The sequence below is a fragment of the Pecten maximus genome, chromosome 19 (assembly GCF_902652985.1).
Source record: "Pecten maximus chromosome 19, xPecMax1.1, whole genome shotgun sequence".
NCBI classification, from domain to species: domain Eukaryota; kingdom Metazoa; phylum Mollusca; class Bivalvia; order Pectinida; family Pectinidae; genus Pecten; species Pecten maximus.
The window spans coordinates 5516230-5588318 of NC_047033.1; the positions used below are offsets into that span (position 1 = coordinate 5516230).

Below are 72089 nucleotides of genomic sequence, written 5' to 3' on the forward strand. Positions count from 1 at the left end.
TGTCTGTCTGTTTGTCTGTACATGGATGAATAGCAGGATAATAGAAACAGAATGTGTGTTTAATATGCATTTTCTTATATATGTATGTATACAATAATATATACAACATGTGTAGTATGTGTGCACTTGTATGGGTATATTTGAGTTGTAGTAGGTGCGGTATGTGGATATGTTTTCATGTAAGTGCTGTGTGTACATGCCAATGGATGGATATCAAAATAGTACATGTATGTGTAGTAAAGCATGTGTGCTCATTGTCATATGCAATAGTTAGTATATGACTATATGTAGTACGTATGAACATGTATATGTGTATAGTGTTGTGTACATGTATGTATATGTACTAGAACATTCATGTGTGTGGGAAGGTGTTTGCGTGGGGTGTGTCATTCTCATTCATCAGAGTTACTTCCCTTCGTTTCATATGTCACTCGGTCAGTACGGTGGTGTAACTTAGCAGACTCTGGGGGGCGAGAATGGGGGTGTGTTGGTGTGTATGTGTGTGTGTAAGCTTGTGCGTAGTAAATTATAATAGAAATACACATCAGTGCTGAAAGGTGTGAATGACCATAAAATGTAGATGTCTTGTGTTTGTTGATAATATATGTTTAACTGAATAAAATATAAATTACAAAAAAAAAAAGTATTGCATTAAATGAAAAAAAATATGTAAATATAATGATGTGACAACTTTGAACATTAGAATGTAAAACGACGTAAAAATTAAGCACCACAATAATGAACAAATAAATTAATGAATATCAAGCAGAACACACTAAAGAAATAAAAAAAAAAAGCTTTTGAAAAATTAAGTAAATGATTTGCAATCGCTGTAGTGGATTGTGTTTCACTATAAACACAATGCACTATAAACACAATGCACTATTACATCAGATCATTAAGGGGAAAACCTCTATGATTAAGATAAGGAAAAACAACGTTATATGCGTTCAATATCAAGGCATAAAATATTTCGGTTTTTGCAGAAATGTCATTATGACAACGTTAAAAATAGAGGTTTAAATGAATAATCTTACTTGTTTGAATAAAATGTGCAAATGTTCACTAATGGATGAAATTGTGTCTGTCTTAAAAAGGATCAATTCAGAGATGTAGAGGATTTGATAATAAATATAATTTGTGCTAACTCGACCACGATGTGTATTGGTGAGATGATGATGCTTTAAATAATCTGTTCCCAACAATCTTTTATTAGTAAGACATGCCGGTTCTAATTTTCATATTTCAAAATAATATCGATAATATTAGAAATCATAAGTTAAAAGTTTGTCAACAGCTGAAAAAGTTATTTACATGTACGCTACTACATGTATGTGGACACATGAAACGAAACAAGTGAGTACCTATTCCCGCATTACCCAGGGTATTTTAAACTACACCAAGAATTCACGCCTTTAGATGAAAATAAAAGGCCTTTAAAAAATCAATAAATTGATCTATTAATAGAGTCACGAGACTGACTACCACACACATGTATACATACAATATGGCCGAACGTTGTTACCTGTACCAGATCTACCTGTCGGGTTAGACGGATTTACGGCCCGACCTTTATCCCTTATAGAATTACAGGTAGGTTGGTACACAAACATGTTCATGGATGTGTGGGATTTTACTGCCGTCATTTGTATTCCATCGTCAACATATTTGCTTGTTATCAATATGATTATTGTACAGTACTGTGTCGATAACATCAGGAACCCTACATCTTGTACAATAATGAATTGCGTAGAGAATCGAGTCTGTGCACGTTTTGTAAATATTCATGCATAATTGACTAAGGCTGACAACTCTACCAAAATTAACCAAATATTAATTTAGCTATGCATCAAGATAGGTGTGCTCTGTTTGTATAAAGATTAAAAAGATAACAGAATCAAGATTGAAAGTGAAAAATGTCATTTATTAAATCTTCTAAATGACGAATAAATTTAATCTTTACTTTTTTGTACAAACTTGTACAAAGTGATCTGTTACATAAAATGGGACTTATATTTAGAACCCCTTTATACAAAGATGGGGAACCAATTACGCCAACTCATTCGGCCTCATTTTGTCACGGATTTTTTTCTGAATACGAAAACATGGACATGCCGTGCAAGTGCAGAGAATTCCCATTTGCATTATAGTAAAATATATTTAATATCATAATCATGTATAATTTTATAATGTAGATAGCTTCTTTAAAAATATTAAAATTACGGCTTTCATTTACTTTACGGGACCCCGGGGTGCCAAAAAAAAAAAAAAAAATAAATACATACATACATACATACATACATACATACATACATACATACATACATACAAACGTAAATGAAGGCATTGTTGCGACGTCACGAAAAAATTACCTATTTTTATAGGATTTTTCTGGCGGAAATACCTATATTTAGCGAGGTTTTCCCCAATTTTTTCGAAGCGGAAGTATATTCCATCTCTCAATTAGCATGCGAGAAAAAATGATTGAATGGGATTGAGTTATCGAAGCGTAAACGGTATGTAATGATGGCAAGTTTCTTTTGTAAGGTAACAGAAACATTGATTAATATTTGCTTAAGAAACTTTCGGTTGAAAATAATACATGGAAAACTTGTTGAATAGACTCGGTCCCCTTAAGTTAATTTGGAAATCGCTCGGTCTCCTAAAGAACTAGATGAAGGCTATATTAACAGAATAAAAATGCCTCGGGGATTTGTAATATCATAATAAAATCATACCAATTGTTTATTATTTGACTTGTAACTATAAGTTTGACATAATACACAAATTATTAGTTACATCTGCATGCCATAAATATCACTGGTTTGGAAGTTTGTACATTTTAATAGGAAACGTCTGATAATGTGGTACATGATAACTTCAAGATAAGTTTGACAACTATACAATAACATTGTAGATACGTAGACTAAGTACTGTTATTGTTATAAACGAAATAATCAATTATAGTTTAAAACATGTTAAAGAGAAATGTAATATTTTAATTAAGGAAGATAATATATAACTAATATATCATTTCATGTTATAATCATTCGCGCGTTATATTCCATTCAAAGTAAAATCAGAAATGTAGCATTTGTGTGTTTCCGTTATCATTTTTCTTAAATATTTATATAATATATAAAAAGTTTTATAATTATGTGTTTATAATTAGAGGTAATACAATGGATGGTTGTTGGATTTTTTATTTACTCGTTTAGATTACAACAACGAGATCATCAAATCGCTGTCAGTCTCGTTTCCGCGAGACGGTTGTGTTGTTGATATTTATTCTATATGTGCCGGCGTATTTAAGACCTCAAAATCATAACGATTTTTTTATACTACTGTACTTATTATGTTTATTTTAGTATTTTTTATATATACTTCAAGTTTGTTGATATATTCTTCAGTATTATATATACGCTGGATATGTTCTTCAGTATTGTTTTAACACCCTTCAATATTGTTTATAAATACTTCAGTACATGTATTATATATATACATGTATATACTTTTGTATTGTGTCTTAGTTTAAACAATATTTATTTATATTCAAGACAAGTGTACATATACATTGCAAATTATACATTGGTGAGGGATTTAGAAACAAGCTTAAAGCTTATATTAATCCATTTCCCTCTAAGGTTCGGCATATTGGTGATTAGTATGGCGGTACAAATACTGTTTCATAATAATAAACAGAAAATAATTATTTTGACAAAAAGGTAAATTATGGTGAAAAGTGATGAACAGTGGTGGAATACAAATAAATCTATGTTAAAGCAATCTAATTGGAGAATAGAATACTTGGATATATACATGTAATTAAGTAAATTATTTATGTTAATTAATGATGTCGATGGGGATGTGGATAAATTGCGATGAAGCTAAGTAGTTCATAAATATTTAGTCGAACCTTTTGGAATGTAATATAAAATTATGTACAGCTTCAATTATTATTTCATTTTCTTCATTTGACAAGTCTGGGTTTCCTGATAATAGAATATCAGTATTCAGATCAAAATTTTAACTACATAATGTAAATACAAACTGATTACGCTGATTAATAAATTTTTCACACATGAAAAAAAAGTGTGAATTATCTTCAATATATCCACATGAACAGAAAGGGCTATCCGTTAGATTTCTGTTAAATAATTGTTCTTTCAAGTTACTGCAATTTAAACGAAGTCTAGTATGTAGTATTTGTAAGTTACGTGTGCCAAAATTTCTATAACATGGTGGGGTTTTAATGTCTTTCTTTAGGTATATTTTAAGATAATCAGAGAGGGGTTGTTTCTGATGTCTGCCGGTATAGAATTCCAAAGTTCGATTGTTGAAGGTAAAAAGGATGTTTTATAATAATTTGATTGAGAATGAACAGTTAATAATTGATTGCCTTGTCTGGTTCTGTAATTATGCAAATCTGAATGTTGAGAAGGAACAAGTGAGCAGAGATATTCTGGTGTTATTTTGTGAAACATTTTGTGAAACTGAATAATTTTATGTTTTTTCCTTCTATCCGATAATTTTTCCCAGCATAGATCGTTGTATAATAATTGTATATTTACAAGTTTAGTGGCCCCCGTTACTATTCTACCGGCCTCTATTTGAACATGTTCTAGTCTCTCAATTAAATATAGTGGTAAAGAATCCCAGACGACATCCGCATATTCTAAGATTGGTCGTATAAAAGATGTATATAGAGTTTGTAAAGAGTGTCTGTCGAGAGAGAATTTTAATTTCCTGAGTATTCCTAGACGCTTGGAAGTCTTACCTAGAATATAATTAATGTGCTCAGTCCAGCTAAAATCAGCAGTGTCTTATTCTTCAGTATTATGAAGATGCTTCAATATTTTTTCTAATGTATTCTTCGGTATTATTTATATATTCTTCAGGATCGTTTATATATTCTTCAATATTGTTTGTATATTCTTCAATATTGTTTATATATACTTCAGTATTGTTTAATATATACTTCAGTATTGTTTTATACATACTTCAGTATTTATATATATTTCAGTATTGTTTTATATATACTTCAGTATTGTTTTATACATACTTCAGTATTTATATATACTTCAGTACTGTTTAATATATACTTCAGTATTGTTTTATATATACTTCTGTACTGTTTTATATATACTTCAGTATTGTTTTATATATACTTCAGTACTGTTTAATATATACTTCAGTATTGTTTTATACATACTTCAGTATTGTTTTATATATACTTCAGTACTGTTTAATATATACTTCAGTATTGTTTTATACATACTTCAGTATTGTTTTATATATACTTCAGTACTGTTTAATATATACTTCAGTATTGTTTTATACATACTTCAGTATTGTTTTATATATACTTCAGTACTGTTTAATATATACTTCAGTATTGTTTTATACATACTTCAGTATGTATATATACTTCAGTATTGTTTATATATACTTCAGTATTGTTATATATATACTTCAGTATTGTTTTATATATATTTCAGTATTGTTTTATATATATTTCAGTATTGTTTTTTACATACTTCAGTATTGTTTATATATACTTCAGTATTGTTTTATATATACTTCAGTACTGTTTATACATACTTCAGTATTGTTTTATATATACTTCAGTATTGTTTTATATATACTTCAGTATTTTTTTATATATACTTCAGTATTGTTTTATATATATTTCAGTATTGTTTTATATATATTTCAGTATTATTTTATACATACTTCAGTATTGTTTTATACATACTTTAGTATTGTTTTATATATATTTCAGTATTGTTTTATATATACTTCAGTATTATTTTATACATACTTCAGTATTGTTTTATACATACTTCAGTATTGTTTTATATATACTTCAGTATTGTTTATATATACTTCAGTATTGTTTTATATATACTTCAGTACTGTTTATACATACTTCAGTATTGTTTTATACATACTTCAGTATTTTTTTATATATACTTCAGTATTGTTTTATATATATTTCAGTATTGTTTTATATATATTTCAGTATTATTTTATACATATTTCAGTATTGTTTTATACATACTTTAGTATTGTTTTATATATATTTCAGTATTGTTTTATATATACTTCAGTATTGTTTTATACATACTTCAGTATTGTTTTATACATACTTCAGTATTGTTTTATATATACTTCAGTATTGTTTTATATATAATTCAGTATTTTTTTATACATACTTCAGTATTGTTTTATACATACTTCAGTATTGTTTTATATATATTTCAGTATTGTTTTATATATACTTCTGTATTGTTTATATATACTTCAGTATTGTTTTATATATACTTCTGTACTGTTTTATATATACTTCAGTATTGTTTTATAAATACTTCAGTATTGTTTTATACATACTTCATTATTGTTTTATATATACTTCATTATTGTTTTATATATATTTCAGTATTGTTTTATACATACTTCAGTATTGTTTTATATATACTTCAGTATTGTTTTATATATACTTCAGTATTGTTTTATACATACTTCAGTATTGTTTTATACATACTTCAGTATTGTTTTATATATATTTCAGTATTGTTTTATATATACTTCTGTATTGTTTATATATACTTCAGTATTGTTTTATATATACTTCAGTATTGTTTTATATATACTTCAGTATTGTTTTATACATACTTCAGTACTGTTTTATATATATTTCAGTATTGTTTTATATATATTTCAGTATTGTTTTATACATACTTCATTATTGTTTTATATATACTTCATTATTGTTTTATATATATTTCAGTATTGTTTTATATATACTTCAGTATTGTTTTATATATATTTCAGTATTGTTTTATATATACTTCAGTACTGTTTTATATATATTTCAGTATTGTTTTATATATACTTCAGTACTGTTTTATATATACTTCAGTACTGTTTTATATATATTTCAGTACTGTTTTATATATACTTCAGTACTGTTTTATATATATTTCAGTATTGTTTTATATATACTTCAGTACTGTTTTATATATATTTCAGTATTGTTTTATATATACTTCAGTACTGTTTTATATATATTTCAGTATTGTTTTATATATATTTCAGTATTGTTTGATTCATACCTCTCTATTGTTTTATATATACTTCAGTATTGTTTTATATATACTTCAGTATTGTTTTATATATACTTCAGTATTGTTTTATATATACTTCAGTATTGTTTTATACATACTTCAGTATTGTTTTATATATACTTCAGTATTGTTTTATATATACTTCAGTATTGTTTTATATATATTTCAGTATTGTTTTATATATACTTCAGTATTGTTTTATATATACTTCAGTATTGTTTATATATACTTCAGTATTGTTTTATATATACTTCAGTATTGTTTGTATATACTTCAGTATTGTTTATATATACTTCAATATTGTTTTATATATACTTCAGTATTGTTTTATATACATTTCTGTACTGTTGATGCATACTTAAGTACTGTTTTATATATACTTCAGTATTGTTTTATATATACTTCAGTATTGTTTTATATATACTTCAGTATTGTTTTATATATACTTCAGTATTGTTTTATATATACTTCAGTATTGTTTTTTTTTTATATATTTCTGTACTGTTGATGCATACTTAAGTATTGTTTTACATAACTCAGTAGTGTTTATAAATATACTTCAGTATTGTTTATATCGATATAATTTAATTTTGTATGAAACACGCATTTTCATTGGCTGAAATAATTTTGTTATACCTCCATAACAAAAATTTGACGTTGCGAAATGTAACGTCATTTTTGATTGGCTGATGACATTGCGTAATAATTTATCACAGAAAAGAGTTCGCCAAAGAAAGTGAAATATCTTGGTGTGTATAAGACGAAATTAAATTATAAGAATTAACATAAATTATTTTTTCTGTTATACAGTCATAACATAAAAAACTGGAGTGTACTCTCTTCATAAACCGCTCCGCGGTTTATTTAGAGTACACTCCAGTTTTTTCTGTTATGACTGTATAACAGAAAAAATTATTTATGTTAATCCTTAAATACATACTTCAGAATTGTTTTAAATATACTTCAGTATTGTTTATAAATACTTCAGAATTGCTTATATATACTTTAGTATTATTTATATAAAATGCTTTAGATATATTTTGTATTAAATTCAGTTTACATACTTGTGTTTATATAAAAGATTATACAGTACCTAAGTACATATTTTGCAGTATTGTTTCCCAACATTGTACATATTGACCTTTGCTTGATCTATACGTATAGTTGTATACATTTGTCGGGATTTAATCTTTTAGTAACAAAACATAGTGTGATGAATCTGGATGATTTTTTATGATACAATATAATAAGCAAATATTCTACTCTTGGTTTAATTTATCAGTAATATAATATCATTTATAATATCGCTGAATATAGTATGAACTCCCATCCTATTGACAAACGCATTATGTGTTATCCTATAAGGTTTCTATATTTGACTTGAAACGATGATATAGACATTTAATAGAATAGATATGTATATATAATATACTGATAATACACTGTAATATGATTTCGTAAGGTTAAGTAACAATCATAAGTAAAGAATCGGTCTATTTAGCAATATTGTCAAGGAGAAGGTGTTTTTTATTTTTATTTATTTAGAAACCCCGTGACTCACATGTTAAGAGACCAAATGTCAACATGAAAATGATAAACATTCCTGAACATTCCTCAAATTATACAGCCGCAAGAAACACGACAAATAATCTGCTGTTTTTTTATTTACAAAAGTCAACTTGGAAAATATAAGATTGCCAGGGAAAATTGCTTTGTAATGGAGAAAAGGCGATTTTCAAAGTAAAATGTGAAAATAAACTCCGACAATCCTGTGCAAAGGTGTTTGAAATAGCAATGCAGTATTCTGCCACATCCCATTGTATTCAGCATATATCTATCACTCACTCCAAAAGGATTGATTATGCTTGACATTAACAATATTAACAAGTTCATCAAAATCTTAGACTTGTCAAGTATGTCATAAACCATTACTATAATAATAAAAGCAATTTCACTTACTCAAGGTATTCGTACCTAAATGTTGCCTTTATAATATTTGTATTGGTTGTAATAATCAGTTAAATACATTTTCCATTCAAATGTATTCAGAAAAGTTGAAAGAAATTATTTCTGCAATATTATAGCATATAATATACAAGTATGTGATGGGTGCCCCTACAATACTTCAGAATATTTGACAGTCCTGTAATAATAGTCATGGGGATCGTTTCACAAAGATTCGATATTTAAATATATAAAATATTTACGAGAAAGTTACGCAAAACGAAGTTCGTAAGTCCGTTTCACAAAGGTGTTCGTATTTGTTTCGCATCTTACGTCAAAATCGTACGTTCTCCCGGTAAAAATATACCACTCTCTAACTTGGAGGTAAAAAAGGACGACACTTTTGAGATGAAAATTGTACGCCGCTTCTATTCCCGAGTCCCGTACACTAACTATGAACTTAATTTTCTTCCGTGTTATAACCGTGTTATTTGGAGAAGATGAAATTCTCTGTAAAATTCCAATATCATATTGTATATCATGCCGTAAAACGAACATTAACAACGCGATTTTTTGCGAAGCTTTGTGAAACGATACCCTGGTGATGGGATAAATAACTTTTTATCTGCTTTTGATCAATAGATGGAACAGCTGGACAATGGTCGCGTGCTGATTGGGAGCAAAATAATACATGGACAATTAAATAAACACTTCAATTTTGTTTTACATTTTATTATATCAATATAATGCGCACATGTTTTCATAATAATTGATGAAGACAAAATATTTCCTCGTTGAAATTTGATTTTAACAATGTTTTGATTTTTTTATATTCGATACCCTGTAGTTCCGGTCTGTGTTGTAGAAATAATGTCGCGTGATGCATGGTATTTTTAGATGTACAGTACATCAACGACACAGCTTTCACAAATACCATATAGTGACAATGCCGCGTAAATGACAATATAACTATATAATTTATTATTTTCGTCTTATGCTGTTTTTAACTATCATTTCTGATAATTGTTTCACGTCGCGTTTAATGAGTTGAAAATGGTCATTGCTTAATACATGTATATTAAGAAATAGAGGATATCTAACAGTGTCTTCAGTAATACCAAATATATTTCACGAGTGGGGCTAATACTTTGATATTTTTCACTCTTGCTGCGCACTCGTGAAAAATATCAAAGTATTAGCCCCACTCGTGAAATATATTTGGTATTACTGAAGACACTGTTAGATATTCTGTTTATTACATTTCTTATCAACGAAAAAACTACCCCGTATGCTAACTAGGCCTACAGCGATAATTTATAAACAAAAAAAGTAGTTCCCCCTGTTCAGGTGCTGACATTTATGTCGGGCTTTCTAATTGGTCAATTATTTTGGTATTTTCTAATCATTAATTTGATTGGTCAAATCAGCAAAAGTGATATTTTTCACTAGTGAAAAATATGATATTTGCCACTAGTGAAAAATATCACTTTTATAGAATGAATAATTTTTGATATTTCACTGGTAAAAATGTAATAAATAACATTAACGAAACAAAAGCAATATGCACTTTTACGCTTACAGTGCGTTTGGGTCGATGTACTCATAACTCTGCCAGGAATCCTGCTTTACAAACTTCACAGTTGACATGTGATGACAATTGACGTTATGTTTAGTAGATTTATTACCATAAAGCTGCATTATCTTGTGCATATATTTAATAGTCGTGTAACATTAGACAGAAAAAAGTAAACAAACTGACATGATGTAAATTTCTAACACTAATTAATACTAAACAATTCTGCTTGTATTGATGTGGTGTCAATGTGCGCAAAGCACGCATGCATGAACTCTGATAATTATAGTGGGCTGTGTAAGTTGCAATATGAACTTTTAAACATGCGTAGCAATTCGTGCATGTCCTGTATATCACACATATACACATATTCTGCAATATTTACTTTGCTGGTAGAAAAAGCTCTTCTGATATATAACGTAATGTACCTACTCAGTATTCACTAGTTGACAGGACATTACTTGTGTATTATTATCGTTTGCTGTGTTAGAATGTTTGAAATGTTTATAACCATATATGTTGATGATTAAATGTGTACGTGTTAACAAGAGCACTGGTAGGTATGTACAATGTAAGTAAGTTTTATTGCTGACCATGAAATGTGTCTCTCTCTATATATATGTACAGTAAATAAGTGCACAAAACCTCGATATAACTTTTAATATGCAAACCCGCTCAATTTACTATCCCAATAGCTGTTTTCTATTGAACTCTAAGCGACATCTGTTGAACTGTCTTTAGGGTCAAATATTATTATGGATTTTATCATTAACGGAACATTTAATGTTGGAACGACGCAATTTTTGAAATTTTCAATAATAAGCGTGATGAAACTGACTGGATTGAACTATGTGCTATGTCCCTTACTCAAGACGACATATTTACGAATGAATACTTAGAAATAGCCAGAGAATGCATTCCTTCAAAATAAGTAACAATTAGACCTAATGACAAATCGTGGTTTCACTTGGAATTCAGACGTGAAATAAGGAAACGGGACAGACTACTTCACAAAAATACAGTCGCACGCCTCATAATTTGAACAACAAAATAGGATCAATGATTAAAAATGGAAGAAAGTATTTCTTTATGTGAACATAAATGGACCTTTAGATAACCATAGTAAGACGAATCCTAGAAACTTTTGAAAACTTGTTCGAAGATTAATAAATCCATCTGATACATCAGATTCAATTCCATCATTGAGGAGTTTGACTGGAAATATATAAATAGACGACGACGTTTAGACAATTATACGAAATGATTACTTTGTCTCTATATCAATTATTGACGATACTGATACTGTAGTACCTGTTATTAAATCAAGAACACTCTAGAATATTATATATACCTTTTAAATAGTAGGGTTTTTTCCAGACAGGCCAGAACAAAAATACTGAAATAGCTCACGCAGCTTCAAAGATAATTATGGCATTAATCAATTGATTATCAAGTCTGCTATGATGTTTGACTTTGATATACATTAATTACTAGTATATCATCTCAAAACCTTTTTTTATGACACTTATTTTTCAATCAGTATCTTTTTAAATACCTTACTGATAAAGACGTTTCCTCATTACAGATTTCGTGTTTGGGGTATCCGATGAAGACGTCATGGCGACAGCCATAATACAAACAGCTGAAGATCAGATCACGTGTACAATATGTTTCGAAATCTTCAAGGAACCAAAGGCACTTCCTTGCCTTCATACCTTCTGTAAAAGATGTATCAGTAAATTTATAACCGAGAGAAAAAACCAGCACGGAGACACGAAAGGGTATATGTGCCCTATCTGCCGACGTCCAGTTGCCGTTCCTACCCATATCAGAAAGAACCCGGAAACATGGGCCGATCAGCTAGAAAACAACCACGTGGTTAGCACAATGATTGATGCTTATCAAACACCAAGAGGAAAATCTACAGAAACATGTATGGAACATCCTGAAAAGGAACTAGAATTTTTCTGTGTTGATCATACTAAATTCATCTGTTCAATGTGTTCCCTGCAACATCGCCGATGCTCTGATGTCATCACACGTGAGGATGCTCGTTTTAATGTTAAAACAGCTGAGAAGATAAAGTCGAATACATCAGGAATAGAATACAAGCAAACTCGATTGAAACAATACAGGGACCTTCATTTCGAACAGTGCAATACCTTTGAGCACATAATAGACAGAAGAGGAAGAGACTTGGCGCTCCTAGATAACACAGAGCAAATGATTAGAGACGAAATTATTTCAACGAGAAAGCGGATAACTGAACTTCTAAACAAACACGAAGAGAAAGCACTCACGCGACTTGCAAAGATGAAATCGAAACGTTTTGAAAAGATTCAGAAAGACAAACGCAAGCTTGAGTCACATAACGAGTTATCAAGGGAAAATCTGGAATGCATTCAGAAAATGATGGACAGTAATCAGAAAATAGAAGATGCTTTTATTGAATCCATTCAATCGGATTACAAATCCCTGCAAAGAATAATCACGGGTGCGGAGAAGAAAAATATGCAAGAGATGTTAGTGTTCACAGTGAATCCAGCCATCGAAACATTTATTTCCAAGTTTGACAGTCTTGGCAAACTTTCTTTACAAGATAATGGAACAGAAACAAATAGCACTAAACCGTCAACGGATCAACCGGAACGGCATAAAAGGCACAAATCACAAACTACTAGAGAATCCTCCACTGAACCGGCACTGGCACGAGATAATGAATTAAACGAAATCAAGCTTCCATTCCGAGGAAAGCCGTCATGGATTACGGGAATAGCAATGCTACCAACAGGGAGATTGCTTCTTGTGGACCATAACAATGAAACAGTGTCAGTGTATGGCACCTCCTTCGATTTCCTGTGTAAAACCGACATCCATCCGGCACCTTATGACGTAGTATCAATATCGTCCAATCAAGATCACGTGATGGTTTCGATCCCAGATGCGCAGCAACTAATCAAGTGTGAAGTGTTACAAGACGGTTTCGTTGAAGTTGGTCAAAAAATGAAAACCAACTACACATGTAAAGCGCTAGCATCTGATGGACAACATGTGGCGGTGTGTTCTAGTTCCGAGATACAAATTTTTGAAACAGATGGTGAAGTCTGGATGGTGGTGTTAGATGAATCGTACTCACGAACTAAATTCACTTACGTCACGTTGACGTCACCAGAGAAGAAAGTGTTCGTTTCGGACCAAACTTACCCCGAACCGAATATCAGGTGTATAGATTTTAACGGGGCAACTCTCTGGAAGGTATCCGATGGACGAATCGGCTTCAGTACCGGAATTTGCGTAATTGGTTCGCAACTTATGGTGACGTCATGGGATGCGGGAAAAATTTTAACATTATCGTTTAATGGACTTGACTTGGAAACGTTCAATGAATCTACTGTGCTATTTCCATGGAAACTTTATGCATCTTCGGAGCGCAAGACCATCTGCGTTTCTCAGTACAAAAACACATTATCTGATGAAGACAAGAGAACAATCAAAGTACTGCATATACCATGATTAACACAAATGAAAAAAAGAAGTATATGTGAAAATAATCCATGATGATCAAATGATATCATAGTGTCACCATATAACGCAATAATGACGTCACAATAATTACCAATGGCGTTATAATTCACATTAGTAATCCAGAGTAGACATTGTAGGCCTTAGAATACACTGGCCCCCCATAGTAATGAGTAACCAGCTAATAAGTAAAAGCTGTAAAAACGTCATCGATTACTATCGGGCAAATATTATTTTTATCTGTGTAAATGATCATGCACCTGTTGCGTGACATTGAAATGCTATCCTTTATCGTAACGTCCAATGATGATATATTGATTGGCTGGTTCCCTTCCTTAGTTCTCTACTTTCCGCTAGCGCTGCGCTCCGTTCTCAAAGGACCGCTCGTCGGTATTCGTGTTATTGTTCCACTGCTGGATTGCAGCATACGATGACGCACGAATTACACATTTAACGTCTAAAAACTACAATGATAAAGAAATGAAGAGGATATAAGTTCAGCTACCTAAAATGTCTTAAGAAAGAGAGAGACAAAATTATTCACGGCAATGACGCTTTTAAGACTTACAGCTTCAGTGGAGGCAATCATGTGACGGATACCAAAACATGCGCAGTAATGATGCGTACACGCTAAGGGATTCCAACCCTAGATTGTTAACCGTTATAGGTCTTTTGTGTAGCGTAGTGGGGTTACAGGGAAGGGATATATTTTAAAATATGTGAAAATGCAGTGATATCACTTTAATATGTGGTCAAGAAATACCGCTTTAGTTATTACGTTTTCATTTGTCAGATATCACAGATATGCAAAATTGTTAGTCGACTTACAGAAACAGATGTGTGGCCCTATACCCTATGGACATTAAATACGCAAGGAAACATTGATTTTTAGCTTGATGTGTGACCTTGAGCATATATCTAGTCTAAGTTGAATTATGTCTAGCATATATATTTTTTTATTAAAGGTTTGATAGCTTAAATTTAGGCTTGTATGGACTTAAGACTATTCGAGGTATGCATGCCCTCATTAAACCATATGGATAAGTAACATGGGGACTATGCTAATTGATTCAATACCATTGCAATAAGTTAATATGGCTACCGCAGTTACATTCTTTGAAGCCTGTCTATCTATTTTCATTATTTGTGTGTGTGTGTGTGTGTGTGTGTGTGTGCGTGTGTGTGTGTGTGTGTGTGTGTGTGTGTGTGTGTGTGTGAAGCCTTGCAATATTATTTACAGTTTATATATAATAATAGGACGTCATTTTGGCGGTATTTATGGCTGTAGGAACAGTCACTGGACAGAGTGTGAACAACTAGCAATATTCAAACGCGTAATATCAAACGTGCAATGTGTTCACTATTATACAAATATATCATTGTTGTCTGTGCAATAGTCCAGAATATTTGACACTCGGTACTGGTAGTCGACCGATGTTGCATGAGGCCGAAGTGCAATAAAATAGCGGTCCATTGCCAGTACCTAATATTCTAGAATATTGCGCAGACATCCAGGATATACTGGTTTTATTACATAATCGCAAAAACACACTTAGAATCACAGACATTTCGACTTTCCAGTAGGCCTAGAAGTCACCACGACTCGTCTGGCAGTGTTGACATCTGAGTGACATGACACTTGAAGGGGTAGTACATTCCGAAACGTCACAGATGTTCTATAGTTCGCACGTGACAGTGCAATAGTCATTTTAGCCGTGCAGTAGTTTAAAACATACATTTTGCGTGTAGTTAGGGCAAATCAAATAAATTATGTTATAAAAACAGAAAGAAGTATATGGTCAACAAATAATTCATTTAAGGATTGAATCTTGATTTGGTCGATTTCATGGGGTCATGAATTGAGTTGCTCTTGAGACAAATTTAATGAACTGCGAAGCAGTTCATGCTGAATTTGTCTCAAGAGCAACTCAATTCATGACCCCATGAAATCGACCAAATCAAGATTCAATCCTTAAATCAATTATTTTCATATAATGCTTGTAGTGCGCAAAAACCCACGTGATTAAATATGTGACCTCTTACCTGTCCATGTCCGTTCGGAGATTCGAACCCCGGTCAGCTTATGACATGCAAGTGTGGTACCACATTGCCATCCGGCTACGTAACGAAATCAAAAGGACATGTATTTCCCTTTCGGATTTCGAACGGAAAGTACTTGATTTATTAAATATGATGTCTAGTTGTGTCCCTTTCTTTATACTAAAAAGTATTTGGGTTGAACATCCAAGATGGCCACCACTGCCTCTGATTGGCCGAGATCAGTTCAAGCAATAATTCTGGTCTATATGATGAACTTTAATGAAGGGATGCTAACGTGACATCGCTGATTTTCGCACAAAAAGAATGCAGTCTCTTCTGATGGAATAACTATTAAAGCATTGCCTGGTTTTGATGAGGTACATAGGTGTTTAATGACTTTAATTGAGCCCCAGTTGTACTGAAAATCAATTATCTTCATAGATCTTTAGGTTTCCTCATATGGTCTTGGGAGTATTTATCGAAATTGTAAAAGTGATTAAGCGCTGTACGGTTTATATACATGTAGGGAAATTATACTACTGTCTGTATTGTAGTTACAAGCATTATATGAAAATTTGATAGGTGAACAATTTGAGCCGGAGCCATCTAGGGCAGTTGAGTTCGAGACTATAATGTGCTTGAAATCCGATATATCTACCAGTTGTGCTCAATAAAATCAAATTTCTTATCTTTTTGGTTTTTGTTTAGAGCTCAGATCCGAGGATTCTGCTATTCTGTGTCATCAGTAATCAATGTTGCAAATGATAATACTTATGATGTCGTTGATGAAGATTAAGAAATGTAATTGAGCTAGGATTGATCCTTGATGAACACCTGCTGTAACATAAGCTGAATAGAATTGTCTACCGTTAATTACTACACACTGACAGCGACTATGCAAGTTATTTGAGAACCAAGAAAGATATTTCCAGTTATACCGAAATATTTTTTAATTTGGTTAGAAGACCTCAATGCCAAACCCGGTCAAACGCTTTATCTAGGTCACAAAATACCAATCTAGTTTTGCTACCTTTATCAAGATTCGCCAAATGTCGTGGAGATAAATAGAAGTTGATTAATAGCGAATAATTTTAGGGTAGCCGGGTGGCACAGTGGTAACATACTTGCCTTTCACCTGGGCGACCACGTGACCTTTCCCCGCGCGCTCTGTCATTAATTCATCATTTTATTCCAATCCCATGGGTCATCAATCATAAAAGAGGCGAACTTGATGTCATATCGCTTTGATTAAAATCGGACGTGGCTTAAACACGAATGGCGGGACTTAACACGATTGGTCGTGGTTCTATCGTAGATTAGAACATGATCCGTAGCCAATCAAAGCACGTGCAAACGAATTGAGTTAGAATTGTGTTAATACATATATTTCTTGTGAAATTATAAGGCCGCCGGCTACGAGACAATCGAAGTCGAATTTGCAATGTCCCTTGCTGTGACTGAATTACTCAGTTATACACATATATTGGCGATCAAGTAGTTCAATATATGAATTTCGTTAAAATTGTTCCATGCTATGTTTTTAAAATGTAACTAACATTTCTTGAGATTTTTGTTTCATACAGCGCTCATAAAGTCCAAAAATGCTAATTGCGGGAGACATAAGGAATGCATATAAACGGCTATCGTGGCAACTGTGTCAGCTAGCTACATCTGTACTAAAAAAAAGAGGGATGATTTATAGATCAACCTGCAGTGAAAGGTGTCATGGAAATGTGTCACGAATGGTGTCTAAGGAAGTGTACCATTGACATTAAATTTGACCTTTTCATATTTGTCATATTTGTCAGGCTACGAGACTATAATTGTACATTTCCATTGGTGACAGGTGTCGTCGGCGTCTTGAACCTTTCACTTTAATTCGCGTAGATCCGTCCATTTTGTATTCCCTGGTGCAGAGTTTGCTGTCTGACAGAATAAAACATGGAAACAAGACAACGCAGTATGGAAGCTAAATACTGACTTACATTTTACATTATGCTGATTGTGGTGGTGTTTATCTTGAGAAAATATCTTAAAATTGTCATAAAGCTAAACCTATTAGTTTGTTTGCCTCATTAATCAAGTATTTATATGAAAAAATATATTTCGCGAAATATATTGTACAGCCAAACCTCGTTTTCTTAAAGTTTGGTTTGGTTTGGTTTGTTTTTGTTTAACGTCCTATTAACAGCCAGGGTCATTTAAGGACGTGCCAGGTTTTGGAGGTGGAGGAAAGCCGAAGTACCCGGAGAAAGTCAGTTGATTCATGAAAAATATCGAGAAATCTCGAGTTTTCAATTTGACTGGTTGGATTTATTTATAATTTTTACTTTTGAAACATCATTTTTACTTCGATCTTTATGAGTTCGAGACGAATATATTTCTTGAAATTGACAGAATTTAGCACTTGTAATTATTTTATTTATTTTTATATATATCACATCAGTTGTACAACAGTAACAGTGTATACGTGTTTTATTTAATGATCATTCGGTGAAAATTTACATCATAGGGATACACACTTCACTCTTTTACACTCTGTCTATGTACACTAAAAAGTAATGACTAGGATAATACGACAATACCAACGATGACATATAGTCAAATCTTGTTGTCGAAAACTCTGAAAACTCGAAAAAATCGCTAAATTTGCATTCAAATTTTAGTTAACTCGAATATTCTTTTTTTTTTCAGGTTAAAAATAATTTTATTTATCATGGAAAAAAGTATACAGGAGACTCATTCAACACACATCTCTCTACTTTCGTTTTGTATATCTACTATATATAAATCGACAAATGTACATACGTGAACCTCTCAGCTACAGTTAGAATCCAGACAGTACATGTATATGTGGCTGATGAGGTTGCCTCACCTAACCGTATTGCTTTCATCTTCCTGTAGTGAGAGGTTATTACGCTAAAATGACAAATATCAAAACAACCATATATTGTTAGGATTGTATATCGTTATAATGTTACCAGTCAACCGCATTACACATAAACAATACCATCGTCTACCATATATAAACACTGCCGGGACACTGAGGCCCCGTTACTTTTCCGGTTTTACATCTTTTTGGATAAACTTTCATTACGACGTCATAATTTGTTGCATAAATCTGCCAGTATTTCATTTGGTATCAATTTCTTTTCTTTTTTCGATTTCGTCATAAGTTGTAATGAGTATTTTGTGAACATTTTTGCCCTTTGAGATATTGTGTGAGTATCAGGGATTTTACGTTGATACTTTTAAAATTTCGTTTCGTTCTTTCCATATTACCCATTTAAATGTGTACAGTATCAAATTGCAAACCGTTAGTATTTTTCCATTTTTGGCGCAAGAGCAATATCAAGATATATATTCCTTAATAGTTTTTCAAGTTCCGTTATAATTGTTCTAGTAATATTACAATAGTAGAATAAATGATACTGATCTTCGATTTCAGTTTTACAGAAATGACATTTCCCATATGTTCAGTTAATTTTTTTTAATTTGCTTTCCGTATAAACTATGTAATGTGTACTCTTCAATTGGAATTATTTAACTTTCCTGTCACATGCGTTCTATTAGATATTTCTCCATATCAAGCCCCAATTTAATATTTCGTTAAACTCAAATTCCCTTTTTGTTTGGCATTTTGGATGTATTTTTGATGTAAGAAATTATGAAGTAAAGTGAGCTTTAAACCCTTTTTGTCTAGAATATGTTTTTCGGTTTGTATACACAGATTTGAGTCAATTCAATCCACTTGCCTGTTCTTTCATATTTAATCGTATTTTTTCTTTTACTTCTGTCGGAATTGATCCTTTTACATGTAGTTTTAATAGTTCCACAATACATTTCCGTTTTATTTTTCATCCGATTGTATCTTTCAGTATCTCTTTTAAAAGTATTGTTTTCATTGTCCCATATATCATTTAATATTCTCATACCACCATTTAAAAATGATTCAATACTGGTTTTCCTTTAAGAATAAAATTCGAGTTACCGGAAAAATTCATTTGCAAAATTTCGTTTTTCGAATGTATAGCATCTCGATAAAAAAAAAACTGATAAAGCGTCTTTATTCAAACCTGTAGTGTCGGAACACGTACAAATAAAATACGAACTTTTAAGTGTTCTATCAATGCAATGTAATGTATTACGACATACTTAATCTGATTTGTTTTTCCGTTCCAAATAAAATTCGATATAAGTGAATCGATCTCTATCAAATATCTTTTTGGTATCCCTCTACTCAGTTACCAATTCCATTTTAATTGACGATACTTTCCCGCGATATATTTTCATCAAGTTTAGTTTTTTCCTGATTAGTAATGGTTGCTTGTACATTTTTTAATAGTTTTTCAGCTTCCTCGTGATCCCATCCCTTCGATTTTAACAAATTTGAGTAGAATTCTGCGTGAACATTTAATATAGATTGGATGTCTCCTTTATATTGCCCATCTGGACTCCTTATTTTTGTCCATTGCTTGTTTTCATTGTTTTTGATGAAGGAAGTATCTGGATGATTGTTTACCTTCATCGTAATTATTTTATTCTAGATCGTATGCGTGCTGTTTCATTTTGAGATGTATATATTGTTTTTATCTCATTTTTAATCGCATTGATCTTATATGTATTGACATCTCTTTCCTTTAGGCTATCTAGTTCTTTATCGGGGCGTTTTAAATTTTTGTTTTGTGTATTTATTTTTTAACCGGTTTCCATAGCGATATTTCTAATTTACATTTTGTTTGTTCCCAACACATTGCAACATTTCCATAATTGTTTATTTGGGTTTTCCATTGAAGCCAAAACGACTCTAATATGTTTTTGAATATGACATTTTCAACAATTTTATAATTTAGTTTCCAATACCCAGGTCCTCTTTCAACGTCATTTGTTTTTAATTTTATACTGCATGCATTGTGAACTAAACAATCAACTATATTACATTTGTCGATTCTAAAATTCAAACTAAAAAAATGTACTACTAGTTAACACAGTCTCTTCTTGATTTTGCCTTACACCGGAAAAAAGTGGTTCGTTTTTTTCCGGAAATCTAATTCTCCAGAAATCTTTTAGATCACAATTTTCCATCATATGTTTTAATTGGGTACTTCCTATGTCCTCATTTTGGTGTATTGGGTATCTATCTAATTCTTTATCTAATGCGCAATTAAAATCTCCTGTAACAATTAAATTGTGTTCTTTTTTCTTTTCCATTTCAGTGTTCAGTTTATTGATGGATGTAACCCTTTCTCTAGGTCCATTTGGACAGTATATCTTAATTATTGAGTATATTTTCTCATCTTTCGTAATTTCCATCTCAATAAACCTACCAACATTATCTTTATACTTCAAATAAACGTGTGATTCGCTAGTACCGCTATTCCAGTAAGAGTTACCTCCCCCTACGTACGTCCTTCCACTGCTAAGACCTACAAGCATATATTTCGTGTTCGGTACTATGCGTTTCTTGTATACAACATATGTTCACAATTTTGTAAAGTTAATCCAATTAAACACATTACCTCTCTTCTCATAATTCCTTAAACCATTCACGTTAAGGGTTATAACATCTAAATACATATATAATATTAAAACGTTGTATTACGGACTTTCCGTGGTTGTATTATGCACACATCTATGTTGCTTATACAAATTCACTACTGTACGTACATGTATACTCTGTATCATACTATGTGTCTACATATTTTTATCGTTTCGCACGAGTTTTGAGTCTTTCTCAGTAGAAGGGGGAGTTGAGGTATCACTTCTTTGTCGTTTACGGAAATTGGGCGTGGTCATTTGGGTTGTTTCTGCATTTAGAAATATGTTGAAAGCAACCATCTCTAGCTTGTGGATGACTTCGACAGTAAGCCCCGAGGTGTCCCTAAAATATTAAGATGAAGGGCCTCAAAAATAGCCCGCCAATGGCATTGTAGCTAGCTAGAGCTCATGCATATTTACCGTACCACCATGGGTCGGATTTTTTCCAAATCGCGGAAATGGCTTTTTGGAGGAAACAGAGGTGCATGCATCGGAATGAGAATACATTTTAGGTGGATAAAGGATGTTATTGAAAGAAAAAAAATATCCATCTTTTCAACGATCATAAGCATATTTCTCTACATTCAGCAGAAACATGTTTTTTTTTTATTGAGAAACGTAGGCGGTGTCGTTTTTTTTTTCACCGAGAACTTCCCCCCTTCTCGTATATATGACCACCAGGGATGTCATTTTTGCAAAATTTTAATCTAGCCCCCCAAAACGTCTCAAAATGTGCTATACACACTAGGAGAGGTCCAAATACATGTAGACTGTAACTAATTCTCAAGTCCCTGTGGTTAATAGTATTAGTGTAACTTGTATCTAAACGCGCACAGTTTAGTTTAAACTTTATTGTTATTTAATAATACATGACAATATAATATATACAATATAACTTCAAAAAGGATTCAGATCTGTTTCCTTGTAGACATACAGCAGCTATGGAACGGTACTGACAATACTTCATGCTATTTGGATATATGCCATTGAACATTTAATTCGGACGACAAGGGGGTCCCAACCGGTTTCTATATATAATTTGTTGTGACCACTCATGAATGTTCGAAAGTTTATTATTTAACAGGTTTGCGGTCAAGACCGATGAATCCACTTCGACATATAGAAATGTATCGTCGGCAAATAGCTTAACGGTGCAATTAGTGTTATGAAAGAATAAAAGTGGTCCCAGAATTGGTCCCTGTGGAACTCCTGCTGAAATATATACCAAATCAGATTGTTTACCATATGTAAGTAATCAGAAAACCAGCTAAGCAGATTTCCTGTGATGCCGAAAGATTTTAATTTGGAAAGAAGGCCTCGATGCCGTACCCGGTCAAAAGCTTTCCACGTTGACGGATAAGTACATGCAGCGAGCGAGAGGTTAAATAAGATATGTAATGGGTAGCTGAGAATATAAGCAGCTTCCTTTATTAATTGCGGACTAATAAGGTCGGAACCAGAGGCTTTCTTCGTGTTGAGGGAGTGTATAGAATCAAGGACGTCTTGGCGAGATATCACGATGTCGGTAAGTATATGATTATGTGAGTGAGTTATTACAGGGGGTCGATATTAGAGTCGTTAATAGTAGATTGTGAGGAGAAGAACGTGTTAACAGAATTGGCTTTATCGAGATCGTCGTATAGAATGTCGTTGTTGACAGAAATAGGAGGGATATCGGATTTTCTTTTAGAGTTGGACATAAAAGTAGTGATAATTTTCCACCATTTCTTAGTACTAGTGTTATTACTGTGGTTAAGTTTATCGCAGAGTATATCTAGATATTCACGTTTGGAATTTCAAACGGCATTTGTACAAGCGTTTCTGTATTTTCTGAATTTAGCCCAGTCGTCTACTTTACCATAAAGCTTAGCTTTCCGATGACAGTATTTTTTTGCGAATAAATTTTCTTACGGTGTTGTTTAACCATACAGGAGCGTTACTTCTAACAGTTATAGTTTTATTTGGTATACATTCTCTGGCTAGCTAAGTACATTGTTGATAATGATCTCGGTACTTCTGTCAACGTCATTATTATCTAAAATGAAGTCCCAGTCAATTTTGGAAAGCTTGTCTCTGTATTCGTCGTAGTTACCGAGGTCATATAACCAGATGTTACGTTTAAAACATGATTGAATAGGTTTGGAAGTACCATACACGGAACAATGATATCTAACTGGCTGATATAGGAAGCTTTCACCAACATGACATAGATTGATTAGGGAAGGATCACTAGCACAGACTATATCTAGGAGAGAAGAGGAAGATTCAGTGTAAAGGTAGGGTTAGTGACACTCTGTGTTAGATTATAAGTGGTTAGTAGGTTACGAAGATGAAGAGAGTGATTATTATCAGTAAGTAAGTTTGCGTTGAAATCTCCAGTTATGACAATGTTAGATATTCCAGTATTGACGAGTCAGTTTCCGCCTGGGGTCTCCGTTTGGAGGAGATTCTGAACAGGGCTGCTGAACGGGCATCTATCCGGGTTAGCAAGATTTATTCCATGCAAAGGACTGTGTTCTACGAAGGACTTCGTCCAGCCCCTAGGGACCTTTCTAGACATAAGTTCGATTCCATTAAGGACTTTGATGAGCTTCGCCAATCTATCCGGAGACTAGGGTATTCCCGGGGACTGGCGCCCAAACCTTCCAAGCCAGCCCAGGTAAAGATGATGTCCTCAGAGAAGTCAGCGTCAGCATCGACATCTTCCAACCCAGACATAGGGGAGCTGAGAGACATGATGCTACAGTTGTCAGCGAGGTTTGATAACTTCGAGAAGAAGCGCTTCGACGGCAAGAAGAATCAGAAGGGTCCAAGAGCCAATCAGCCGCCTTCAGGTGCCCCCCATGGAGGTAAGTTTCAGCAGGGAGGAGGTAAGCCCGAAGGATACCAAGGACAGAAAAACTACCAACATGGAGCCGATTACTTTCAGCCCCAGCCCGATAGATGTTTTGACCGCCAGGGCGAGGAACACTACCAGCCTGAGATGTGTCAGCCTAGTTACCCTCCCCCACCCACGATGGAGACCCAGGGTAATGAACGTCAACCCGTTGGAGATAACCCTCAGGGTCCTCAGTGTTACAGATGCGGCCAATATGGACACTTACGGATAGGTTGCCGTGTCATCATGGATCACTCCAGGAAGCATTTAAACTCCAATCGGCCTATGAGCAGGGGGTACCCATAGGTCGAGGTATGTCAGCCTGGAGGACGCCAAACCCCATTAAACAAGGAGTTACCAGACGGCAGGAACCCGACAACCCACCCGGATTAACTGGGGACTGTAACGTTGTAGACCTTTTTATTGACAGCCTGCCTGCGAAAGCCTTACTAGACACCGGGGCTACAGTATCCAGTGTTAGCCAGGGTTTTTATGAGAAGAACCTGTCACACATACCTCTGCAGCCTATTAGGGAGGGATCATTGGACATTCAGGTAGCTGGTGGAGCCCGACTACCCTACTTAGGATATATTGAGGTTACTCTGCAGATAGACCGGGTACGCAGAGAGGATGAGTCCAGATGTCTCTTACTAGTTGTGCCTGACTATGATTTTAACCAGATGGTACCAGTTCTACTCGGAACAAATGTTCTTACCCATTTTATGGAAAGATGTAGGGAATGGTATGGTGAGAGATACTTACAACATGCTCCTTTGACGACGCCATGGTACACTTCTTTTCGCTGCATTTCTCTTCGGGAAAAGAAGTTGGAGAGGAACGGATATTGCCCTGCGGTAGCACGGAGTGCAGAGTCCAGCAACATTGTTATTCCGCCCAACGGAAGGATAGACATACAGTGTAAGTTGGACAGGGAGGTTTATTACCCGGATGTCTGCGCCTTGATGCAGCCCACTTCATCTTCTGTCATCCCTGATGATATGGATATAGCACCAACGATACTTACCTACCCTACAATCATGGCAGGAATGGACTTGTATCCGTAAATGTCTCCAACTTGACTACACGGACTGTTATTGTAACTCGCGGGATAGTTTGTGAACTACAGCCTGTACGAGTCCAGCACCCATTACATGGAGTGGTACCTGAGGATAGGAAGGAGGAGTTCCCAGACAACTACCTCGACAGGGTGACCTTTAATGTGGAGCTTGATGATGGATTACTGAGGAGAGGAAAGGAGGTGTTATCCTATTTTCCAGATGTTTTCTCTGCGGGGGACCTTGACCTTGGCCATACTATTGAATTCCCTCATCGGATTGAACTTAGCGACCCTACACCATTCAAACAGCGGCATCGGAGAATACCACCTGCCATGGTCCAGGAAGTGAGAGAACACTTACAGCAGTTGTTGGCATGCGGAGTTATCAGAAGATCATGCTCACCCTGGGCGTCCGGTGTAGTCTTAGCCAGGAAGAAGAACGGATCCTTACGCATGTGTATCGACTATCGCCAACTTAATCAGAGGACTATTAAAGATGCATATGCCCTCCCACGGATTGAGGAAATACATGACTCCCTTTCTGGATCATCATTCTTCTCCGTGTTGGACATGAAGAGTGGCTACCATCAAGTTGAGGTTGCTTAGCACCATAAGGAGCGGACAGCTTTTACTCTAGGCCCACTTGGGTTTTATGAGTATAACCGGATGCCGTTTGGTCTCGCTAACGCCCCGGCCACCTATCAGCGACTCATGGAGCAATGCCTCTGGGAATAACATATGGCGGACTGTTTCATTTATCTTGATGATGTCATTATCTTTTCATCAACCTTTGAGGAGCAGAAACTTCAGCGTGTACTCCAGCGCTTGAGGGAACATGGGATAAAGCTGTCACCCAAGAAGTGCTCATTCTTCCAAAGCCGCGTCAGATATCTCGGGTGTATAGTGACAGCAGCCGGTATTGAAGCATACCCTAGTAAAGTGGAGAAGATTATTAACTGGGAACGGCCATCTAGCCCGGAGGATGTTCGCCGGTTTTTGGGTTTCGCCGGATATTACCGGAAGTTCATCAAGGATTTTGCAAAAGTAGCCCGGCCTTTAACAGATCTTATGCCAGCGCCTCGGAAATCCGGAAAGAAGAAGGACAGCAATGGTTGTTGGAATTGGGGAGAGGAGCAGGAACTTGCGTTCATTTCATTAAAGGAAAGATTAGCCTCCCCGCCAGTTTTAGCCTATCCGGATTACACCAAACCCTTTGAGGTTCACTGTGATGCAAGTCATAAAGGTCTCGGAGCTGTGTTATACCAGGAAAAGGACAACAGGGCACATGTCATCGCTTATGCCAGCCGGGGATTGTCAAGGTCGGAGCGAAACTACCCAGCTCATAAGCTCGAGTTTCTTGCCAGGAAATGGGCTATTACGGAGAAGTTTAAGGACTACCTGTATGACCATCGCTTCACTGTGGTGACGGACAACAACCCCCTCACCTACGTTCTGACGAGCGCGAAACTTGACGCCACGGGTCATCGCTGGTTAGCAGCCCTCTCCGCCTATGACTTCAACATCCGATATCGACCAGGTAAAGCCCACATAGATGCTGATACATTGTCTCGATTGCCAACTCCAGGAACCAGTGGTCATGATACCAAGGAGGACACCATTTTCGAGGACTCTGTTGCTGCGGTGTGTCAGCCGCACTTTGAGAGTATTTGTTTAGCGGATACTACGGTTGACGGTATGGATGCTACATGCCTGGAAGATCTTGAGTTGGAGCAACTGAGCTTCAGGGATATGAGAGCAGCACAGAGGAAGGATGAACTTTTGGGACCCTGTATTAACAACGTCCAGAGTGGTGTTAGGCCCAGGAGAGAGGAATTACCTAAGTCAGCCTGGAATCCCTCGCTATACCGGCACTTTGATTCTCTCATAGTTAAGCGAGGCGCCCTTTATCGACAAGCCTCCGTGGATGGGGAGACAAAACAGCAGTTGGTTCTTCCCTCGTCACTTATACCTGTTGTCTTGAGGAGCCTCCACAACAACATGGGACATCTAGCTGTGGCCAAAACGTAATTGCTGTGTAGAGACCGCTTCTACTGGCCTTCCATGTCTACGGATGTTGAGAAATGGATAGCGAGGTGTAACAGATGTTTGCGGAGGAAAACCCCCACCAGGGAGAGGGCACCCTTAGTCTCTATCCAGACCACGCAACCGCTGGAAATTGTCTGTATGGACTACCTGACTCTGGAGCCTTCCAATGGGAATTACCATCACATCTTGGTCATTACCGACCACTTCACTCGCTACGCCGTTGCGGTTCCAACCCGTAACCAGACCAGCAAGACCACCGCCGAGGCTCTGATGAACCATTTCATTGTCCACTATGGGACGCCGAAGCGCCTGCACTCGGACCAAGGAATGACGTTCAGAAGCAAGCTTGTGAAGCAGTTTTGCCGTATGACGGGTATTTCTCAGTCCCAGACTACGCCGTATCATCCACAGGCAACGGACAATGCGAGCGCTTTAACCGCACATTATTGAGCATGCTCGGAACCCTTGGAGAGGAGGAGAAGAGGGACTGGAAATCCTACGTCGCACCCTTAGTGCACGCATATAACGCCACGAGGAACGAGTCTACGGGATACTCGCCATTTTATCTCATGTACGGGAGAGAGCCACGATTACCTGTAGACCTTGCCTTCGGAATAGAGTCGGACAATTCAAGGGAATCATTACATTCCTATGTGGAGTCGATGCGAAGACGACTTAAGGACTCCTACAATATTGCCCTCACCAGGAGTAACGCAGCTAAAGATAGACAGAAAACCGGATACGACGTATGGATTCGTGGAGCCTTTGTCCGCGCCGGGGATCGGGTCTTGGTTAAAGCGGTTGCTTTTGATGGGAAGCATAAGCTTGCCGACAAGTGGGAGGAGGAAATATATGTTGTTCTAGACCAACCCAACCCAGATATGCCTGTCTATGTTGTACAGAAGGAGGATGGTCGAGGGAGAAAGCGTACTCTACACAGAAACCTTCTCCTTCCCATCGGTTCCCTGGCAACCGATACTGATGACAGGAATGATGATACCCCTACACCACGGAAAACCCCAACCCCAGCACCAAGATTGACACGACGGATGTGAAGGAACCACGGAGAGAGTCTCAGGCCAAACCTGAGGAAACAATGGAAGTTTCCTCCATTGCCAACTCCGATGACAGCGATACGGAACTCTTTGTGTCAGTGCCCCCTATGCCAGCTGTTGGTGACGCCCAGGCAGGTGCCACGGATACAGCAGCTGGGCAGCTTGTAAACGACCATGAGTCGACAATGGTCCCTGCTGAAGAGGATGCAGACTCCGTTATTGATAGGACCAATAGGGAGGATGTTGATGCACTGGGAGGACAGGAGGAGGATGATACAGCCGGGGTAGAGTCTCCAACAATTCCGAGACGTTCGGGGAGAGTCCGTCGACCACCTAAGAAGTTCACCAGTGGTGATTATGTGATGTCAGCAGGTACAGCTCCAGATCTGTCATGGATGCGGAAGGCGGATTATCTTCGCTCCATGGTCTCTGGCGATATTCTGGCTCCAGGAGCAGAACGGATTTTGGAGGCTGTATTGTCAGTGATACAGACATCAACCTGATTTGTTTTTTAACCATGTTTTATCATTTGCCTTATTTTATTTGTTCTGCAATGTCATATTTCCCTGTAGTTGTATAAGTACTATATTATATCTTGTAATGTCTTTCCATTACAGGTTTCATTATACCTGTATTTGATTGTTCCTTATTATCCATTATATGGATGGCGAGGACGCCATTCTTGCACAGGGGGGTGTATGTGGCACCCTGTTAATTTTGGTCATTTTAACTGAATTACTTTTATAATTGCTCGTTGTGTTGTATTTGTGCTGTTCGTATCCTACGTCGTGTTTATTTGTCTGTTAGGTAAATGTTCTGTACTCGTCGTGTGATTGTCACGTCGTGCGTATCCTATGATGTGTTACAGGTAGCCGTCAGTTATGGACCGAGACCACAATTAGCTTCGCTATATCTTTCATTGTAATATCAAAATTCATAATAAATTCCCAAAATCTCAAATGCAACTTTCCATCTCACCTGGCCAAGACCAACATCTGAGAAGCAAAATATAAAAGTTTCAACCCAGCATGTTGGGCATTTTCTGGAGATAGCTGTCAAAATGTGTCACCAACGTGGATTATATACATCCGGGTCAGGGGTAGAGGTCAAATCAGGACTCATCACACAGGGTCCTGGAGCACATAATAAATGATCAATATTATTATTTTACATCACAAAACCTAGAGATCTTTACTATAAATCCACATTAAATTCATCAACAAAAATCAAGTTCAAAGAGGTATTTGATTTGTTTTCCTAAAATACATACATTTTTGAGGGGACTTCATTCGTGGGGCCTGAACCCGGAAGTACTTAATTGTGGTCTCAGTCCTATTATGTGCTTTGTATGTGTGGTTCGTGAGTGTCCGGAGAGTATGTTCGTGTGATGTATGTTTGTAATAAACTGGTTTGACCACTGACGGACAGGACATGCGCATTGCGTTTCTTCTTCTTTCTTTCTATCCCTTTTTGGCGCTCTTTCCCCAGTTCCACTCTGTACATTGGTCAGAGAAGACGCTTTATGCCAATTTTCCATACATTTGTAAATACGTCCTGGGCACCACATGCCAAGTAAGTAGTGAAATTGTTATTATTAATTATTATTATCTATTAATTCATTATCTACTGTGTTAGATGTGATCGGTATTTCCACCGACGTTTATAATTCCAAATTAAGTTAACTTGTATTGTATCAGTAAAGTTCGTCCCGTGGATGATCTACTCAAATCAGTTATCTATCTATATTTTAAAAGCATAGCCTAATAATTTTAACTCAAAATACGTGGCCTGAATGTGGTCTAATCTGAGTATGTGTAATTTTAACTGTTTTAAAAGCACGCGCTGTTGTTATAAAGTTGGGCGCGTTAGTTTCGAATGTACATGTATGCACATGTATATTGACAATAGCTATTTGCTTGATTGCAGGGACCTTTCTACCTGTACCTATTCGATACGTGAAAAATAAACATGTGAACAGAAGCTCCTGCCGTCCATTATCTTTTGCCAAGGCCCCTCCCAACTGAAATCCCGACTTTGTCACATAAGTAATCTCATCTACCTGTAAAATTGTCTGCCCTCCCCATCTTCAAACGAAAGCGGATGTCACTGATTCTAGGGCAATCAAGCTTACGCAATGCGATTAGAAAGACAAGGTATGCATTAATGACATGCTTATTTATTTATTCTATTTTATTTTATTTTTATTTATTTTTTATATATAGTTTTTGTTTGTGTTTCAAATGAGACTTGTCTGAAGGAGGTTAAGAAATCGGGAAATTGTAAACGTAGAATAAATGAGGCTAGAGCCAGAACAATAAGTTTGTAAACTTTAAGACGGAATCATCACGTAATTTAAATCATGCTTGAGTGATAAATTACGTCATCAATTGGCATTTCTATCATGACGATGAATTTCGAAAAATATGAACTACACTTGTACATATAATCCCAGAACTTCTTTTCGATGCCAGCTTTTTGAATCATTAAACGTTCTCAAAGAGAGCTCACTGATATATGTATGTATATCTTTACTATAGAGTAGTGTTTTGGAAAATCGAAGACTGTGTCGAGATTGCGAAACTCATGTGGGATAGTTGCCTGGTACGGACCGTTGACCGGTATTTTTTTCTCTGGGTGCTCCGGCCTTCCTCCCCTTTCAAAACTAGGCACGCCCTTAAATGACACTGGCTGTTCATAGAACGTTAAACAAAATAAACCAAATAAGCCAAAGAATTCGAAGAGGCAATGACAACAGCAGCAATACAGATAGCCGAGGATCAGATTGCGTGTACAATATGTAGCAATACCTTCAAGAAACCAAAAACACGTCCATGCATTTAGACCTTCTATAAAAAAGTGTTCGTACATTAAAAACCGAGAAAAAACAATATGGAGACAAAAGGAATGTATTTGCTCTGCCTGCCGACGTCCTGTTGCCGTTCCTACAAAATCTTAAAAAATAACCCGGAAGCATGGGCAGATTTTCTGTGTAAAACTGACATGCATCCGGCACCCTATGATGCAGTATTACTTTCGTCCTCTCAATCAAGATCACGTAATGGTATCCAAATGTGGATAATTACAAGACAGTTTCGTTGAAGATGGCGAACGTTGGATGGTTGTGTTAGAGGAATCATTCACGCGAACTAGATTTACTTGCATCAAGTTGGCTTCATCATAAGAATGCGTTCCTATCGGACCAAACTTACCCTGCACCGTACATCAGACGTAAAGATTCTTACGGGTCAATTCTAAAAGTTAGTGTATGAAGGAAACGATGTTTTCGTGTAAAAAGTATTCAAAAACACAAAAGACCATACCAAGATTCAAACAGATATTACGAAAATCCAAATCTAGCTGAGGAGGTACAGGTGTATAATTTCAATATGCATGTATCTCACAATTTACCACCTGCAATATCAAAAGATTAGTTTAAACTCTGTTTTATTTGTCAATTTCCATTTAACAATATGTAGACAATTATATAAACTATACAAAAAGGAATCAGAAACAAGTGTCAAGACTCTGAAATAAATCTGACACCATCTGGATTGATTGCGCATGCGTGTGGCAAGATGGACGTGGATTTTCTTCAGGTGTGACAACTATTTGATATATTTTATATTCCGGGCATTTATGTGGTCATATACAGTGTGGATTATTTGTCTATACATGATTATTACTCATGGGGAAAAACGCACAGTCCAAAAAGAAGAAAAGGAAGGACGGTTCGGGAGTTACACTGCCTAGTAAATTGCAGGTAACGTCCACATCACCTCAGCACGACAATATGGCGACACCGTACATGCACGCGCCTATAGACTCCACTGGCGCCGCGACGCCTAACAACTATGCGGTGTCGCATTTGAACAAATGGAAAAAACTATGCTTGAAATGAAAACAGAAATTGAAACACTGAAGGATACCGTTATGAAACAAGATAAACTTTTACAAAAACAAGAGTGTCACCACTATGACGTTGAAAATAGAATAGTGCAATTGGAACAAGCAAATGAAAACTTAGAACATGAAAATTTCACTCTAAATGAAGAAAGACTTAAACAACAGACACATAATAGGACTGAGACCACAATTAAGTACTTCCGGGTTCAGGCCCCATGAATAAAGTCCCCTCAGAAATGTATGTATTTCATGGAAATAAATCAAATGCCTGTTTGAACTTGATTTTTGTCTATGAATTTATAGTAGCGATGTCAATCTATGTTTTGTGATGTAAAATATTAATATTGATCATGTATTTTGTGCGCCAGGGTCCTGTGTGAAAAGTCCTGATTTGACCTCTACCCCTGACCCGGATGTATATAATCCACGTTGGTGACACATTTTGACAGCTACATTTTTGTATCTCCAGAAAATGCCCAACATGCTGGGTTGAAACTTTTATATTTTGCTTCTCAGATGTTGATTCACACATCATTTCATTCATTTCACAACCACCTGACCCCCGGGCTGTCCACACGTTCCCTTGACCTCTCCCGTAGAAGTAGTTAGAATAGTGTCGACAGCTGTTTTAGTGTTAGGATATAGATAGTAATCCCCAGTGTGATTTCTTTTTGTGGATATTTAGTGCGATAGTGTGATATTCTTGGATTATACTGTGTGTTGTGCATCCTGGCCGAGAACAGAATAGTCACCGAAATTCCAGAGAAGTCCTGCTGAAAAGTTAAGTTCTTTAGTTGTAGTTTATCAGATAGTGTTATCAGATAATTTATTTTACAGCAGCAGGACTAATTTCCTACATACAATAAGTATCGGCCTTTAATTAAGCCATATTCCCGCAACAGTAGATATATTATTTTGATTTACTTTAGGCATATCTATTAGCGAACCAAATTTCATTACATTAAGCAATCATCTAATTTAAATTTTTTGTTTTTGTTTTCCTCTCATTTTTAATTCAGTCAGATTGTTTTTGGAAAAGCTCTATTTCAGTTAAAATTTTAAGTAATTTTTAAGTATATACTGAACTGAGTTTTACAATAGTATCCATCTATCGATCCGTAGGAGCTAAAGTATTTAATAAGCACACATAAGTATAACCCACTATCAAAATTTTTATTATCATTATCTTTACCTTTTTAATTTCTTTTTACTACCCATTTTAATATAATTCCTATCTATTTTCTTTTAAAAAAATTCTATCTTGCCTTCTCCTTCATGTTTTAAGACCTCTTTATAAATTGTCACTTAATCCCCTAACAATAGAAATACCTTCTCTCAGGTAGGTTCTATTGTTTATATCTGGCCAGGTATCTCACCTTCACGCCTGACCGACCCCACGCTTATCTGTACCGGACACCTGTCCACGCTCTCGATCTATATCCCGCCATCTATCACTTTTCAACTTTCTATAAGAGTTACCTCCCCTAGAACAGGTAAACTCTTTCTTTCTACTTTAGAATAATTACAAAGTTTTCAATGGCCCCAGCCCCATCCATCTCTAACCCTGCGGTGGTTATCCTCTCCCCTAAAGAGAGGAAGCCACTAAATGCAGGACGTGTACGTGGAGATATCTCCGCGTTCACGGGCGTCACTAGTGACGTCAGAGATATACGGATGTTGCCATCAGGCATTATCCTAATTCTCTGCGCCACCTTAGTGACGCTCAAGAAGGCGCTACTTGTAAACCAAGTAGACGGTACCCCCTGTACCGCGCGGCTATCTAAGCGGCCCTTCAATGCCCCTCCCAAGCCCCGAGCCAACCTCCGTAACGTGTCCCCCACCTCCAAAGGGGTTATATACCGCATCCCTTTAACTACACCAACAACAAACCTCACGTCAATTAATAATGTAAAAAATGCAAGTAGGATGTACAATAAAACAAACAAAAACACAACATCAATCTTGCTAGAATTTAATTCTTCCACACTACCAAGGAAAGTAGTTTTCAATCAAATTACATACCCTGTTACAAGATTTAACGCTCCACGAACACAACAACAACACCGACAAAAACAAACCAAAACAAGCACAGGCCCTGAGACACACATCAAACCCTCCTACACTAATACGACAAATACGTCACTATACTCCGACATTGTCAGAAACAAACACACAGAAACCACCAAAACACAACCCAAACACACAGGTGTATATGTCACGGCAGAATTTTTAGGAAATTTTTTACTTATAGCCCGTGACACACACATAACAGATAGGGAAGCAATCCACAAGGTTCGTGACCTCATCAACAAACAAAATGGACACGTGATCGCAGACAGTACACCCATCAACACACCAACACAATCTACACCCAAAACAACACAAACAACACCAACAACACAGCCTTCACCACCAACAACACCGATCCTATTCACACAAACAACACCACAAACACAAACAACATCAACAGAAACACAAACAGAAACACCGTCAGAACATTTCATACACCTACTTGACAGTTCCGAGGAGCTAGACAGCTCAACTATATCCAAACCCAGAACACCAAGAACACCGGTAGGTATGGGTCGGTACAAAACACTACAAACAGACAAGACCCCCACAAACAAACAACAAACACCCTCACGACCAAACACAAGATCAAGGGCCAAACAAACAAACACGCCAACAAGAACAGGACACAGCAAACGCAAACTACAGTACAGAAAATACTAGAAGCCACATAGATCACCAAAACAAACTTAGACGCCCTTCACATTCAATAAAGTCCTAAATGACCAGTCCGGCCTCACTGTTATGCATTGGAATGCAGGAGGTCTCAGGCCCAAAATTTCAGAATTAAAATCCTTCCTTAATGACAATTCCCCGGATATTCTTTGTATTCAGGAAACTCAACTGAAACAAAAACACAAAAGTTTAAAAATTAATGGTTACAACACTCCTTTTAGGTACGATTCGGACCAAGGTTTGGCCATTTATGTAAAAAGCGGAATTGCCTACAAAGAGTATGAAATCAAAGATAAAGATCTTGTGGCTCTTGGTATAGAATTACACAACAAGTCACACAAAACAATCATACTCAACATATACCTCTCACCAACAAAACCAATACCATTTAACTCTCTGGTTAACCTTATAGAAAACACTGACACAAACAACATTATAGTTACCGGAGATTTTAATGGACACCATACACTTTGGGGGAGCAACAAAAACAACAAACGAGGGGACACTATATATGAATGGGCAGTTCAGACTGGTCTAACCATACTAAACGAGGGTAAACCAACTAGAGTAGACATAGCTCGAGGTATCGAATCACATCTAGATATAACATTAGCAACACCAAACTTAGCGAGTAAATGTAGCTACTGGAATACCCTTGATAGCACTCTAGGATCAGACCACTATCCAGTTTTGGCTCAATTCGATTTTAAACCACATGTTAATACTATTCAGTATCCCCCTAGATGGGTTTTTAATAAAGCGAATTGGAATCAATTTAATCTTTTAACCGAAAACATCCAAATTGATGAAATTTATGATGAAAATGTAGATATTTTCAATGATAATCTAACAAGAGCTATTTTAGACCTAGCATCAGTATGTATCCCTAGAACGTCAGGAAAGCCAAAAACTAGGAAAAATAATCCATGGTGGAACGATGAGTGTAGGTTAGCAAAGAAACTAAAAAAGAATAGTGAAAGTAAATGGAGGGCAAACAAAAATAACGAAACGCTAAAAGCAAATTATGTCAGATGTAAAACAAATTTTAATAACATTATTCAAAACGTCAAACGAAATCATTGGGAAGAGTTTTGTTCATCATTAAATAATAAAACAAATCTAAAAAATGTATGGTCAAAGGTCAAAGCTATTCAGGGAATAAATAGAACTGAAATCCCTATATTAGGTAAAAACAACATTACCGATAAGGAAAAGGCTGATACTCTAGCTAAACAATATCAGAGCGCTAGCAGTAATGATAACTTAACTCCTGAATTTAAATTAAATAAAGCTAACAATCAGGATAACATAGACGACGTTATAAGTAACCCCGGCCCCAATACAGGTGAGCTGAACTGTCCCATTTACAATCACAGAATACAACAATGCACTTCAGAACAAGAAAAACACATCTCCAGGAGATGACAACATTTCATACACCATCCTCAAACACTGTACAAACAACATAACAGAAATAATACTTAAACTCTTAAACCACATATGGCAACAGGGAACTATACCTGAGGCGTGGAAAAAGGCCGTAGTTATACCTATACTAAAACCAGGTAAAAATCCGCAGGAACCTGCATCATATAGGCCCATAGCATTAACTTCTCACCTCTGTAAAGTAATGGAAACTATGGTAAATAACAGGCTAGTATATTCACTTGAAAGCTCAGGTATCATCAACGAGGAACAGAGCGGGTTCCGTAAAGGTAGATCTACGCTAGACCCCCTTCTTAGACTCACCTCAGATATTAAAAAAGGTTTGAACCTAAAACGAAGTACACTAGCTGTCTTTTTAGATCTAGAAAAAGCATATGATCTTATTTGGCATGATGGTCTTTTAGTATCACTTAAAAATCATGGTATAACTGGTAACATATTTAAATTCGTAAGCAGTTTCCTGAAAAAACGTAAGATCCAGGTTAGAATTCATGACACGTTATCAGATCAATATGAACTAGAAAACGGTGTAGCACAGGGTAGTGTAATATCCCCTACTCTTTTTAATATCTACATTAATACTCTGTCACAAACGCTCCACAATAAAACCAAGTTAGCACAATTTGCAGATGACGGATGTATTTGGAGTACAGGTAAAAACATTAGATATTTAACCAAACATATCCAGACAACGTTGACAGCAATTAATGAGTGGGCTAATAAGTGGGGGTTTAAACCATCTAAACAGAAAACAATAGCAATGTATTTCTCTAAAAGTAAGAAACTTCCTGAACTATACCTAGGACAAACTAAACTAAAATTTGAGAAACAAGTTAGGTATTTAGGCATGATAATAGATCATAAACTAACTTGGAGTAAACATATTAAATATGTTAAGGAGACATGCCAAAAGGCAATAAACACTATGAGATATATTTCAGGATGTAAATTTGGCGCCAATAAAACTACACAATTAATGCTATATAAAGCGTTAGTTAGATCTAGGCTAGATTATGGGTGCCAGGTATATAATACAGCTAGCGACACAGTACTAAAACATCTAGATGTAATTCAACATTCAGCCTTAAGAGTAGCGCTAAGGGCAATCAAAAACACCAATACCAACAGTTTATTAGCAGAGGCAGGTGAACCCCCCTTAACTCTCAGGCGAGAAAATCTTACATTAAAATACTGGGCTAGGACACAAAGTCATGGTGATAAATTTCTCCTAAATAAAGAAATAAAAGATAGTGAACATCCCGTCAATAACAACAGGGCTCCATATCCATCAGAAATAATTAGACTAAAACAAAAGTATGGTTTAGACAGCGTTAAAATATCCCGCAAACAAGATTTCCAAGTCCCGTGGTTAAAAACAGACCCTAATGTATCGCTAGACCTCCTAAAGATGATAGATAAACAAAACGACCCGATAGGCGCTAAAAACCTAGCATTAGAACTGATAGATCGAAAATACAATAACTTTACTAAATTCTATACTGACGGCTCAAAAAATCCAGACAGTAACCGTGTAGGTTTAGGAATATATAACAACACCTATAAAGTTAAAAAGTCATTACGGTTAAGCGATAGAGCATCGGTTTATACAGCAGAGCTTATGGCCATTCAAATTGCTTTGATAGGTGTAAAGAAAAATCACACTAAATTTGATAAAGTAGTAATTCTTTCGGATTCCCTTAGCTCCTTACAATCTCTAATAACTGGTAACAGCAGTAGGCCTAAACTACTTAATGCAATCCACTACATGATATCAGAGATTGATCAACTAGGTATAGATCTTCAATTTGAATGGATCCCATCGCACGTAGATATACCAGGTAATGAGGTAGCAGATCAGTTAGCTAAAGAAGCCCTAGGGTCAAATGTCATCCATCTAAACATAGACCTGAGTGTCACAGAGGTCGTTAGTATAATCAATAATAAAACCCAATCGATATGGCAGGATAGTTGGTCGAAATTAACTAATAACTGGCTCAGAAACATCGAGGATAATGTCAAAATCAAAACTCAGTTATATAGTTATAATAAAACAGAGGATACTGTAATAACTAGACTTAGATTAGGATACACCAAGCTTGGTCATAACATCAATAGAATTAAGAAAGAAGTCAGTCCCTATTGTATAAACTGTGGCGAACCAGAAACAATAGAACATATCCTATTCGAATGCAGCGCCCATGATAACCATAGGTCAGACTTTAAAGACGAAATAGAAAATTTAGATAAAATCAAATTTGATACTAAGTCTATACTAAATCCTCCTAAACAACACATGAGACACATTTTCGATCTTCTCACTGCATATCTCACTGCTATTGATTATCTAGACAAGATCTAAGATAGCGATACTTAACAACCATTTTTTACACACCTAACATTAACGTACGTTATCCCTGCAAAAACAACTCACTTTTTTCCCAGTTACACGGTTCTTTTTTTTTTCTCTCTCTCTCTCTCTCTCACTCTCTTTAACAACAACACAATGCCCTTTTTTTTTTTTTTTTTTTAAACATTAGGATCCTCAGGATACCCAGGGAGACTGTTCCAGGGGGGATAACTACTGATCTCTCCATTAATTGGGACATACTGAGACTCCAGGAGGTCTGGGGTCTCCTCCTCTGTGCCCCAACCCCCGTATGTCAGACGTCATATACTCAACAGGTGTCCACCCCGGGGTGTCTGAGGTATCTATCCTCCCTGTTCGAGCTATGTGGCGTTTGATACCACAACACATATTCCTAAAGGGTCACACAACAAACACACACGAACATGTGACACCACACATGTATATATTCCTCACTTTACTACCAACCCTTATAATAGATCCCACCCCTACTCTGCAGTAATGTCTGCCCCGGGGTGGTCCTAGGTTTATCATCCCTGCTACGAGGAACGTACCTATTTTTATACTCAACACCACATTCACTGTAGGGATACGTACGTTTACAAACACACCAAACAAGCATACACCACGATAGGACATAATGTGTATTGTACAGCTTCGCACCTCGTCAGGTGCACTTAGTAGTGAATGATCCGTACAAAAGCATTATAAACACTCACACCAAACAAAAATACAACACGCATACACCACGATAGGACATAATGTGTATTGTACAGCTTCTCACCTCGTCAGGTGCACTTAAGTGAATGATCTGTACAAAAGCATTATAAACTCTCACACCAAACAAAAATACAACACGCATACACCACGATAGGAAATAATGTGTATTGTACAGCTTCTCACCTCGTCAGGTGCACTTAAGTGAATGATCTGTACAAAAGCATTATAAACACTCACACCAAACAAAGATACAACACTCATACACCACGATAGGAAATAATGCGTATTGTACAGCTTCTCACCTCGTCAGGTGCACTTAAGTGAATGATCTGTACAAAAGCATTATATATTCCCCAAACCACACAAAAAGCGCATCGCAACATATGAACATCTATACCATTCATACACAAAATAGGTAACACAATTTGACATCAGATATCCACCTACTCTGCAGGTGTGTCTGCCCCGGAGTGGTCCGGGTTGTAGACCCCCTGTGACGAGGAACGTGGTATCTACCTTCTAAAACATGTACCTAAATACACCAACACAAACCCCGAATATAGAGGTGGGGACCTCCCATGCCAATACCATCTGGCAACTCCCCTTTCTAAACCCCCTTCCTCCCCTCCTATCTTTTCCTCTTACTTTTACTAATCGCTATCAAACTGTGCTTTATGTACATAGCACTGCTCCAGTAGGGTAGGCTTGTAGATGATTATACACAGTAATCAACAGTCTCCCGAAAAACAGTCTTTGTATAATAACTCGCATTATCACATAATCCAAATTTCCTATACTTACCCAAACCCAGCACTACCCCTCTATAATCACCCTATAACTACACTCTACATAACAAACTAGTCTGATCTATACCCTACCCCTTACCCATTCGAAAACACCATGGTTATAGCAATACAAAATGGTGTCTAGAATTCCTACTATCAATAACAAAACTATATCCCACTAACAAACTACACCAAATTTTTCAAACCAATCTATACTCTATCTCACGCTATCTTCTACACTTCTTGTCCTTCGGAAGGGACGTTAATCCGGGGTCCGGTGTACGGTGAGTCACGCCGTGCACGTTAAAGATCCTCTGCTGGTTTTCAAACAAGAGTAGGCTAATTGCTAGCCGCCACAGAGTATAGGTTCATATAGGTCTCGATTAGGATAACGTAGGGTATTAAGGCAATTCAGTGACAGGTCAAAATTTTTTTTTTTTTTAGACATAGAGATAATCGTCTGTCCCTCTCATATTAGATCATTTGGCGATGACGAAATGCGAAATTGCTCCCTATTTAGTGCCCCGACCCACCCCTTTCCCCTTAGTGTCCTAGGCTCGGTTATAACCGGAACAAGGACGTTAAGCCCCATCAATCAATCAATCAATCAACATTTTGACAGCTATCTCCAGAAAATACCCAACATGCTATGTTGAAACTTTTATATTTTGCTTCTCACATGTTGGTCTTGGCCAGGTGAGATGGAAAGTTGCATATGAGATATTGGGAATTTACTATGAATTTTAATGTTACAATGAAACATATAGCGAAGCTAATTGTGGTCTCGGTCCACATGACATGAAGTTCAATCTAATTTTCAACGGCATTACGGAAACGGAAAACACACAGGACGGACAAGCGACGGAAACAGTGCTGAGAGAGTTTATTAAAACAACATTGAAAGTTGACAGTGCTGATGACATTTTATTTCATAACGTTCACAGGTTACAACCTAGATCTGACGGGAAACCGAGGGGAATTATCGCCAAATTTGTGCAGTACGCGGATCGCGACCGTGTTCTGAAAGCAGTTCCGGAGGGCCTTAGAGACAAGCACCATAACTCGGTGTACAAGCAATTTCCTCCCGAAATAGCACAACGAAGGGCGAAACTGTATCCAAAATTAAGAGAACTTAAAAACAGCGGCAATAATGTGAAATTAGTTTACGACAAGCTGTATGTAAATGGTTCCCTATATGAGGCCCCCGCTTCGGAAAATGCGCGCCAATGGAATGGACCCGCCCGCGACAGAGATCATGCACGAGGGGTCGCTTATTAGGACAGTCGCCCAGACGACCTCCAGACGGACCACACCACTACACAACTCAATGTTGGTTTTCTAAATGTCTGTGGTATCAAAACAAAACTACGCAATCCTGAATTTTTATCCTTAATTTCAGGATATGACATATTTATATGTGTAGAGACAAAAACTGACGACCTTGATGATATTTCGCTTCCAAATGAGTATGATTTTCATCTGAAAAATAGAAAAAAATTAAAAGAAAAACCGGAGGTATTATAGTTATATATAGAAAGATATTGTCTGATGTGTTACACTTTCATAACACTAAATCCGAATATGTTCAGTGCTTTGAAATATTAGAAAAATCTACAAATTCAAGAAAAAGTTTCTTATTTGGGTGTGTATATATCCCGCCCGAGTACTCCAAATATTCTTCTGAAAATGCATTCACTGATTTTGAAGATGAATTGATTTCTTTATTTAATGAGGATAAAAAAGTAGTTTTGTTGGGAGACTTTAATGCGAGGACAGCGACAATATCTGACTATATTATGCCGGATAAAAAATTTGATTGATTTGTTAAATATTGTTGAAGATAATAATGATATAGACAATATGTATTCGTTTCAGCAGTTACTAGATCAAAATATTTCTCTAACAAGATATAACAAGGATATAGCAAATCCAAACAAATATGGTTTAAGGTTAATCGAGTTATGTAAACAATGCTCCATTTTTATTGCTAATGGTCGTATAGGAAAAGATAAATTCATCGGCGAAACAACATGCCGAGATGTCAGTCTATTTGACTATCTTTTATTGTCAGCTGACGCGTTTAAATATATATCCCAATTTGAATTAATAATGAAGTTGGTCCTTCTAATCATGTAAAATGGAATCCCGTGAAAAAGGAGGAATTTACAACAGCACTTAATTCAGACCCTGATAATAAATTGCGAGATATCGATAGTAAATTAAATGAAATGTTAACACTTGCCAATGTTAATAAGGTTTATATTAATAAGGTTGTTGATGATCTATGTAATGTACTGACAACTACTGCCTCGAATGTATTTGGGGTGATTTCTAATACACGATGTAAAGTTAAAACTAAGCAAGGGAGTAAACCGTGGTTTAACAAAGACTGTAAAGTAGCCCTTGATGCATTTAACAAGATAAAAAACAAATACAAAACCGATAAGTCACCAGAAAATAAAACACAGTTAAAGGTCAAAGGTAGGGAATTACGTAAACTAATTAATGTAAATTTTAGGAATTACCAGGATAAATGTGCCAAAGAACTAAGGACACTTTCCAAAAGTAACCCTAAGATGTTTTGGAAAATACTTAACAAATTTAGTATATCAAAAAAGAAGAGTCCATACGTACCTTTAGATTTGATTTACAAATATATACTTCAAGAAAATAAATAGTGACAGAGATGGTGATGATGATGATGATGATGATGATGATGCCTTATCTGATGATGATGATGTAATATTTAACACAGGAATAATAACTGAAAGCTGGACAATTGGTGTCATCAAGCCTATGTATAAAAACAAGGGAAATGAAAACGATCCAGATAATTATAGAGCAATAACTCTTATCAGTTGTCTTGGAAAACTGTTTACCTCGATAATAAATACTAGATTAAATGCATTCTCGAACCGAACAAATCCAATATCAAAAAATCAAGCAGGGTTCCGACAAAAACACTCCACAGTCGATAACATATTCATAATGCATGCGTTGATATCTATTCATCTGGCTAGTAATAAAAAATTATACTGCACTTTTGTTGATTTTCGTAAAGCATTCGATACCGTCTGGCGTGCAGGACTATGGGATAAACTTAGAAAGACTAACATAAAAGGGAAATGCTTTAGAGTAATTCATAATATGTATGATAATATAAAATCTTGCGTACAATATAACTCACAAACTTCTGATTGCTTTCCGTGTTTAGTTGGTGTACGCCAAGGGGAAAATCTCTCTCCATTTCTTTTTTCAATATTTTAAAATGATTTAGAAGAATATATGGGGTCTAAAGGAGTTAGCTCCCTTGACATTACATGTATGTCTACGAAACTGTCCGAAACTCTACAAATTTTTATGAAAATATTGATATTATTATACGCAGACGATACCGTAATTTTTTTCTGAAACGCCAAAAGATATGCAAAATGCACTGGATATTTTTCAACAGTATTGCGATACATGGAAACTACAAGTCAACATTAACAAAACAAAAGTGATGATTTTTAGTAAGAGAAAAAATAGACAAGTTTCTCATTTTGTGTTAAACGGGCAAGTACTAGAAACTACAGATACGTTTACTTATCTTGGTGTCAATTTCAAGTATAATGGAAGTTTTTCCTCTGCTATAAAGAGATTGGGTGATCAAGCACAGAAGTCTATATACTCAATATATAAACAGGTACGTTATCATGCTATACCTATAGATTTACAGTTAAAATTATTTGATTCATTAGTCCAGCCAATATTGTTATACGGCTCAGAAGTATGGGGTTTCGAAAATTGTAGTCAAATTGAACAAATTCACCTTAAATTTTGCAAACGCATATTAAAAGTTAGAAGCAGTACTCCAAATTATATGGTATATGGCGAATTGGGTAGGTTTCCACTAGAAGTTGATATTAAACTGAGAATGCTATCATTTTGGAACAAAATTATACAAAATGAAAACAAATTAAGTAGCATATTGTATAAACTAATCTCAAAATTGCATGCTGAAGGATCCTATAGCTTTAAATGGATAACTTATATTAAAAATATTTTTGATGAAGCTGGTTACTCGAACATTTTCATGAACGATATACAAATGTTTGAGGACTTTTATAAATGTATCATGAGGCAACGCTTTCAGGATCAATTTATTCAGAAATGGTATTCGAATGTTGAAAACTCGTCTAAAGGTCATACTTATTTATTATTCAAACCGAAATTTGGTTTTGAAAATTATCTTACTAAGTTATCAGAAAGAAATAGAATAATTCTAACCAAATTTCGCACGTCTAATTTAAAATGCCAATCGAGACAGGTAGATGGCATAATGTGTTAAAAGAAGAAAGGATATATACTTTATGTAATGAAAATGTTGGAGATGAGTTTCACTATTTGTTTATATGTAAGCATGAAGGAGTCAAAATTATACGCTCAAAATATATACCACATTATTACTGTAATAATCCAAGCTTACATAAAATAAGTGGTTTAATATCAATATGTAATATTCAATTACTGAAGAAAATTTCACTGTTTATTAGAAAACTGACGGTGCTTTTGTAAAGTTATTTATGTATAGCTATAAAGACTGTAATTAATATAACTGTGTAGAAATGTAAGCGTATACATGTAGTTAGATCTTTTAGTATATTCTATTTCACATTTCAATCAAGATGTGTAATATCTATACTGTATGTATTTATTCAAGATCAACTCTTTAATTATAAGATTAGAGTAGGTATTGTTATATAGATATATGATACACATGCATATTCTATAATTATGGTCTAAAATTAATTCTAAAAAATCTACACTGTTCTACTGTTCATCTTGCCATGTGTTGTTTCATGATGTAATCCATGTTACACATATCAATGTGTCTGGGTGACTAAAAATAAATCTGAAATCTGAAATCTGACACCTGTATATACAGGTTAACGTTTCATAACATCAGAGACATGATAAAACATGACGTCGTGTCATAATGACAATAGAGACTGAAGTGAAAATATAAATTTGAATTTGACCAAATAATTGAATAAATTGTAGTAAATAAAAAGGAAGAAAAACGTGAACGTGCAAAATAAGTACAGCTACGTCAGCATAGGAAATGTGTTTGATTTTACAAAGTACAAAGGACCCATATGATATAGTCATTTAGTATAATTCCATATTTATTTATGATCACCTTAACCATTGTATAATAATATTCGAAAGGGGATGTTAATGTTTTCTTTTAAACGAATAATTTATACATTATCAATTAGCCAACGGGGTTCGGACGTTTATAGGGACATTAATAGTATACCTCAATACATTACTTTATCTATTTTCTATACTGATAAAATGTTCGCCTGCAAAGTCATATGTCTATGTTAATTACTTAAACGTATGTAAATGTAAATGATTAAATCATATTAATTCTTTATATAGGTGTATATATATACAGCTACATTTTTTTGTCGATATGCGTTGAGTCACTTCATGATATAACCACTTAGTAGCTTTATTTGTTCAATACGTATACGATAGCTATAACTACATAGTATATATAAGTAAGCTAGACTAATAGTTACAACATACAAATTAAAATATTTATATTATGATGAGTACTAGGAAACATGTTATTGCAAATAAAATCAGTCAAGTTGAGGAGAGGTAACTCTTTACCAGGGAAAATTACGCCAAAATTTAAGTATAATTCATACGTATGTGGTTACCCCTTTAAGCTTCCGTAGGTTTCAAATTGAAGTACATTATTTATCAATTACCCAATTGAACTTTACTGGGCTTTTTGCACTCACCAGCATTCAAATGATTAAAGATGTCATAGAGCATAGCAAATTTGTATTGAAAAGAAAGTGAGTTTTATGTAAGTTTTTTTTACTGACCTTGAAATGTATGATTTTCTCCTTTATCTTTTATATTAAAAGTAAATAAATAATTAATATCATCCTGATTAAATCTACCGTGTTCTGTCTTAATGGTTTGTATACACATGTAAAATCTTACCAACCTGCCATGTTGACTTTTAGTGCTTTATTATGCAAAGTGGGCGATCCCATTTCTGTAGAGGAATGTCAACCTGTTCAAAACGTGCTTGTACCCGTTGTGGAGTAACTGGCTGCGATATTTCAAGATGCTTATAAAATACCTGCGATTTGGGGTAGACAATAGCAAACAGTTTTAAAAAACAATCGTAATACAAAAATGAAACAAGAAAAATAGATCCAGATACGAGCGAAAGGGGGAGAGGGGCTTTACGAGCGAAGGGGGGGGGGGGGGGGGGGGGCATATACGAGCGAAAGGGGGGAGCATATATGAGCGAAAGGGGGGAATATACGAGCGAAAGGGGGGGCATATACGAGCGAAAGGGGAGAGCATATACGAGCGAAAGGGGGATATACGAACGAAAGGGGGGAGCATATACGAGCGAAATGGGGGATATACGAGCGAAAGGGGGGAGCATATACGAGCGAAAAGGGGGGAACATATACGAGCGAAAGGGGGGGCATATACGAGCGAAAGGGGGGGCATATACGAGCGAAAGGGGGGGCATATACGAGCGAAAGGGGGGAGCATATACGAGCGAAAGGGGGGGGGGATATACGAGCAAAAGGGGGGGCATATACGAGCGAAAGGGGGGACATATACGAGCGAAAGGGGGGAGCATATACGAGCGAAAGGGGGGGGGGCATATACGAACGAAAAGGGGGGCATATACGATCGAAAGGGGGGGCATATACAAGCGAAACGGGGGGGCATATACGAACGAAAAGGGGGAGCATATACGAGCGAAGGGGGGGATATACGAGCGAAAGGGTGGGGGCATTTACGAGCGAAGGGGGGGGGGCATATACGAGCGAAAGAGGGAGCTTTATACGAGCGAAAGAGGGAGCTTTATACGAGCGAAAGGGGGGCATATACGAACGAAGGGGGGGGGGGCATATACGAGCGAAAGGGGGGGGGGCATATACCATGTAGAACAAAATTAAAACTGATATCACAAAGAAAAACGCTTTTCTGGATTCGATCCCGTAATCCTTCCTGACTGATCCGTAATAATTTTAGATTTTGGTATAGAAAACAAAACAAAGAAAAAACATTGGAAAATCAAAATGAGATGTCCATGTGCATTTGAAAGCAAAACTACTTGCTAAATGAATTGAAATCCCGAGGAGAGAAGGCGGAAAAATCAGAATGGCCATTACTATATCAATGGTAAAGAAAAGGGAGATGGTCTTAAATTTTGAATTAATTTGAGGAAGTGTCAATATTGGATAAATCTGAAAGAACATTGATAAAACATCATACATATTATTCGCATTTACATAAGCTTTTTATCATCCTTTATCTTTGGAAACTCTTGAGAGTTTTTCTTCAGTAGTCGACAACGGTTGTGAGCATCTGAAAAGGTCTTTAAATACTGGATCAATCATGATATATGAAAACGCCATATGTAACGATGTTAATATCTAGACGTTGTAAACGGACAATTTGCGATTTGACCATTGACATTATATGCGGTAACATGCACATACTATGTGAGACAGAATTTAGACATTAATTTTGACAAAACAGTAGTCACAAATTGAAACCGTAATTTTCTAAGATTAAATTGATGCATATATGCAGTACCTTTAAATATACTGATAGTCATAAATAAGACGATGTTAGGTGGTCATATTACATAACTAAGGGTAAAAGAACGTCATCTAAAGCTACCTAAGGTATTCGTTAATTACTTAGTTTATTATCTCTTAATATTGTGTCTATAAATAAACGTTAAACGACACGAATTATGGAAATGAAATCAATTCAAAACTATTTTATCTGGAATATCGTTCAATTAAAACAAATTAACATTTTTCTATCAGATAAATGTTGATTAATTATTCGATTTCGTTTTAAGATTTATTTTATCAAGTAACTTCCATCTTAATTGAAAAAAAAAATCCACGTAAGAGTAGTTGATGTGCACGATGTGTCACTATTTAAGCTAACCCGTCCGATGCATTGACGACTCTGCCTAATTTGGAAGACGCCTGGTCCAAACTGATTCGTGTATCGGTAAGCAACTTACTTTAATTATCAAATATCTTATTTGCTCGTTATCATTAAGGTTTATTGATGCAACGTTTACCTTGTAAACCCGTTATTTGTATATTTACTTAAATCTATTGAACGCTTTTTGACTTTTATTTGAGTGAATTTTATTTGAAGATATTTTCGCATTGGTATTCTTATACATGAACATCTCACCAACTGTATACATTTGTAAGATTTTGGAATATTTTGAGTATTGTCATTGATACCAATTAAAGACACATTTACTTTAACTAAGTGGAATATAGTATAGTGAAAATCATGAGTTTCTTGTTTTGTACAAACGAAAAAGGTCACAATATTTTAGAGTAAATTCTTGCATTGTGAAGTGACTACGCTCATCTGTGATGTGTCGAGTACACCAATTTATGGTGGAGTACATCCACGTATGTTTAAGTGAGTAAATTCGTGTATGACATAATTGATAAACATTTCTAACAAAAAGTAGACCCAATATTCGGTTAAGTAGGTATACCGCTGTACAGTGATAATAGTAGATTAACATACGGTTTAGTGGGTATACCCCGGTACAGTGATAATAGTAGATCAATGTTCGGTTTAGTGGGTAGACCGCTGTACAGTGATAATAGTAGATAAATGTTCGGTTTAGTGGGTATACCGCTGTACAGTGATACTAGTAGATTAACGTACGGTTTAGTGAGTAGACCGCTGTACAGTGATAATAGTAGATCAATGTACGGTTTAGTGGGTAGACCGCTGTACAGTGATAATAGTTGATTAACGTACAGTTTAGTGAGTAGACCGCTGTACAGTGATAATAGTAGACCAATGTTCGGTTTAGTAGGTAGACCGTTGTACAGTGATAATAGTAGATCAATGTACGGTTTAGTAGGTATACCGCTGTACAGTGATTATAGTAGATCAATGTTCGGTTTAGTGGGTAGACCGCTGTACAGTGATAATAGTAGATCAATGTTCGGTTTAGTGGGTAGACCGTTGTACAGTGATAATAGTAGATCAATGTTCGGTTTAGTAGGTATACCGCTGTACAGTGATAATAGTAGATCAATGTTCGGTTTAGTGGGTATACCGCTGTACAGTGATAATAGTAGAGCAATGTACGGTTTAGTGGGTAGTCCGCTGTACAGTGATACTAGGAGACCAATGTACGGTTTAGTAGGTAGACCGCTGTACAGTGATAATAGTAGATCAATGTTCGGTTTAGTGGGTAGACCGTTGTACAGTGATAATAGTAGATCAATGTACGGTTTAGTAGATAGACCGCTGTACAGTGATAATTGTAGATCAATGTTCGGTTTAGTGCGTATGCCGCTGTACAGTGATAATAGTAGATTAACGTACGGTTTAGTGGGTAGACCGCTGTACAGTGATAATAGTATATCAATGTTCGGTTTAGTGGGTAGACCGCTGTACAGTGATAATAGTAGATCAATGTTCGGTTTAGTAGGTAGACTGCTGTACAGTGATTATAGTAGATCAATGTTCCGTTTAGTGGGTAGACCGTTGTACAGTGATAATAGTAGATCAATGTTCGGTTTAGTGGGTATACCGCTGTACAGTGATAATAGTAGATCAATGTACGGTTAAGTGGGTATACCCCGGTACAGTGATAATAGTAGATCAATGTTCGGTTTAGTGGGTAGACCGCTGTACAGTGATGATAGTAGATCAATGTTCGGTTTAGTGGGTAGACCGCTGTACAGTGATAATAGTAGATTAACGTACGGTTTAGTAGGTATACCGCTGTACAGTGATAATAGTAGATCAATGTACGGTTTAGTGGGTATGCCGCTTTACAGTGATAACTATAGTCAATGTACGGTTTAGTGGGTAGACCGCTGTATATTTAAAATAGAAAGGAAATATACGGTTCAATAGGTAAACCCATATGCAGAAACAAGGACACCTATGTAACGTTAATTGCGTACACACAAGACGATTGCTTTCGTTGTTTGGGGGTTACAATTACAAAGTTGAACAAAGGCGAATATTTTCTCTAATGTCAATGTACATAAACAATTTAGAATTATCAATGTTTTAGCGCTTTTGTTGTGATTATTACGCTAATCATACGTTCTACATACTGTGCTTTTAGCAAGATCTAGGATATAAAGATTCATTAAACTTCAGACCTATTCATGGAACACACGATGAAGCTCCTGGCGACATGGATAGCTCTGCTGTACCTGGCTCAATTCAGTGAAGGTAACTCACCCCATAATGACATACATGTAGTCCGATTACTAACTATCTCTAGAAAATACCCCGAAAAAGAATCTAAACGAATCTAAATCACTACAAAACAACTCCAAGAAAATAAATCACTACAAAACACCTAAGAACAAAATTCACTACAAAACAACTTCAAGAATCTAAATCACTACAAAACAACTTCAAGAATCTAAATCACTACAAAACAACTTCAAGAATCTAAATCACTAGAAAACAATCCAAGAATCTAAATCACTACAAAACAACTTCAAGAATCAAAATCACTATAAAACAACTTCAAGAATCTAAATCATTACAAAACACCTCCACGAACCTAAATCACTACAAAACACCTCCACGAATCTAAATCACTACCAAACACCTCCAAGAATCTAAATCACAGCAAAACACCTCCAAGAAACTCAATCACAACAAAACACCTCCATGAATCTAAATCACTACAAAACATCTCCAAGAATCTATATCGCTACAAAACACCTCCAAGAAACTCAATCACAACAAAACACCTCCATGAATCTAAATAACTACAAAACACATCCATGAACTTAAAAGACTGCTTCTCTTTATTACATGTACTATGATTGAAATAGGATTGCCTTTTCGTTCATTACATGTTTAAACCTAAATATTTTTAAATCACAGAGTTTTGTTTTGCAGTAGACAGTTCTTGCGGTCACATTGCATGTATAAATAGTACAGCCATCAGATGTATGATCTTGTACGGAGAAGTAGTGTTACATATGTAATAACAACTATTTGATTTGTTTATGACAATTTGATATCAAGCGATTAAACAATTGTCAAACAAAACAGAGCGACGATGGAAGAATTAACGTGGAATTATCAATTACGGTTTTGTTTTCCATTCACCTCCATACACTAGCAACAGAAGTTTTGAGCAAACCCCTCTCCCACCCTCAAACCTCGTTATCAAGAAATGTCAAGACCCTACAACACTCATGAATACTCATGAAAACTTATATATTAAAGATAAATACATTTATATCACATTTTCACTTATTGTTATCCGTCAAATTTAAAAAAAAAATCATATATATGGCATTTAATAAATGCTCAATTTTCGACAATATTGGTTTTTGCGTTTTTTGTTAGCATGAACATAGCAGAGTTCATATGTGTGCTACACTGGGGAAATTAAAAAATCTAAAAACAAAATCAAATATATATCTAATGAAATGTAGTTAGCTTCTCTCCGCATTGTGTAGATATTATATTCCCAAATAGAAAACTAATAATTTCAAGACCGACACAACTACACAGTTTCAAATAAAAATGTGTGGAAACGGAACTAGGTGGCATATTTCTGCCATCGAGTTGCCGACTTGAAAGATGTCGATATATTTCCGAGAAGATGTCAACATCATAAACAAATATGTCGATATAAACCGAAAAATATACCGACTTATAAGCTTAATTGCCGAGATAATAAAGCCGTGATAACTATCTAGGAAGTTGGAAACTCGGCTTTATATAGCACGGTGGCATATTTCTGCCAGCCACTTCCTAGATGATGATGAATATTATCTCAGTAAGTAAACTATTAAGTCGACATATTTTCCGGTTTATGTCGGCATATTTTTTATGATGTCGACATCTTCTCAGAAATATGTCGACATATTTAAGTCGTAAGTCGGCAACACGATGACAGAAATATGCCACCACGGAACGATACAGATGTTCAGATAGTAAAAGAATGTGACACTGCCTGTTTGTCAAAATAAACTGTGTTTTAAAGAAAACGACGGAGAATGCTGCTTGAGTGGTAAATGACATATATAGAAATTACATAAGGGCAGGAATAAATTAGTAACGGTAATAAGTACAATGATGAAACGCCTCGGTTCTAATAACACCATACTCTCATGAAAAATCTCATATCATTTGATAGATATAGACTTTCATATACACCTAACATCACCTGCTAACTTCAACTAACACATCTTTAAGATACAATATGGTGTTGTTTTTTGTTTTGATAAAAAGGAGAAAAGATAAAATAATGCATATATGTATAATATGGTACCGGAAACGATGAAAGCCAACTCCGAGTAAAATAGATAAACAAAAGGGTTTAGAATAAACATAATACATGTACATGTATCTGTTTCCAATGAATAAAATACATTCGTTACAAAAAGCTCCTTGAATTAATTAATCAATTATTGGAATTAAGAAAAGTATTTGTTTACCGTGATTTCCTGCGAATACCCCGCGGAAAATAAATTTTATGTATAAAACTGATTTTAGATGGCAACCTGCGTTTTCATTTACATAGATATGTACACATCCGGACTATGTGTGTTTGTCATATTTCTCAAAATATTGATGAATTACAAAATAATTACGCCTTTTCTATTTTAACAGGTGGTCGATCCTTATGCAGACCTGGACAGTGTCAAAATGGAGGAACATGCCTTAGAGGAATATGTATTTGTCTTTCGGGATTTGAAGGGTGTTTCTGTGAGAATTTGGGTAAGTAAACGCATATACTTGACATGTATTTTCATTCTGGTATAAAATCAAGAATAGAGACATGAGATAATAACCATTCTATACACATGTATGTAACATAAATTCGTATGAGACATTCCCGAAGTCTGGTTTATGCGTATTCCAAACATAATATGTTAACAATAGACACCAATGCCATCGTTCTAAACATAATCACATGGTGGGTAAATTTGACTTATTTACGTGTTGACAACAACATAAGTTAAAGTGATACAATATTCACAACTGTGTAAGATAATTGGTTTGTCACCCAAATTTTATATCACTTGTATACTAGAGTCTGGAAACGGTTGAATGCTTAAATGTACTTCGTGAAATGAGTTTTCAACTTTATGTAGGATTTGTTGTTTCATATTGACATAAATGGACTGTCGACTTCGCTTATTCTGATTTTTGTCCCCAAGATTGTTCCAACAGTCCCTGTGTTAATGGCGGCACTTGCAATAACGCAAATGGATGTGTTTGTCCTGGGGGCCTTTTTGGAACTTTCTGCGAACAAATAGGTAAGAATGGTTATATATGTGTCAAACTGTTTGTCGCGAATGTCTGCTGTGAAGAGTAATAATAAACATAATCAAAATATGTTTTTTCTCTGTATGCTCGGTGGTCTATGGTAGGACGAAGGGCTATGTTACCGAAGGGTCGCTAATACGAGTCCCGGCACTGACGGTGTGTTGTATCATTGAATAAGATGTTTTACCCTGTTATGATCCAGTTTACTCCGCTGTAAATGAGCGCAGAGTAGGGTAGTACAAGAAATAAAAGCTATAAGCGCCGAAATGGCAGCTCCGGCTGAAAACTCCTGGCAGATTTGAGAAAGACATAAGCTGGTTGCGAAAGGCCCATTAACCATAGATAATAATTTGTGAACTGCCTTGAGACGGTTATGTTGCTGTGATATAGCAGTATATAAAACTCCAAATCATTATTGTTTTTATTATACACTATCGCATTTAATGATTCCAAGTCCTTGAAGTCTCCCTCATTGAAGCCCTGTCGTTACGAAGCCATTTCTATCTTGAATTTAACCATTTTCATCAATCTTTATTAAAACGAAGACAATACCGATAAAAACCGAAATCCTAACTCTCACTAAAAATCGATAACACGATTACAAAGTACATTTACAAACAATAACAAATCCATTAAGTTTGTAAAATGACATTGATAATACGACAAGATCTTCTGTAGTTTTAACACACAATGCAAATACATGCTGCATTGAAAAAAATCATCTAAACAAATCAATCACATCAATATCGATATGTATGTGTGATCATAGTGGGTCATACAGATCTTATATATGTTTTAAGATTGTAACAGTGATAGTGGCATTAATCCATGTCTAAATGGCGGCACGTGCGAAACTAACGCTGGAGGAATGGGTTCGTGTGTATGTGCACCAGATTTCACCGGACACGTTTGCGACAAAGTCGGTACGTCGTTTTTGAATTTATTTCTCTCCGTTGCATTGAATGCTGTTGCATTCTTTTTCTTGAAAACATAAGTTTGTATTTGCCTTGTATAAACAAGTGAAGAGATGCGTGATAGATTAAATACTATAATTGAAATAAAAGTTGTGTGTTTAATTGAAATTATAGTAAGATGTATATTCTCATCAGGACTTTTCAAGCTTATGATCTGAATTCCCTCTCTTTCGATCTTTGTCATTCCTAAGTAATTTGACGAAAGACGAAATAGCTTAGGGTGTTTTTACATGCCTTATTCTGTAGACACAATGTCTCTTATAGTATTCAGATCTAAAGGCGCTATACTTGATAAAGTATTTTCATTCTTGTATCAAATCAAGAATAGAAACATGAGATAATAACCATTCTATACACATTTATGTAACATAAATTCGTTTGAGACATTCCCGAAGTCTGGTTTATGCTTATTCCAAACATAATATGTTAACAATAGAAATTAATGCCATCGTTCTAAACATAATCACATGGTAGGTAAATTTGACTTATTTATGTGTTGACAACAACATAAGTTAAAGTGATACAATATTCACAACTGTGTAGGATAATTAGGAATGTGTCTTTAGTTATTTAATGTCGAAAATGACCATAATCAATATTTCGCTTCTTATGCTAGGTATCAATAGCATTAAACTACACCAGTAATGATCGAAAGAGAAGATTAATTTAGGGTTTTATCTTGTATCTTCTTTCTAAGAAAAAAAACGTTCTTTTTCCTAATAGCTTCTTTGACTCTGCCACACTTTTAGCCATCATTTGAGTATTCGCCCCTTTTGAGAAAGGTATTGGGTTCTGTCCTTTGATCAAAATATACCATCGTCTCCAAAAATGGTAGATTCTACTCCTGCTTAGCGCTCATCATTTAGGAAGTTGAACGATTGGTTCACCATTGTTAGCATAATGTGACCAAATGTGGCGTCTTACCGGATATTTTCGGGGTTGTGCTAAAGTGACAACATAAAAGTCTCCTCCAAATAATAACGCTACATATCAGTGCTGAAAAAAGATTATGATTTCAAACAATCAGAAATTAATTAATTGGAAATATTTTACGACATAAACATCCGTTTGTGAAATGTATAACAAAGGCTTTAAGGTAGTATTGTATAGTAAACGGGTCCATTCTTAAAAAATAAGGCATACATTTTAGATATGTAATAAACATAGCCAGTTAACCCTACATATTACCTATAATAAAGTATAAATATATCTTTGTAATTTGCTCAACATTTGAAAATTTAATACAGATATGGAGGATAAGTAAACTCATGTTTCGATGTTTGCCTGTGAAAACCATGGCAAACACTTCAAAAAACCTTAAATATTGAAAAATATCATCACAAAAACCAAGAACAAAAAAGACCCAATTCTCTACGCATTTTATTTTTTCTGAAAGATATCTGGTTTCAGAAAATCCGGAAATCTAGAATCCGGAACCAATTTTCTTTCTTTTTTTTTCTTTTTTTTTAACAAATGTGATGCATGCATATTATACTGCATAATGAATATACAAATTATATTATACTTTTTTTTCTTCTCTTTTTTTTTTCTCTATTTCCGTGCATATCAGATTACAGGATTTATTTGCTTAAAATCACCCATGGCTAGTCTAGTCTACTCTACTGTAGTGTGCTACCTAACAGGTTAATATGTGTTCAAACCATTTTGATAAGGTGTTATTAAAATTTGAGCTCACTGACGTCATTTGTTTTCAATAAGTTCAAATGCATGTTGCTTAAGTCACAAGAAAACTTAGATCAATGTAAATTGTAAACAGATAATGGTTGTAACACGCTAATATATAGTCGATATGAATAGAATTAAGATGACAAATATATGTTCATTTCGCCTGAATGAGCAACGTTTGATTTGTTTGTCACCCAAATGTTATATCACTTGTATACTAGAGTCTGGAAACGGTTGAATGCTTAAATATACTCCGGGAAATGCGTTTTCAACTTTATGTAGGATTTGTTGTTTTTATATTGACATAAATGGACTGTCGACTTCGCTTATTCTGATTTTTGTCCCCAAGATTGTTCCAACAGTCCCTGTGTTAATGGCGGCACTTGCAATAACGCAAATGGATGTGTTTGTCCTGGGGGCCTTTTTGGAACTTTCTGCGAACAAATAGGTAAGAATGGTTATATATGTGTGTCAAACTGTTTGTCGCGAATGTCTGCTGTGAAGAGTAATAATAAACATAATCAAAATATGTTTTTTCTCTGTATGCTCGGTGGTCTATGGTAGGACGAAGGGCTATGTTACCGAAGGGTCGTTAATACGAGTCCCGGCACTGACGGTGTGTTGTATCATTGAACAAGATGTTTTACCCTGTTATGATCCAGTTTACTCTGCTGTAAATGAGCGCATAGTAGGGTAGTACAAGAAATACAAGCTATTAGCGCCGAAATGGCAGCTCCGGCTGAAAACTCCTGGCAGATTTGAGAAAGACATAAGCTGGTTGCTAAAGGCCCAATAACCATGGATAATAATTTGTGAACTGCCTTGAGACGGTTATGTTGCAGTGATATAGCAGTATATAAAACTCCATTATTGTTTTTATTATACACTATCGCATTTAATGATTCCAAGTCCTTGAAGACTCCCTCATTGAAGCCCTGTCGTTACGAAGCCATTTCTATCTTGAATTTAACCATTTTCATCAATCTTTATTAAAACGAAGACAATACCGATAAAAACCGAAATTCTAACTCTCACTAAAAATCGATAACACGATTACAAAGTACATTTACAAACAATAACAAATCCATTAAGTTTGTAAAATGACATTGATAATACGACAAGATCTTCTGTAGTTTTAACACACAATGCAAATACATGCTGCATTGAAAAAAATCATCTAAACAAATCAATCACATCAATATCGATATGTATGTGTGATCATAGTGGGTCATACAGATCTTATATATGTTTTAAGATTGTAACAGTGATAGTGGCATTAATCCATGTCTAAATGGCGGCACGTGCGAAACTAACGCTGGAGGAATGGGTTCGTGTGTATGTGCACCAGATTTCACCGGACACGTTTGCGACAAAGTCGGTACGTCGTTTTTGAATTTATTTCTCTCCGTTGCATTGAATGCTGTTGCATTCTTTTTCTTGAAAACATAAGTTTGTATTTGCCTTGTATAAACAAGTGAAGAGATGCGTGATAGATTAAATACTATAATTGAAATAAAAGTTGTGTGTTTAATTGAAATTATAGTAAGATGTATATTCTCATCAGGACTTTTCAAGCTTATGATCTGAATTCCCTCTCTTTCGATCTTTGTCATTCCTAAGTAATTTGACGAAAGACGAAATAGCTTAGGGTGTTTTTACATGCCTTATTCTGTAGACACAATGTCTCTTATAGTATTCAGATCTAAAGGCGCTATACTTGATAAAGTATTTTCATTCTTGTATCAAATCAATAATAGAAACATGAGATAATAACCATTCTATACACATTTATGTAACATAAATTCGTTTGAGACATTCCCGAAGTCTGGTTTATGCTTATTCCAAACATAATATGTTAACAATAGAAATTAATGCCATCGTTCTAAACATAATCACATGGTAGGTAAATTTGACTTATTTACGTGTTGACAACAACATAAGTTAAAGTGATACAATATTCACAACTGTGTAGGATAATTAGGAATGTGTCTTTAGTTATTTAATGTCGAAAATGACCATAATCAATATTTCGCTTCTGATGCTAGGTATCAATAGCATTAAACTACACCAGTAATGATCGAAAGAGAAGATTAATTTAGGGTTTTATCTTGTATCTTCTTTCTAAGAAAAAAAACGTTCTTTTTCCTAATAGCTTCTTTGACTCTGCCACACTTTTAGCCATCATTTGAGTATTCGCCCCTTTTGAGAAAGGTATTGGGTTCTGTCCTTTGATCAAAATATACCATCGTCTCCAAAAATGGTAGATTCTACTCCTGCTTAGCGCTCATCATTTAGGAAGTTGAACGATTGGTTCACCATTGTTAGCATAATGTGACCAAATGTGGCGTCTTACCGGATATTTTCGGGGTTGTGCTAAAGTGACAACATAAAAGTCTCCTCCAAATAATAACGCTACATATCAGTGCTGAAAAAAGATTATGATTTCAAACAATCAGAAATTAATTAATTGGAAATATTTTACGACATAAACATCCGTTTGTGAAATGTATAACAAAGGCTTTAAGGTAGTATTGTATAGTAAACGGGTCCATTCTAAAAAAATAAGGCATACATTTTAGATATGTAATAAACATAGCCAGTTAACCCTACATATTACCTATAATAAAGTATAAATATATCTTTGTAATTTGCTCAACATTTGAAAATTTAATACAGATATGGAGGATAAGTAAACTCATGTTTCGATGTTTGCCTGTGAAAACCATGGCAAACACTTCAAAAAACCTTAAATATTGAAAAATATCATCACAAAAACCAAGAACAAAAAAGACCCAATTCTCTACGCATTTTATTTTTTCTGAAAGATATCTGGTTTCAGAAAATCCGGAAATCTAGAATCCGGAACCAATTTTCTTTCTTTTTTTTTCTTTTTTTTTAACAAATGTGATGCATGCATATTATACTGCATAATGAATATACAAATTATATTATACTTTTTTTTCTTCTCTTTTTTTTTCTCTATTTCCGTGCATATCAGATTACAGGATTTATTTGCTTAAAATCACCCATGACTAGTCTAGTCTACTCTACTGTAGTGTGCTACCTAACAGGTTAATATGTGTTCAAACCATTTTGATAAGGTGTTATTAAAATTTGAGCTCACTGACGTCATTTGTTTTCAATAAGTTCAAATGCATGTTGCTTAAGTCACAAGAAAACTTAGATCAATGTAAATTATAAACAGATAATGGTTGTAACACGCTAATATATAGTCGATATGAATAGAATTAAGATGACAAATATATGTTCATTTCGCCTGAATAAGCAACGTTTGATTTGTTTGTCACCCAAATGTTATATCACTTGTATACTAGAGTCTGGAAACGGTTGAATGCTTAAATATACTCCGGGAAATGCGTTTTCAACTTTATGTAGGATTTGTTGTTTTTATATTGACATAAATGGACTGTCGACTTCGCTTATTCTGATTTTTGTCCCCAAGATTGTTCCAACAGTCCCTGTGTTAATGGCGGCACTTGCAATAACGCAAATGGATGTGTTTGTCCTGGGGGCCTTTTTGGAACTTTCTGCGAACAAATAGGTAAGAATGGTTATATATGTGTGTCAAACTGTTTGTCGCGAATGTCTGCTGTGAAGAGTAATAATAAACATAATCAAAATATGTTTTTTCTCTGTATGCTCGGTGGTCTATGGTAGGACGAAGGGCTATGTTACCGAAGGGTCGCTAATACGAGTCCCGGCACTGACGGTGTGTTGTATCATTGAACAAGATGTTTTACCCTGTTATGATCCAGTTTACTCTGCTGTAAATGAGCGCATAGTAGGGTAGTACAAGAAATACAAGCTATTAGCGCCGAAATGGCAGCTCCGGCTGAAAACTCCTGGCAGATTTGAGAAAGACATAAGCTGGTTGCTAAAGGCCCAATAACCATGGATAATAATTTGTGAACTGCCTTGAGACAGTTATGTTGCTGTGATATAGCAGTATATAAAACTCCAAATCATTATTGTTTTTATTATACACTATCGCATTTAATGGTTCCAAGGCCTTGAAGACTCCCTCATTGAAGCCCTGTCGTTACGAAGCCATTTCTATCTTGAATTTAGCCATTTTCATCAATCTTTATTAAAACAAAGACAATACCGATAAAAACCGAAATCCTAACTCTCACTGAAAATCGATAACACGATTACAAAGTACATTTACGACCAATAACAAATCCATTAAGTTTGTTGACATTGATAATACGACAAGATCTTCTGTAGTTTCGACACACAATGCAAATACATGCGGCACTGAAAAAAATCATCTAAACAAATCAATCACATCAATATCGATATGTATGTGTGATCATAGTGGGTCATACAGATCCTATATATGTTTTAAGATTGTAACAGTGATAGTGGCATTAATCCATGTCTAAATGGCGGCACGTGCGAAACTAACGGTGGAGGAATGGGTTCGTGTGTATGTGCACCAGATTTCACCGGACACGTTTGCGACAAAGTCGGTAAGTCGTTTTTGAATTTATTTCTCTCCGTTGCATTGAATGCTGTTGCATTCTTTTTCTTGAAAACATAAGTTTGTATTTACCTTGTATAAACAAGTGAAGAGATGCGTGATAGATTAAATACTATAATTGAATTCCCTCTCTTTCGATCTTTGTCATACCTAAGCAATTTGACGAAAGACGAAATAGCTGAGGGTGTTTTTACATGCCTTATTCTGTAAACACAATGTCTCTGATAGCATTCAGATCTAAATGCGTATCCTTTAAACAGTTTTTTTTGTAGACTTAACAAGCAGACGAATATATATCATCATTCTGCATGTTTCCTTATCATTACAGCTATATATATTGTTTGTATTATTTTTTTCAACTCATTTCTACGATTTTTTCTCTCATCCATACTAATTTGTATCATATTTGAACGATATCTCTATAGTTAATTTGCAGTTTCATTAAATGATTCGACGAAGCAAATTAAATAGGGCTTCCTGTTACGTTCGGTATCAATAGACCTGAAGGGCATTTTGAATTTGTTAAAATTCAATAATATAAGCCACCAAGAAAAACATCAATCAACTTCACAAGTTGTGACGCTTCAAATATGTAATACAAGGATTGTAGTTGTCTCAAAATCATGTTCAGTGTCATTCTAGATATGAAATTAACATAGTTGTTAACTTCGTTACAGGGGCACTGTTCGGCTTTTGAAAAAAAAATGCAAAGCACGACAACATTTAAAAGTCCAGTATTGATACAAACCTTGTGAAAATCGAGGGTATCGACATGGTTTTCTGATGTTTATACATAATAGATTTGTTAGTGTTGTGGCTATTCACTGATTTCAAAGGCCTACCTTACATCAAATTTCGGGACCGAGTCGCACTCATCTGAATGATTAACATGGAATCCATCTCAGATGAAATATCCTTAGAATCGTTGTCACCTACTGAAAGGAGGATTTAAATTAGAATTTCAGAGTAGCGTTAATCAAGTTGATAGGAACATAAGTGTTTCCAGGGATGATGTCGAGTGTATACAATGCAATACCCATTCAGCATCGCCCCAATTCGAAATGATAACGACCAATACCCAAAAAGCCTTTAATCTTAAACAATATTAACAATTATGCAGTTGGTATCAATTATTCGATATATACACAAGTATTCGAAATGTATAATAAAGGTTGACTAGTGTCAGAACCATTTTATGAGCGTGTCGTTTACGACGACACTAAAACCTATTCAATTTCTTCAAGAAAAGTTGGCTGGTCTTCGATTTGACCGTACGGACATTTAAATAACAAGCGGTTAATTCCATGCATTTATGCTTTAATCTGAAATTACATTAAACGATATATACACAGTAAATAGTTCTGAAATTCTAGCATCCAGTCGAAATGAATACAGTTTGGGTAACAAATCAATGTTCATGTTAGGAATGTTCACTTTACCTTTCACTCATTATTCACATCGCCTGTTTACCAGCCTCTGGTAACAGTTATTCAATGCTTTCAGATACTTCCGGAAATAAGGTCTCTTACTTCCTGTTGGATTCGTAATTTCAAATTGATACAAATGGTATGTTGACTACTCTTATTCTGTTAAAGTCTGATTTGTTTTCATTTAAGATTGTTCCAACAATCCTTGTCTTAATGGCGGCAGCTGCTATTCCGGAACCGGCTGTGATTGTCCTGGGGGCCTTTTTGGAACTTTCTGTGAACAAATAGGTGAGGAGGTTGAATTTTTTGTTTTTTTGTTCTTTCTTTCTATATGTGTTTTATGCACTATTATCTTTCATCATTTAAGTCCTTAAGATTGCAACGTTAAGCTTTATCTCAAATAAGTAATCTCCTTGAATTGTACTATTTCCATCAACGACCATTGAAACATAGACAATACTGATAAATACTGAAACCACCATTCTCACTAAAAATCGGTATAATGATTGATTAATGCGAACAATATTTATTTTATTAATGTTATGAACTATGTAAAGGGACAAAGGAAAAAAGGACGAGGTGTTCCGGAAGATTGTAAGCGAATTATGTCTAATCGACTTTGCCTGCAATGCACATATTTGTAGCATTTCAAAAACGTTAAAAGAATCATGAAAAATATTGATATCAAGATTGTGGCGGAGATGATGGCGATGATACCAATCCTTGTCTTAACGGCGCCACATGTTTAACTGATGGTGGAGGAGTCGGTAGGTGTAGCTGTGCTCCAGATTTCACAGGAGACGTTTGCGACACAGTAGGTAGGTCGTTTGTGCCTTACTTCTTTCCATTTTCCAGAATATTTGACTTGTATGAACCAGTAAAGGGATGGGTGATATATTGCATACTAGTTGAAATATTAACCATGTTTATATAATTTAATTATACTCGGAGGTATATTTTCATACCAACCTTTCAAACTTGACATGTGCATTTCTCCTCTTTTCGTTCTTGCCATTCCTAATAGTTGAAATAACAGAAGTGCTTTTAGGTACTTACATGCCTTATGTATACATACTCCTCTATCATATAATTCATTTATAAAAGCGGTATTAAGTTTACAGTCATTCCTTAACTAAAACAAGCAGTGAAGTACATTCATCAATTTGAATGTTTAGTTATCTTTACGGCTAAATGTCTTGTTTGTGCGACCTTTAAACTCATTTGTAGGAATATTTGTCTATCAATCATACTATTTTGTATCTCGTTGTTCGATGTTAAACTAGTTGAATTGCCATTTTATCAAAACAACTTGACGTCCATTTCTCCTTTGAACCACCTATTATCATATCCATACGTTTAAAACATGCAGGCCCTTTCAAAAATGACCAGAATTAGCTTTTTCAAGAAGATTATTTCTAATAAAAATATCAATATTCACGTTCCTTGTGCCATTTGCCTATATGTCGTTGGTAAAGAGGGGCCGCGGTGGCCGAGTGGTTAAGGTGTCCCGACACTTTAACGCTAGCCTTCCACCTCTGGGTTGCGAGTTTGAAACCTACGTGGGGCAGTTGCCAGGTACTGGCCGTAGGCCGGTGGTTTTTCTCCGGGTACTCCGGCTTTCCTCCACCTCCAAACCTGGCACGTCCTTAAATGACCATGGCTGTTTATAAGACGTTAAACAAAAACAAACAAACAAACGTTAGTAAACCAAACTGAGGTGTACGGAACTGCATACCAAAATATCGGTCAATGTTGGAATATAGCTCCATTTATTCTAGGTGAAGCAAAGCTTTTAGTTACGTTCGATATGATAAGGCCTGGAGAGCATTCTGAATTTGTAAGCATTTTATCAAATAAGCAACCGCGAAAAAATTATACGACCTCATAAGTTGTGACACACTTTCGGAGGAAATTCCTATACAGTTTTCCTTCAGGAATTAAAAATAACTGCATTAATGTAAATACAAACATTCACTGTAACAACATGCTAGTTTATAGTCAATATGAAAACAATTTTGGTTGACAGATAACCATGCATGTCACCTGAACGTAAAATGTTCCCTTTATCTCTCATCCATGTATTCACATCGCCTGTTTACTAGCCTCTGGTAACAGTTATTCAATGCTTTCAGATACTTCAGGAAAGAAGGTGTCTTTCTTCCTGTTGGATTCGTAATTTCAAATTGATACAAATGGTATGTTGACAACTCTTATTCTGTTAAAGTCTAATTTGTTTTCATTTAAGATTGTACCAACAATCCTTGTCTTAATGGCGGCAGCTGCTGTAACGGAACCGGCTGTGTTTGTCCTGGGGGTCTTTCTGGAACTTTCTGTGAACAAATAGGTGAGAACGTTGATATGTGCGTGAATATGTATATCACGAATATCAGCTGTAAGGAATATCAATTAATGGTAATAAAAATATTTCTTATTTTCTCTCTTTTTTAAAGAATATTTCTTACACTTTTGCACATTTTATGATTCCAAGTCCTTAACGACTGCTTCGTTTAAGCGTGCAGGGTAAGAAACAGAAAATATCTTGAGTTTTTGCATCAATAATTAGCAAACCGCAGACAAAACCGCTCAAAACCGAAAACGTAATTCTAACTCAAATTCAATAAAGCCATTGAAAATTCGAACGATAAAAAAGTTTCTATGAACCGTATAAAATGACAACGATAAAAAGACCAGCCATTTCGGAAGATTATAAGCCTATTCTGCTTCATCGAATTGACCCGCATTGCAAATTGTATTAACGACTGTGAGTTATCATTGGGAATTTCGACGTTTTATGGTTTAAGATTGTAGTGGAAATCCCTGTCTGAACAGCGGGACGTGCATAACTGATGAAGTAGGAATTGGTTCTTGCTGTTGTGAACCAGGTTTCACCGGAAATATTTGTGAATCTGTAGGTAAGTTGTTTGTGTCTTTATTAGTCCCCTGCCGTTTGAAAAACGGGGGGACTTTAGGTTTACCCTCCGTCCGTCCGTCCGTCTGTCTGTCTGTTTGTCTGTCTGTCTGTCTGTCTGTATGTCTGTCTGTCTGTCTGTCTGTCCGTCCGTCCGTCCGTCCGTCTGTCTGTCTGTCACGCAACAGTTGTCCGGACAACTCCTTCTAAAGTACTACTCCGATCTTAACGAAACTTGATATACATGATCAGTATAACATGTAGTTATGCATCCCACATTTGTTTTTTTTTTTTTTTCGAAAAACTATTTTCAAAAAAAAAAATGGGAAATGAATAGGTGCACTTCTAGCTCAGGCAGGAGACTTTGTATTGCTGTTGCAATACTATCCATCCTTGTTTATTTAATCATTGTCTGTTAATTCTTCAGTACCAAATGTCAGATTGTATTTGACCTGTGTGAACCAGTGAGGAAATCGGTGAAACACTGGAATATTTCGAACAATTGAAATATAAATTGAATGATAGTTACATGCATATGTCCTTCAATATTTTCCTAACTTCCGGTCACTATTATCAGTAGTAATGCCTTGGTATTGGTGAATGATGAAATGAATCAGTAATAGCTTGCTACTGTTGTTTCATATTTCTTACTATTCATATAGATTGCATCTATTTAAGTCATATGAATTAAAAATGCTATTCAGATCCGTCAATTTTACACTCTTCTATAAACTCATATTTTATTTTTTAATTGTCGTAATCTTATCAACATACCATTTTTTTCTTAATAACATTTATAACATTTATGTTCCAAGCATATCATTGTTTGTTGGCGTGGATAATATCTTACCAGCCATTTTTCTAAATCAGTACTGGACTAGTGATGTTTTATAGATAATGACGACTCAAGCTCAAGTTCAAGCTCAAGGTCAAGCTCAAGCTCAGGATCAAGCTCAGGATCAAGGTCACACTCAAGAGGATCAGGAGGTAGACGCAAGGGTAGAAGAAGGGGTAGAGCACGTAGGAAAGGTATGGAGATGTGTAAACGAATATTTTGGGAGTTACAAACACAAACTGGTTTGAATCGTATGATGTTGCGCATCGTGTCCTTTTGTCTTTCAATCCATCACATATTTCGTAAGGGGATTTGCAGGATTGATCTTAATTAATTTTTAAGCGATATGATGCTGTTGTTTTCAGGTTTATTTGGGAGCAGGTATCGTTGATATGCTAAAATGTTTTTATTGGTGTTACTTTTGGTATGTTTGGGATTGAACATATAAAAACTGATCCCCAGATAAACGATTCCAGTTATGATGTTTTATATGTTAAAGCATGCACTCAGTAGTAGTATCTGGGTGATAATGTACATGAAGTTTTTAATGGGAATGACATATCTAATAGAAATGCCGTCAAATTTGAAATTGTGTTCAACTCCAACTTTTAGACCATATTAGCTTTATATCAGATTCCTAATTTCCTTAGTGCATCTAACACAATGTACAATTTACCGTTTTACGTATTCTTTTTGTAATACCAATGTCTATAACAGGAAGAAGAAATGGCAGATGAAAACAGGATAATCCCATTCGTCCTGCGAGAACGATGTTGCTGGTTAAGAGGTAGGCTTTGTTTGAGTACTTTTTTTTATTTAAATTGATTCTAATAAACAAGTTTTTATTTGAGGTAAAACTTCGTGTAACAAATGAGAAAAAGACTGAATGCTTTTATCTTCAAAACTTCTAAGACCAGAGTTAAGATATCACTACTTATTTTTTATTGGTAAGTCAGGTGTCGACAATAAATATTTTTGAATGAATTATATTTGTGTCGCATACCATTTCCATAGAAAATGATATTTGTGTCAAATAAGTTTACGTATCTATTCAAATTTCGTAATGCGATCAAATAAGAGCATTTAAAATATACAGGAATCGTTTGTTTTCATTAGGTGTCAATGACGCAAACGAGATAAGAATTGTATACCACAGCACTCACCGCAGGATGGGAACGGTGATATAAAACATCTGGATTACCTCTACTTCTCTATGCGACGAATCTTTATGAAATATTCTAATACCTTTCATTGATAACCAGAAACATTTATATACAAACAATGTTGGATTTCTTTACTGTTCTAAGTTTTTAAAAAAAAAGTTACCTTCTTTATTAGACTAGTTTTGATAACCAAGATTTCTCTGAAATGTGGGAGAACGATTTGTACCCCATACCTTCCAAATGATTTCATCTAGTGAATAAAATAAATATTTCAGTTATTCTGTTTTCTGTTTTGCCTTCCACATGATATATCTAATTTCATGCAGAATCAGTAACCAAAGTCACACCTTAATTACACACAAACCAAATTGATAGCATCCCGACATAAAAGTAGTTAGACACTACATCTACGATAAATTTCCGATAGTAAATATTGTGTTATAAATTATTACCCATCTAGGTAGTCCTAGGCATGTCATCTTTTCAACAGTCCCGAACATTATTTGTAATCAATTCCTGAATATATATCAACAACGTTAACTATCGCACACACCTCTTTTCGATCCCCTACCGTGCGAGTATTCGTCTGCATGATACAGTAACTCATTTATTATTGCGTGCATACTTCGTGCAGATTTCTTATGCACATCCCACACCGTAAAATATTGTTTGATCCAGAAAAAGTTGATATAGAAATTACTTAGCAGTCGTTGACCCTTGCCTGTAAGATTATTTATGTAGTGGTTTTGTTGTCATCATCATAGTTCTTATTTGAAGAATGTAACTTAACACAAATTTGACCAATATTGGTATAATGGCTGTTACCCTCCTGATCATACAGAATGTACAAAAGCCACAAGATGCTAGCAACTTTCTATACTAATTGAGAGTAAGATAAAGTAATCAATTTTGATACTGTTGTATTACTAGATACAGGAATTATGACACAGGTCACACTAAGCTTCACCGGCTTGTCGACCAGCAGTTGTTCCGCTTGCAATCTCAAAAGATTGCAGAAAAGGAAAATAATGGTATTCATTAATTTTTACGTATGCAACTTATGTTATCCTATATTTAGTTTAAACTGAATATAGGATAGCATAAGTTATATTATTAAAATTGCATCAAACAGTTGTTTTAACTTTTGCATATATATAGGACCCGTCAGTGGTGCTATAAAGGCCTCAAGATATTGATTGCATAACCATATAACTGATATGATACATTAGTGAAACCATAATAATGCTACATCATATAATATAATCATAAAATCAAATCACGTACTAACAAGATTGAATTAAATAAAATATGTTTTCATATAGTATTTCTATACACGATGGGACAGCATTAACCTTCCATACACGTGGGCCCTACCTATGGTGACTGAGTCGAGCTCGTGTTTTATGATATTTATACAGTGTTACTGCCAAAGCAATTGGAAATCCGCGTTTGCCTCCCTTTGCGTATTAGGCTCACATTGGAGTATGTTTTTCATGGCATGCGAAAATATTTTATCTGGCGGCCGCCACTTAATTATCTGGCGGCCTCCACATATTTATCTGGCGGCCGCCACATAATTATCTGGAGACCGCAATTTTGTTTTTAAACTTTAATATAATATCTGCTACGGTAATTACAGTTATTGTCGTTTTCAAATCCAATATTATGATTTAGAAATGATTTGTTAAATCTAAATTTGATTTTCATAATTTCCGGAAATCTGAACCGGTTACCGGATCTATCTTCTGTGATTATTACTAAATGAAGAAAAACTAAGCCAAAATCAAGGTGCTGTGTTATCATGTTGCTACATGTAATTCCCTATAAGCTATGGTATTACTACGGAAACACTACGAAAGCATGACTAAAATGCTACGGTTATGTTGCGGATAACGCTTTGAAAACGATAAGATGATACAAATAAATAACAAAGTTTTACAAAAACCTAAACTAAAGTCTGCATTTACTTTATCATATGATTTCTACTGATTTGTCATATCAATAAAAACATGAATAAAATGTTCATTTCATGAATAAAACGAAAGTTCATGTTAAGAATAAAGAATAAAAGTAACATTTTATGTTCCAGTAACTGTACATTTTGATGGAAGTCCATTTTTATATTTGAAAAAAATATTTATTACATTTTTGCCAGTGAAATATAGAGAATTGTCTAACTAATAAAACTTATATTTTCACTGCAATGAAAATGTAAGATTTTTGTTATATTTTCACTAGTGAAAAATATAAGCTAAAAAAAATATAAGGTTTTGCCAGAACTACTTTAAAATAAATTAACACGAACTAAAGTTTATGTCGTTTATTATTTTTAATACATTTTTAATTGTAGAACTATATTTTTTAGCGTATTTTAATGAAATAAATAAAAATAAATTGTTTATAGCGGTTTTTAATGTAATAAAAAGAAAATTCAATAGTTTGCCGTTTAATATCAAATATATTTCACTCGTATGGCAGACTTTTTTTAATATTTTCACGAGTGCGTATTATCCTCTATATATTTAATACCGGCATTGGATTATTCTGCGAAAACTTAACTGTTGAGCTTGTTGTGCCTGGAAATTATGAAAATCAAATTTAAATTTAACAAATTATTTCTAAATCATAATATTGGATTTAAAAACGACAATAACTGTAATTACCGTAGCAGATATCATATTAAAGTGTAAAAACAAAATTGCGGTCTCCAGATAATCAAGTGGCGGCCGCCAGATAATCAAGTGGCGGCCGCCAGATAAAATATTTTCGCATGCCATGAAAAACATACTCCAATGTGAGCCTAATACGCTTCCGTATTACAATACGCTTCCGTACCTTTGTCTGTGTTCTGATTTTATAGTAGATTGTTCTAGTTGCATAAAGTTATTTCGCTTTGTCAGACTTATTTTCTGAGTGACATCTCAATTGCGTTCTCATATTATTTGATTGTCCTTAAACCTGGTCACAGTTTGGTACCGTATTAATCCGTCGTCCTCTTAGGTCGTCCCCGTAAACCTCGCACTTTTTACTAATCGAGAAATGTGTAGCTTAAATTTATTGTATATTTATTGTATCTTTAGAAGATATCTTATTGTCCCATATACAAGTGAAACTATTTGCAGCGCCTTAACATGGATCTTGTAAACTGGCTGATCGCAGGGATATTTTCCTATGTCTTGATGTTTGGGTCAACTAAAGTCAGTTTCTTCCGACAGACGTATTCCTCCCAAGGTGGCCTGCGTTTAATAGTTAAATACCACGGGAGGAAAATCACAATTATTCAAATTATAAGGCATATCGGCATCTATCGAAAAATGATGTTTTGTAAAAGTCGGTGTCACTGTGCGATGAATCGTTGAGGTCAGATGAATTAGAAGCGAGGCGGAATTACAATGTACCCTGTATACGCTGTACTTCAAAACAAAATAGTACACAAAACAATTAAAGAGTTATAATGTAGCATATTATTTTGATTACGACTGAACAATCATATATATTTTTATATCATATTATATTTACATTTTCACTACGCTCCAACTCAATGAACATAGTAAACTCAGATCACTTCATTTCCCGTTGAAGATTTTGGGTCGCGTGCTTTTGTTCTGAGAGACGAATCACTTTCTTGCCGGCGTGTGAATACATTAACTGAGTTTACAATGGCGATCGAGTACTGCACCGCCTCAGACTTGAATGCACTATCATTTTGTGAATTGTGTAACATTGTTATAAACGTATATGAACACAAGTGGAATAGCCGCTTTATGTGCGAATAAAAATGCCAGTATAATGCAGACAGTTTAGAAAACAGGATCTGACAGAACACTGACACTCCCAATAGCACCGAGCTTATAGAAAATAAACCTCAATTTCAAAACTATTTAACAACACAAAACAGACTGGTAGCAGTAGTATGCTATATCGAACACAGGGACACATTATTGTCGTAATTTGACTCAATCTAAACATATGGAGAACACAAGTTTCCGGCCGTCGAATACCGCCAATTTTCAAATCAATATTTCTTTACTTACTATTGTCAGAATTTACATCCCAAAACGCCAGTGCGACAATGAAATCCAATATTTCAAGAACACCATGTACATCATCAGCTAACCTGCGACTAAAATCCACATTGTTACACTTTTTCTCGAGCTCTGAATATCCCAGCTATTAGACTGCATCACATACGGTCACAGGGGTGCGGCGTTAAATTTTGAGTTACATATGACATCTATAAATAATCGAAAGACTAAAAATCCAACATTCATTCAAATTATAAAACCTTACAAAATCGATTTTTTTTCAAGGCTTTAGAGAGTATATAAACACTGTTTTTTTAATGTTGTGATATTTCACTGAACTGTCGTCACGTTAACCCTGTGCTCATTTTTTTAACCGAGTCCCGGTGTCTCGAGTGACCAAATCACACACATACTATACTGTCAACACTGCACTTTAAATTCGTATTTATATGGGTATTGCTAAG

The 72089-nt window shown here is 35.3% G+C and overlaps 3 protein-coding genes across 5 annotated transcripts; all 3 read left to right on the forward strand.

The window, feature by feature from the left end:
- Positions 1 to 1483: 1483 nt before the first annotated feature.
- LOC117317838 (tripartite motif-containing protein 72-like) lies at positions 1484 to 14176 on the forward strand. The gene is made up of 2 exons (XM_033872793.1): positions 1484 to 1593; positions 12230 to 14176. Exon 2 carries the CDS (start codon positions 12262 to 12264, stop codon positions 14155 to 14157), a length of 1896 nt encoding a protein of 631 aa, XP_033728684.1. The 5' UTR covers positions 1484 to 1593; positions 12230 to 12261; the 3' UTR covers positions 14158 to 14176.
- Positions 14177 to 24936: 10760 nt separating this feature from the next.
- LOC117318063 lies at positions 24937 to 26285 on the forward strand. The gene is made up of 2 exons (XM_033873065.1): positions 24937 to 25662; positions 25749 to 26285. Exons 1-2 carry the CDS (start codon positions 24937 to 24939, stop codon positions 26283 to 26285), a joined length of 1263 nt encoding a protein of 420 aa, XP_033728956.1.
- A 22461-nt stretch (positions 26286 to 48746) lies between these two features.
- Positions 48747 to 67878, forward strand: LOC117318198 (fibropellin-1-like). 3 transcript variants are annotated; one of them, XM_033873228.1, is made up of 16 exons: positions 48747 to 48808; positions 50957 to 51031; positions 53444 to 53551; positions 53995 to 54093; positions 54904 to 55026; positions 57113 to 57211; positions 58019 to 58141; positions 60227 to 60325; positions 61134 to 61256; positions 62884 to 62982; positions 63384 to 63512; positions 64940 to 65038; positions 65496 to 65606; positions 66497 to 66631; positions 67155 to 67224; positions 67554 to 67878. In XM_033873228.1, exons 2-15 carry the CDS (start codon positions 50965 to 50967, stop codon positions 67172 to 67174), a joined length of 1434 nt encoding a protein of 477 aa, XP_033729119.1. In that variant the 5' UTR covers positions 48747 to 48808; positions 50957 to 50964; the 3' UTR covers positions 67175 to 67224; positions 67554 to 67878. The 3 variants fall into 3 exon arrangements, with proteins under 3 accessions (XP_033729119.1, XP_033729121.1, XP_033729120.1); XM_033873230.1 differs by lacking the exons at positions 63384 to 63512; positions 64940 to 65038; XM_033873229.1 differs by lacking the exons at positions 62884 to 62982; positions 63384 to 63512.
- Positions 67879 to 72089: the final 4211 nt, after the last annotated feature.

Coding starts and splice junctions, on each gene's coding strand:
- LOC117317838 (XM_033872793.1), top strand. CDS start 12,262: ATGGCGACAGCCATAATACAAACAGCTGAAGATCAGATCACGTGTACA.
- LOC117318063 (XM_033873065.1), top strand. CDS start 24,937: ATGTCAGCCTGGAGGACGCCAAACCCCATTAAACAAGGAGTTACCAGA. Junction 25,663..25,748: donor TTACCTACCCTACAATCATG/GCAGGAATGGAC, acceptor TGTGAACTACAG/CCTGTACGAGTCCAGCACCC.
- LOC117318198 (XM_033873228.1), top strand. CDS start 50,965: ATGGAACACACGATGAAGCTCCTGGCGACATGGATAGCTCTGCTGTAC. Junction 58,142..60,226: donor ACACGTTTGCGACAAAGTCG/GTACGTCGTTTT, acceptor TTTGTCCCCAAG/ATTGTTCCAACAGTCCCTGT. Junction 60,326..61,133: donor AACTTTCTGCGAACAAATAG/GTAAGAATGGTT, acceptor ATATGTTTTAAG/ATTGTAACAGTGATAGTGGC.